At 40.2% G+C, this 72,089-nt stretch overlaps 1 protein-coding gene across 3 annotated transcripts; it reads right to left on the bottom strand.

The window, feature by feature from the left end:
• Window positions 1–18,864: 18,864 nt before the first annotated feature.
• Window positions 18,865–52,837, bottom strand: LOC121826214 (leukocyte-associated immunoglobulin-like receptor 1). 3 transcript variants are annotated; one of them, XM_076568970.1, is made up of 6 exons: window positions 52,718–52,837; window positions 50,065–50,198; window positions 37,689–37,758; window positions 36,910–36,945; window positions 32,915–33,244; window positions 20,730–26,575 (listed from the first exon to the last, which is right to left on the bottom strand). In XM_076568970.1, the coding sequence occupies exons 3-6, from the start codon at window positions 37,720–37,722 to the stop codon at window positions 26,334–26,336; spliced, it is 642 nt and encodes a 213-aa protein (XP_076425085.1). In that variant the 5' UTR covers window positions 37,723–37,758; window positions 50,065–50,198; window positions 52,718–52,837; the 3' UTR covers window positions 20,730–26,333. The 3 variants fall into 3 exon arrangements, with proteins under 3 accessions (XP_076425094.1, XP_076425085.1, XP_076425089.1); XM_076568979.1 differs by lacking the exons at window positions 20,730–26,575; window positions 50,065–50,198; window positions 52,718–52,837 and adding an exon at window positions 18,865–19,338 and having other exon boundaries at window positions 37,689–37,838; XM_076568974.1 differs by lacking the exons at window positions 36,910–36,945; window positions 50,065–50,198; window positions 52,718–52,837 and having other exon boundaries at window positions 37,689–37,832.
• Window positions 52,838–72,089: the final 19,252 nt, after the last annotated feature.

Here is a 72,089-nt window from a genome sequence, read left to right as displayed (position 1 = left end):
TGAGACTCTCTGTGAGGACCTAGGTCTGTTTGCTCTGAATTTTCTCTCTCTTTTCCTGTATTTGGCCTCATTTTCCTTGAGATCTCTCACCATCATCAGAGCCATCACCTCCTGGGCTTCCCCAGAAGAGTCTGGGAAATTTGGATCACTGACTAAATCTGCTTGGCTTCTCACCTATAATCAAGATGTTTAGGGCCTCAGTAGGCGCTGATATTCTAGTAAAGAGGTTGTATGTACAGAGCATCTATACCAGCTGTTTACATGGAAGCTGCTTACAGAGCCTAGGGGCAAGTTCGCATGGGTGAACCCTGCCTGAGTTCAATGGTTTGAATAAGGTCACTTCCCCATTTTTGAATATATCAAATCTGTCATGGTTGATGTCAGAGCAACACTGGAGAATCAGGCTGTCTCCAGGGACCAGGATCAAGCTTTACTGAGTCATCAGGTAGGGTTTTTTTGACTGTCCTGCAGGGAAGATGGGCTAGATGTTAAGGAGTGGGATCCTGTAGAAATATTACCCCTCCCAACTGTGACCTGTAGATGTCACTGTCCTCCACATTCAGGGACTCTGGATCAGGAGCTAGTAGGTATCCTATGCCACTGAGGGCCTGGGACTCCCCTGGGTTACATGACTGATGGCAAAAGGCTTAAGGTCTCAAATAATGGAGAGGAGTGTGTGCAGAGGAAGGAAGGAAGGTAGGAAGGAAGGAAGGAAGGAAGGAAGGAAGGAAGGAAGGAAGGAAGGAAGGAAGGAAGGAAGGAAGGAAGGAAGAAGGAAAAATGAGCCTTGAATTCTGTGACTCACACCATACTGTTCCCCATGCTCTGCGTTAATGTGCTCAGGAGCTATGGCTCATTACCGCCAGGATATTTCCTATGAAGTCTGAAAAACCATTCATTTGAGAGCTTTAGAATTCCTTACATGTGATCAGGGGATCCAGGGTGTCACTGTGTACTTACCACAGTTGATGGCTACTCAGAAAAGAGGCAAAACATCTGAGTGTCCACTTCTGGCTACAGGTGACAAGACCCACATGGAATAGGGTCTGGGACTGCCCCACAGATTTTATAAACTGTATTTATGAACCAGGAGAACATCTTATCTCTCTTAATCAGAGTGAACCTGTAATATCTCTTCTGTGGAGGGTCACCTTCCTCCCTGAATTCAACACAGCACTAGATATGGCTTTCAGGATGGACTTACTATAGATACCTATATTAGAACTCAGTGTTATGTGGGCTAATTGCACTCACCATTTTCCAGGGCTAGGCTGTAAAAATGAGTCCTCCTGAAAACATACCCTTTCCTGAGGACAGAGTTTTGAGATGGAATCCTTGTCTTACCTGTCATAACCACCTCTAAGGATCCACTGTGCAGTGGCTAGCCAGAAGGGGATTGATATTAATAGCAATATCTCCCTGTATGCTGCTTTTAAATGGATGGAATAAGGAACTCTGAATGAACTGTTCAAATGTCACTATAGTCAAGATTTAGTATGATCTGATGCCTCTCTGAGCCAGAACCTTCTAGGTGAGAGTGATTACCTCTTAAAACTCTCCCTAAATCCCACCCTTTTCAGAAGAGAAACAGAGGAGGAGAAGTAGATGTGGGGAAGAGGGGAAGTAGGGGAAAGGGACTGGTAGAAGAGGAGGGAGGGAAACTGCATTGGTGTTATAAAAACAAACAAACAACACATTAAGTAAAGAAGATAGTGGATAAGGAATGCCACTGTCATGAGGGCACTCTCCAAGTCTTCTCACACTGAGACATTCAGGTAGAATATTCTTTCCCTTAAAAGATGTCATATACAGATAGACTTTTAGATCTAGGTTTACCCTCCTGTTCAAATTAGGACCACATCTGTTTTACTTAAAAATGAGGGTCATTGTCTGAATTTCTATCTCATATATCATCTAAGATTTTCAGAAAGCTACCAGTTTGGTCCTAGAACATTTTCGAAACCCTGCAGTAAGAATCACGTTCAAACAAATACATATGGAACATTTTTTCACCATGTAGCTGTAGTGTTAGCAGCACGGTGAATATGGAAACAGGAGACTACCTCAACGTGGAACAAATATGTGACAGTATGACTTCATATAATCACTGTGAAGCGTAGTATTTCCACCTGCCTGTCTTTCTTGATGAATTTCTCTGGCAATACATTTCATTTGATAAGTATTGTATTGGGACTTTAGTTGGCAAGTAATTTCATTATACACTAACTCAGCAAATATTGTAATTGTTCCCATATTTTGTTTTTGAAGTTGAAGCAAGCTATTTCTTCATTTATTTAATGCCTTTTATTCCTCCCATAAGGTTTGTATAATTTTATTCAAATAAGTCTCATGTCCTCAATTAAATTTTTTAAAAGACTCCCTTTTGTGTCTCCTTTACCCCTTCTATCCAGACTATCCTTACAGTGCTGTGGGGTCCTTACAACGGCTGTCACTGACCAGCCCTAGAGATGCTTTGAGGATGTGGTATGGGGAGACATGAGCAAATGCCTGTACATCGTAAATGGAGCAGTGGTGACATAAACAAAGACAGAGTTAGAAATGAATTGGGCAGGTGTGATGGTTATAAAAATGCAGCTAAGTTGAGACAAGTAAGATTTTATGAATGGTCTTGCTTTATTCTTCTCATTCATTGAAGTGTATACTAACATTGTGTTAGTATAACATTTAAGGAAGTTCTTCACCTTTTTTTTCTTAAGATAGGGTTTCATTTCGTAGCATATGTCATACTCAAACTTATAATCCTCCTGACTCAGTCTTCCAAGTACTGGTATTTCTGAGCACCATGTTCCTGTTGGCTATTTATATAAAATCCTCATTATTACAAAATTTCTTTAGAAATTCCTCTGGTTACTCAATATAATGTTACTTTTGGTGCAGGATATTTAGCCCTTGTTCTGTAGCATCCTAAGCATGAATATACCACTGAGATGCATACTCAGCTTTGTGTCATAGGTTTCATTAAGCTGTGTTTTCAACTTTGAGACAATTTGGCTTTTCTTACATTGTCTTCATTGATGTAATGGTTGTTAAGATGTATGCCTTTTTTCTTTACCCTCATGGAAGGACTTACCCTTTTGGAGAAGGTTATGAGGGGTAGGATGGAGGGGGAATGCAGGAGGAGGAATGGAAGGGGGGATCTGTGGTTGGTATGTAAAATGAATCAAAAACATTTTTTTAAATAAAAAAAAGTGTGCGCCTTAATTCTCATATATTTGTGAGCTTTTCTGAATCCCATTTAGTAATAGTTTCTAATTTCATTTTGTTTTGGTCTGAAAAGATATGTGGTCTGATTTCCATCTTTCTAAACTTGTTCAGATTGGTTTTGTGATCTTTGATGGCATGTCTTTATTAAAGAGTGTTATGGCTGTTCTTGAAAAGATCCACATTCTTTACAACAATGAGAAAGTTCTCATTTGTCTGTTGGTCCATCTGATCTGCAGTGTTGCTCATGTCCACTGTTTCCTTACTGATGCTGTGTCTGGATGTACTGTCAAAGTTGACATGTAAGTCTATTATTATTGTGTTGCTGTCTGTAGTGTTTTGAATGACAATGGCATGCATAGGTAATGCTCTCTTTGCTTGATCTCACTCTCACTGGAAAGTCCATTTCTTTGCAGGCATTAGAGCCTACATCATTGGGATTCCGGCATATACTGAAGACCAGCTGGGGTATCCAGCTTAGAGGACTCAGCAACTACTGGATTATTGGAATTCCCATTAATAAACTATATTATGGGTATTAGAACAGCTACACTTTCAATTGTGAAGCCACTGTAATGGAGCTGTCATGAGATGTTTGCATCTTGTTGTAAGTAGAGCATCTGTAAAATGCATCTATCAGTTTTGTTCTTCTAGAGAATCCTGAATTACACAGCACAGAAATAGAAACATGGCTGTCTGAAGGAATGGATGGGTGAAAATAGCGGAAGGGGAATGAAAAAGGGAATGTAAATCTAGTCAAAATTCTTGATTCAGAATAGTATGTAAATGTTATGAAACCCATTACTATAAGCAGTGAATAACAACATTGAAAAGGAATAAATATTATGTCTTACTGAAGGTACTAGCAATTTTATCAGTCAATACAAATACATTGCTTTAGAAGGGACTCAGTCCTATATGTACTATGAAACAATTAATTTAAATAATCTATAAGCATTCTTATCTGCCCTTAATTATTAGAAGGTGTAAAGCAAACAGATTATTAAAGTAGCTTATGTAGTTCATATAGTTTCCTAAATTATGAACAATTAATATAAAAAGTTCAAGTATATTGAGTCTATTAGTGATTGTTGTTTTAAAAAACTTGCTGATAAAATTTTTAAGTCCTGTCTCTGAGGATAGGGGTCCCTCTGTTTTCTGTGAATAAGCACTTCCCAAAGTGATGCCATTTCAAACTCACTTCCCTTCTTGAAACTGCCAACCTTTTATCAGGGCCCCCACTTAATGGACTCTCTCAGAGTGGCTTATGCTTATTCCAGGCCCTTAACTTGGATTTTGAAGCTCCTAAATTCTGATCAGAATGGCAATAGAATGCCAAAGGATGAAAACTAAGAGGAGAGGATATGTGTACTTCCGCATCTGAAGAAGACCCCATAGAGGCTTCTCACAAGGCCTGGAGGGATGGCCTGAGAGCTCTCAACCTGGAACTTTTGGCCAGGGAGCTGATGGATTTTAGTTTCTCCATCCTTAAACAGAATGAATCATTCATATATGCTATAACAGGGACACTAGAGGGTCAATTTATCTCCTGGGGACAGTTTGGACTCTTCTGGGCCATTAGTGATGGCATCCTGGATAATACCAGAAGGATGATGAACCAGGAGCCTAGGGATCACTGTTGCCAAATCAGTGCTCTTTTTACGTCTCTCAATTAGGTCTCACTACCTCTCACTCTGGCTCAGGAGACCTCATCTCCATCCAGCCACCTTCCATCTGCAGCTTTCTTTGGAACAAAGAAACTCACATTCAGGGTTCAAAATAATTGAGAAAGTGTTGAGGCTTCCTCACCTGAAACCAGGAGATTCAGGGTCCAATGGATATTAACCATGCCTGTGGTTTGTTCTTAGTGTAAGTACAGCATCTGTCTGTTCATGGTCGCTTAGAATTGCTGGACCCAGATCGAACCTGACTTATGTATGGTGGAGTTGATGTGAGGAGTTGTATTATCCTTTGTTGGCCAGAATCAAGCTTTGGAATCTCTACTGTGACCCATACTGATGGACATGATCCCTACCATGGTCACCATAGGACAGGATGGAGCTGACAGGCTAGGGTTATGATAATTATCTAGAAGAAAGGAGGCAATATCACCCAGGACTAGGCTGTGATGAGGGCCCTTGGGAACAGAACCTATTCCTTCATGATGGTATGGATGGTAATAGAGCCACCGAGTGTCCTCTCAAATGTCACCATCCTGTCAATTGGGTTACCACACATGGACACAACAGCAGGGCTGTGACAGCAGCAATGGTATCATTCTGTATAGTGAACTGTCGTGAACGTTAATAGTGAATTGGCCTTGTTCCTGAGAGTGTGCTCAGCTGACCTTTCTAATGCAACTGACCTTCCTTCTTTGTACAGTAGGTACCTTTCAGTTGCCTGATTCCCCTAACATTGGATTGTCATTGAACTCTTCTTGGATATCATAGAGCCTGGCTCATCCCAATAATGCGTTTGGAGGATGTCTCTGTAAGGACGTCAGAGGGTAAGCCCCATGACACTCCTTGGCCCCTCTCCCAAGTATGTTTCCACTCCTCTTCCCAGAATCACACTCAACAAGTCTCTGTCCTCCAGTTTGAGACTCAGTGCCTGAGCCTAAACCATGATGCTGGAATTTAAGGAAGACTCATCTGCAGCTCCTTGCAGCCTCTGTCCCAGACTCAGACCTGTAATTGATTTCTCTGTGAGAGCTTCATATACATATGCTGCAGGCCAAATTTAACTGAGCTTCCTGAACCTGCATTCCACAGGGATCAGATAGGCATGAGACACTATCCACACAGCTTTGTGTTACCTTCATCCTTTTAATATTGACCAATTGAGGGCTCAGGCTGACCTGAAGAGAGAGAGAGACTCTTAAGCTCAGAGGTGAGTTTTCTCCTAATGTGAAAATCCTTCCTGCCAGGCTCTACTCCCAGCCCTCAGGCAGGACGTAAGATCCATTCTGAGTCAGCCTACAGCCCAACTCTCACCAGGCATCATGTTTTTAATTAATTCCAGTAATGGAATTTCAATGTCAGTATTTTTCATTTGAGACATGAATATGTACTGTGCAGTTGGAGGCACACAATAACAATGCACCGTGATCCAGAAAGCCCCATCCTTTTTACATCTCAGACCTAGACCAGCAGATGGATAGTGGGCACCTCATGGCCAATTTCTCAGGATATCCCATCATGACAGGAGCATGTTTTAGAGAACATAGCTCCCTCAAGAGGTAGTCCTCTTTCTAGTCTGTTCTCAGGTATTTTGTCATAGCTACACAATGCTGACTTACAAAATCCACAAAGTGAAGCTGCTCTTCCCTGTAGCCTCACAAACCTTTTCCTTGATAGTGAGTTTTTGTACTAGAACCATGAAAGTACACTCATAGTTACTGCTCCATCCTGCGTCTTTACAGCCTATTTCAGAAAACCGTGCATGTTGTCTCAGTGGTCAGGCTGTACCTCACCATACCACTGAGCTGTGGGTTATTGTAGAAAATGATGTTTTGCCCAAACAGGAGACTGACCCCAGCCTTTGATGCATATTGTGTTCTTTCTCTTTCTATTATGCCTTCAGTTTGCAGGTAGTTTTTGTTTGATAATTGTAAATTTGATGTTTTAATTTGATGTTTTCTGTACATTAGATGGGCAGAACATTCCCATGGCTCCCAGAGCTCCCGCTGTAGGCTTTAGAACATTTCTAGTCCACTGTTTCCTTGTCTATCCATGCGGCTGTGGTAGAACTGAGTAGAAGGGCATGGAAGACAACACATCCATAGGATGCAGAATGAATGGGGAGGAGTGCCATTTCTCACAGTCCTGCTTGAAGGAACATCATCTGAGCCCCCAGATTAGTCCTGAGGATGTATGGAGCAGAGGGTTCAGTCAGTGTCCATCCAGTCTGGACAAATATTCTGCTGGGCTTTGAGATTAACTTCTATTTCTTGTGATAAACCATGGAGCTGGCAGGGCCTGCACAGTGGATATAGGGTTGAAGTTACTGTTTCTCTGAAAAGTTTCCAAAATGAAGTGAATTTGAGGACAGAAGATTCATATAGGTTCATGGTTCAGGTGACTCCAAAAACATGGGTTGGAAATATTGCTCTTAGGTTGGGTAGACTAGTATGGTATGACTCCAAGTTGTGAGAGAGGATAGTACTCAAATTAAAGGTGAAGCAGAGAGAGATGCAGTAGTTGAAACAAATGTCTTTTTCAATGCATGCCTACAGTGACTTAACTTCCACTATATGCCACTTCACCAAGATTCAACTATAGAGCAAGTGTAAGAATAAAATGGTAAAAGAAGCCTGAATCTATACGCCAGTGGAGATGTTTATAATCACTCAATTTTGTTTGTGTTGATGACTACTGTGTAATACTTGTGTGTGTGTGTGTGTGTGTGTGTGTGTGTGTGTGTGTGTGTGTGTGTGTGTGTGTCCTTACAGCAGGAAGGGTTTTCTACTCTGGGGTGAATTTCCACACACCGCAGATTGGCACCACCAGACATCCCAACATCAGCAGAGGTATCCCTGGGTCATAGAGTAACTTGGCCCAGCCTATAGATGAGACAGTAGATACACTGAGGTTTGAGAGTCATCATTATCTATGCCTGTTATAGTCTGGCTCGGAAAAACCCTCTAAGCCCAAGTTTTTGAGGCTTGGTCTGCAGCATGTCTTAACTGGAAGTTGGTAAAACTCTTTATGGGCAGTCTAGATGAAGGTTTTAGGTCACAAAGGGGAGTTTTTCAGTCACAAAAGGGAAAGTGAACCAGAATGGATGAGCAAAAACAATTTCCATTTTAGACAATATTGAATGATAGCTTTCTTGGCTCTTGTAGTCCTTCATTTTAGGAAGTAAAGACATGACATATTTTATTACTGTAATATTAGATGATGCATCTCTTAACACATAAAAAATGCCACCATACTTAATATACAATTGAGTTTGCTGTGGAGAAGCCTGTGCATTCTTTAACCAAGTATTAATTAATTTACTGTCTTTTTTGAAAGAGATTCTATGTAGTCTAGGATGGACTTGAACTCACTATGCAGCTAAAGATCCTTTCCAGTATAGATAACAGACTTATGCCACTATACTTGGCTTGATGGAGTGTTGACGAATCATTCTAGGATGTTCCATATTCTAGGCAAGCATTTTGCCTACTAAGCTATATTTCTTAGGAGGTAAGTAAATGAGTATAGTCTTCCAGGTAGTATTTTCCGATTTTCAAAAGTCTATAAAAAGGACACCGTGTTATTTTAGGAGGGTCTTTTTAAGTTGTAAAAAGCAAAAGGGAATGCATGACTCAACTTACACTGTTTCCTGTTAGCATCAGTTGGTCTGTGAAGAACCCATGTTCACCTAGCTGTCCAGTGAGAAGTTATTCAGGCTTCACCTTTGCCTCTCTACCCTACATCATTATTTTTGTAGTTTCCTCATCACCTAGTGGTCCTGTTGAGTTGGGGATTGTCCTATATCCAGCCTAGTCTGACAGGATGGGATTGCCATGGCTGTCTGAAAAGAGCATGTATCTTCTGCAGTACATTTGTTAGAAGCTGGACAAAGTTGGCACATAAGGAGGATGTGGTCACCATGGCCCCAGTTCACACTCTGCAAAGATCATTGCAGGCTCACCACAAAGCTTCTGATCACCTTACTTGGTGGGTGTGGGAGTACATGGGAACTTTCAGAAGTGACTTTATGTTTACCATAGCACTGACCATAGCTCAAATGAAACCTATTACCCACCAATGTCTCTACAAAAATATCTATGAGCTACAGTCATGGTGATGTGCACAGATCTCTTAAACTCCATCTTCTAGCATATATGTATTGTGTCCCATGTGGCAAGCACCTTGACATTTTCAAATCATCCATGATGGATTATAGAACACATCACTATACCATACACTCTAAAATTTGCCAGGACAGTGTGTGTGTTCAATGTCCTTACTACAAGGAGGAATGTAAAAAGATGAATGACATTATTGATAATGAAGGTATTAGTTTAATAGATTTTGACACTTATTCCATAATGTAGATTCCCATGTCTTTTAGGATTTCCTAGAGAAACAGTCTGTGGTCCAGTAAGCCTAGCAATGACTGTTTAAAGATTGAAAGGCTAAGAATCCAATCGTTTTACAGTGCACAAGGCTATGTGTCTCAGCTGCTCTTCAGTTTATGCAGAAATCTCCAAGCAAGGACCTCCAATGGCAGAGGAGAAATGGAATTTCAAGGAAGAGAGAAGAAAAGCAGGTAAAGTATGGAGGCTTATGTCTGTATTAGGATGTATGTTCACCAGATGACACTAAAGTATCTTTCCCTACCAAAATCACTATATTGTACCAATTTTGTGAGAAGTGAAAGTAAGGTGGCCTAAGGAAAGACATTCAGTGCTGAGTAACCTAATAACTCTGTTCCAAGCAAAGACCAAAGGAGGGGTGTATTACCAGGTTCACAGTCACTGACGATTCAGAGAGGAGGGTGATGATGTTAGCCAAGCTGTATCTGTAGCTTATATAAGGTGCCTCCCGGATAGGTAAGAGACAGAGGGTAGCACAGGGAGGTTGCAGATGCCCCTTTGTTGTTTCATTCTTCAGGGCTCTGGTTCGCATCAGGAAGAACGGAGCTGGGCGGGGAAAGGTTCTCAGTAGGCAAGTTCCCTGTGAGTGATCACAGCTAATGGAGTAGAATATGCAGTGCCTTGAGGTAGGATGTGAGGAATATTGATAGTGGAGAGATGGCAGATTAGGAAATGAGTTGAACTGAACCCTTACAAGCCCTAGAGAGATGGCTCAGTGGTAACGAGTACCAGCTGCTCTTGCAGAGAACTCAAGTTCAGTTTCCAGCGACAACATAGTGACTGAGCTGTCTGCAACTCCAGACCCAAGGTCGTCGACTTCTGCTTCTGGCCTCCTTGGGCACTGTATTCATGTGGTGCATGGCTGCCTGCCAAACATCCACACACAACAACAACTACAACAAATGAAATTATTCAGAAATGAACTATTACAAAATGTGAAGTTTACGCACATTTCTTCATATACACAGCACTCCGAGTTTTCACTTTAGAGAAAGGAAAGAATACCGTCTCACTCAGACAAGTTAAAAGGAAATGGTGGTTTATTTCTACCACCAACATAAGGTGGAGACTTGCCTTTGAAAGCGAGTCACTGATAATAACTTTGAGAGCCCTGTCCCTGTTCCTATTCTGCTTCCTGATTGTGAATGCAGTGTGACCAGCAGTCTACACTCCGAGCCAGGATGCACTGTAGTATCCCACATTAGCTGTAATCCAAAATATTCTCCTCCTAATTTTGCCTCATGTTATTGTGTCACAGCAATGAGAAAAGAAACAACACAGCAATATCTTAATGTATATAAAAATAGAAACAATCACCAACACCTCCCAGGTTAGAAAGAAGGAAATATTATCCCCTCTCTACCCATTCTCATCATTGTATTTGAAACCCCAAACTTTTTCTCTAGAAATTTCAGATCTTACACTAATCTGTTGGATGGATTTGTGATTTATGTGAGAGGCAGGGATCTGTTTTCACTCTTTCTTTTCTTAAAATTTATCTATTTATTTTGTAAACAGTGTTGTGCTGGCATGTATGACTGCATGAAATAACACAGCACCAGATCTCATTATAGATGGTTGTGAGCCACCTTGTGGTTGCTGAGAATGGATCTCAGAACCTCTGGAAGAGTAGCCAGTGCTCTTAACCTCTGAGCCATCTCTCCAGCCCCCTGTTTCTATTCTTCAAAATTTGGAAGTCATTATCTCCAGCATCATCAATTAAATAGGTTAGTTTTTATTCTGTGAAGTATATTTGACATTTCAGTCAAAATTTAGGTGGGTTAAAAAATAAATGGATAATTTCCTGGCCATCAAATCTGTTTTTTGGTCTCCATGTTTGTACAGTGACTATGTGTATATATATATATATATATATATATATATATATATATATATATATATATATATAGTATAAAATCATATTGAGGCATATTGGTACGTACATGAGGAAAAATGTGATGGTTCTATTCATATACACAGTTTAGTGATCAATTCAAGGTAGTTAGCATGCCCATTATCTTGAACTTTCATCATTTATTTATCATCCACCAAAAATGGGAGGACAGGGTAACCAAATTTTATCAGAAATTTTCTGGCTACTGGTAACTTTTAGTGAATTCTGCACAAGTCAAACACATTAGTGATAAACTCAGAGTCACCAACATTCATCAGCGTTGCATTAAAGAAAGGAATCAATGACAGCATCATTTCAATTTTCAGATCAGAGCAACTTAGTTTACCTTCACAGAGCTTGACCGGCCCTGTCAACAATCTGTCACGGAAGGAGAAGGTCTCATTGGGTCTTAGCCCTTACTGCTGAGCACTTGGTTATTGATACACTGTGGTCAAGGAAGGATCATTGTCTTAAGTTGTGTAACTGCCGAGCTTGCCAAACTCCAACAGATAGCTCAAACTTCTAGTCACACAGATGGCCCTGGATAAACTCAGTGAATCACAACACAAAACAAATGGATATGAACATAAGAAAGAAAGAAAGAAAGAAAGAAAGAAAGAAAGAAAGGAAGGAAGGAAGGAAGGAAGGAAGGAAGGAAGGAAGGAAGGAAGGAAGGAAGGAAGGAAGAAAGAAAGAAAGAAAGAAAGAAAATTGTAGGGAAGAGTGGGTACCAGAGAAGTGTATGGGAGAAAGAAAAGTGAATGAAATTGTATGAAACATGTATGAAATTGTAAAAATACAAATTTAATTAGTAAGATAATAATTTTTAAAAATAAAGGAATACAAATCTTCTGTTTGGAGGAGTTTGAAAAATAGCAAGTTCAGATTTGGAATCTCCTTGTCTTTTCTCCCTTAACCCCATACCCCTACCACACCCCACCTGATCCTCATCTCCATGTTTCCCTCCTGTCACTCCACCCATAAAATCTATTTAATTTCAACATCCCAGGGAGAATCAGGTGTTTCCCCTAGTCACTTCCTCTATGCCTCACATCACTAAGACTATGGAATGTATCATGTTTATCATTTATTTAATGGCTAATATCCACATATACCCAAATAATTACAATATTTATGTTTCTCGGTCTGGGTTACCTCACTCAGCATGACTTTTTCTAGTTCCACCCATTTGCCTGCAAATTTTATGATGTCAGATATTTAACAGCTGAATTGTTCTCCATTGTGTAAATATACCATGCTTTCTTCATCCATTCTTTAGAGAGACACCTAGGTTGTTTCCAGTTTCTGGTTGTTATGTATAGAGCAGCAATAAACACGGTTGATCAAGTGCCTCTGTGGTAGGATAAAGGGCCCTTTGCATATATGCCTGTGATGTAGACTGATCTTGAAGTAGTTTGATTTTATCTTCCTGAGCAACTGCCGCACTGACTTCAACTGGCTGCACAAGTTTGCGGTCCCAACAGCATTGGATTGGTGTTCTCCTTAATCTCCATCCTTGCCAGCATGATCTTAGCCACTATAAGAGATGTATGATAAAAATCTCAAAGGAGTTTTAATTTGCATTTCCCTCATAATTAAGGGTATTTTATATTTATTTGTGTTTCTAAGCCACTTGTGTTTCCACTTTTAAGGATTCGTTATTTAAATTTGTATCAATTTTTTATTAGGTTGTTTTCTTCATATCTAGTTTTTTGAGTATTGTACACATTTTGGATATTAGCCAAGTATAACATTGTGGAGAGCAATCTACTGTCTAGGCAATGTCCTGGGTTGTTAAAGATTTCCATGGATCCTCTTTGGTCAACAACTCAAATGAATGTAACCCAGTTCCAGTACTGGAAGCTTCATTTGCTGATAAGAATATAGGGAAAGGCAGGTAAAAATCTTTTTCATTTTTGTAGGCTGCCCACTCTGTGTGAATGATAGTAGTTTTTGCCACACAGAAAGTTTTTAGTTTCTTGAGGTCCAGTTTATTAACTGCTAATCTTAGTGCCTGTGCTAACTATATTCTGCTCAGAAAAAAAAAATTGTACCAATGAGTTCAAGATGAATCCTCATTATTTCTCCTATCAAGTTAGGTGTATCTGGTTTTATGTGGATTTTTGTACAGGACAAATTTTGAGTCTTCTACACGCAGAGATCCAGTTTGTCTGCATTTATGTTTTCTTTATTCAAGTGTGAATTTCTGACTTCTTAATCAAAGATTAGGTGGCCATAGGTATGGAGATTTATGTCTGGGTCTTCAATTCAATAACACTGATGGACATGTCTGTTTTAGTCCCAATACCACACTATTTCATTACTAGATTTTTGTAATTCAATTTGATGTTGAAGATAATTATACTTCCAGCAGCTTTTTTATTATTCATAATTATATGAGCCTTCCTGCTTCTTTGTGTGTGTGTGTGTGTGTGTTTCCATATAAAGTGAAAATTAAGCTTTCATGATCTGTGAAGAATTTTGTTGGAGATTGCATAGAATCTATAGAATGCTTTTGGTATAATGTCTGCCTTTACTTTATTACCCCTACTGAAGCATAAGCACAGAGATATGTCTATCTTCCAACCTAATCTTTAATAAATTTATTTTTTAATAGGAGGGGGACATGGAGATGAGGATCAGGTGAGATGTGATAGGTGCATGGGGTAAAGGGAGAAATTAGGTTAAGGGAGATGTGGTAGGTGTATGGGGTTAATTGGGAAATAAAAATAAAAATTTTTATCATACATGACTTTCACTTCAATTATAAGAGTTACCCCCAAGATATTTTATATTATTTGGGGTTATTGTGAAAAGTGTTTCCTTGAATACTTTCTCAGTCTATTTATCATTTCCATATTGGAAGAGTACTAATTTTTTATGTGTTAATTTTGTATCTAGTTAGTTTGAGGAAAGGGTTTATCAGCTTACAGAATATTACAGTTTTTGGTGGAATTTTTAGTGTCGCATACATGTATTATTATGTCATTTGCAAATGAAGGCACTTTGACTTTCTTTTTCCAGTTTTTACCCGCTTGATCTTTTTTTTTTACATTTTTTTCTTTCTTCTTTTGAAATGTGTTTATTTATTTGTTTGTTATTTATTATGTATACTGTGTTCTGCCTGCACATACAGCTGCAGGCCAGCAGAGGGCACCAGATCTCATTACAGATGCTTGTGAGCCACCATGTGCTTGCTTGGAATTAAACTCAGGACCTCTGGAAGAGCAGCCAGTGCTCTTAACCTCTGAGACATCTCTCCAGATCCCCCTCTCCCCACCCCATCACCTTGGGCTTATTCAGTTGTCATTATTGCTTCAACTATGACTTCAAGTACTATATTGAATAGGTATGGAAAGAATTGACAACTTTGTCCTGTTCCTGATTATAGTGGAACTGCTTTGAGTTTCTTTCCATTAAGTTTATGTGGGCTATGGGCGACTCTAAACTGCTTCATATTTATATGAGGCTTTTTGCCCCTTGTACCACTAATCTTTCCAGGACTTTTATTGTGAAGGAGTCCTGGATTTTTCCAAAGGCCATTTTTCTGCATCTAATGAGATGACCATGTAGATTTTTTTTCATTCAGTCAATTTATATGATAGATTACATTTATCAATTTATGTGTGTTGAGCCATTCATCTCTGGGATGAAGCCTTCTTGTTCAGGGTGGATGGTCCTTTTTTTTATGTACATGTGGATTTAGTTCGTAAGCATTTTATGGAGAATATTTGCATCTATGTTATAAAGGAAATTGGTTTGTAGTTCTCTTCCTTTGTTGAATATTTATGTGGTTTAATATCAGGTTAACTTTGGCCTAGTAAAATGATTTTGGCAATGTTCCTTCTATTTCTGCTTTGTGGAATAATTTGAAAATTATTGGCATAAACTCTTCTTTGAAATTCTGGTAGAATTCTAGGCTAAGGTCATCTGGCCCTGGGCTTTTATTTTTTGAATTGTTTTCTTTTTTTCTTAATTGGGAGAATTTTAATAACTGCTTCTCTTTCATTAAGAATTAAAGGCGTGTTTAAATTGTTTATCTGATCTTGATTTACCTTTGGTAACTGGCATGTATTGAGGAAATTATTCATTTATTTTGGATTGTCCAAGTATAGATTTTTTTTTTTTGTTTTTTGAGGCAGGGTTTCTCTGTGAGGTATTGGCTGTCCTGGAACTTGCTCTGTAGACCAGGCTGGCCTTGAACTCACAGAGATCTGCTTGTCTCTGCCTCCTGAGTCTGGGATTGAAGATGTGAGCCACCACCAGCCTGGCCAAAGTAGCGGTTTTAACGAATATCCTTATGATTCTCTCTACTTCCTCTGTCTTTTTATGCCCCCCTTTGTTATTTCTGATTTTTTTTTTAATTTGGATATTCTCTTTTTGCCTCTTAGTAAATACAGATAAGTGTTTGTCAATCTTAGTGATGCCATCAAATACCCAACTCTTTGCTTCATTGGCTCTCTGTATATATACTTTCATTGATATATTATTGATTTCAGCCCTGGTTTTAATTATTTTTTGGCAATACACTCTTGATTGCAATTTCTTCCTTTTTTTCTAAAACTTTCAGGTATGCTGTAAGTCACTAGTATGAAATTACTCCATTATTTTTATGTAAGTACTTAGTATTGTGAACTTGTCTTTCAGAACCACCTTCATTATATCCCACAAGTTAGAGTAGACTGTGTATTCATTTTAAATCAAATCTAGAAAATATTTCTTTCTTAATTTCCATCATGACAGTTTTTAATTCAGAAGTTAGTTGCTCAGTTTCTCTGAGTTTGTGGGCATTCTGTTGTTTCTGTTGTTATTGTTGAAATCCAGTTTTAATCTGTGGTGGTCTAATTGGATGGAAAGGGGTATATCTATTTTCCTTTATTTGTTAAGAGTTGCTTTGTGTACAAGACTGCAGGCAGTTTTGGAGAAAGTTCTATGAGTATCTAAGAAGAAAGTTTAATTTTATTTGTTTCAGTAAAATGTTCTCTAATATCTGTAAGATCCATTTGTTTAATAACAGCAGTTATCTCCATCATTTCTCTGTTTAGTTTTTGTCTGCATGACTTGTCTATTGGCAAGAGTGGAGTATTGACGTCTCCCATTATCAGTGTGTGAGTCAATAAGAGATTTAAACTGTACTTGTGCTGCTTTTACAAACTTGGTTGTGGTTGATTTGGGTGTATAGATGCTAAGAATTGAAATGTCATCTTGGTGGATTTTTCCTTTAATGAATATGTAGTGGTCTTTTCTATAACTTCTGACTCGTTTTTGTTTGAAATCTATTTTTTTTTCAGATATCAAAATGGGTACACCAGCTTGTTTCTTAGAACATTATTAGAATATGCTTTTCATACTGAGGTAATTTCTATCTTAGACGTTAAGGTATGCTTCTTTGATGTAGCAGTGGGATGAATACTGTTTTCTCATCCACTCTGTATGTGTCTTTTTATTTGATAATTGAGATCACTGATGTTGAGAGATATAAATAAACGGTGTTTTATGATTCCTTTGTTTTGTTTTTGTTGTTGTAGTGGTGGTGTTGGTGGTGATGTTGTTGTTGTTGTTGGTGGTGGTGGTGGTGTGTGTGTGTGTGTGTGTGTGTGTGTCTGCGTGTGTGTCTGTGTCTGTGTGTATGTTGACCTCTTGATTTTCTAATCTGGGATTATTTATTACTTTTGTTTTCTTGGGTGTAGAAAGAGTTTTCTTTCTAGTACCTTCTGTAGAGCTGAATTTATAGATATATTGCTGCAATTTTATTTTACCATGGAATATCTTATTTTTATATCAATTATAAATGATAGTTTGTGGGTATAGTAGCTAGTCTAGCATCTGTGGTCACTTAGAGTCTGTCAAGTGAATTCTGAGTTTTTGAGTTTCCATTCAGACACCAAGTATAATTATGAAGGACTTCTATGTTACTTCGTCTTTTTCTCTTGCTGCTTTCAATATTCTCTCTTTTTGTGTTTTGTGTTTTAATTATTATATTCTGAGGACAATTCTTTTGGTCCAGTCTATTTGGGGCTTTACATGCTTCTTGCAACTTGATAAGCATCTCCCTCTTTAGGAAATTTTCTCCTATGATTTTGTTGAAAATGTTTTCTCTGTCTTTGATCTGGGATTCTCCTTTTTCTATAACTAATATTCTTAGATTTGGTGCTTTCATAGTGCCCCAGATTCCTGGATGTTTTGTGCTGGGCATTTTTTAGATTTAGAATTTCTTTACAGAGATATCTATGTCTTCTTTCATGCTTTCAGTGCCTGAGATTCTCTCTTCTATCCTTTGTAATCTGTTAAGAGGCTTGTCTCCTCAGTTTTCTGTTTCTTGTTCCTAAATAATTAATTTATAGATTTCTCTGAAACTCAGTGTGCTTTGTTGATGTTTTCACTTTTATGTCTTGAACTATTTTATTCATTTACTTCCCCTCTTTGTTTGTGTCTTCTCAGATTTTTCAATTACATTTATTCATTTCCTCTTTAAGTGTCATGATCATATTCCTAAAGCCCAGTTTAACATCTTTGCCTTATGCTTCAGATATGTTGTATATCTCAGGATCTACTGTGGTATTGCTAAACTCTAGTGCAGATATTGTCCTTGCTTTTATTGATTGTGCTTTATAGTCATGTCTAGCCATATGAATTTCTGGTGATTGTAATTCAAGCTGTTGATATATGGTCTTGTCTTTGTTGACTGGTTGCTTTGTTCCTTGGCTTCTGTTGCCCTGCCTACCTTTCACAGTGTACTGCCTGGTGGGGAATTCTCAAATCCTGCCAGGTATGGCCACTGGTGCTTGTTAGTAACATATGTTTCTATCTTTTGGGAGTAGAGACTTAAGAATGGAGATCGGCTACGAATACTGGGAGGTTCCATAGGAGGTATTCCAGAGAGGAGCACAGTAAGCCAGAGTATGCTTAGTTCACTGGGAATGGACTAAGTACAAAGCTATAACAATATAAAATTTCATAATATAATATCAGAACAGAAACCATAAACTCATCATGAATTTACAATTGGTGACAAGTACCAGTTTTACAGAATACTGTGACATGACAGGTAAATTCCTGTTTCCTATCAAGCAGAGGCAAAGGATTAGTGACAGGAGTTAGATTCCAATGCTGAGGTCCTTACTCAGTTATAAGACGTCAATGCCAAGTGCTGGGCACAAGTGGTTGACTGTCTAAACCTATCCAAATCAATAGGATGTTTTATTGTGTTGAGATCATTGGTTTTTCTCTTTCTTCTTCCTTCTTTCCTTCCTTCCTTCCTTTCTTTTTTCATCTGTATATATGTGTGTATGTCTGTCCCTTTCTCTGTCTCTATCTTTCTCTTTCTTTCTTTCTGTCTATATGTATGTATGTATGTATGTATGTCCCTTTCTCTGTCTCTGTCTTTCTCTTTCTTTCTTTTTTTTTGAAACAGGTCTCTCTGTGTAGCCTTGGCTGTTCTAGAATCACTATTTAAACAAGGATAGCCTTGAACTCACAGAGATATACCTGCTTATGCCTCAAAAGTGCTGATATCAAAGCTGTTAACCATTATGTTTGGAAGACGGGTTTTATTTTAAAAGTTGTTCTTTTCCTTAGAGAAGATTAGTTTTCCCACTCTCAGCCTTCCTTTGCTGCCTGTGGTTCCTTGCAAACATTTCTCTTTAATAAGGAAAATCTATTTATATACATCTCACAGGAAACTTTAATTATCTTTAAGGACCAACAGAGGCAAGATGTTAAGGGATGAAACAAGTACCAACCAGGAGGCAAGAAAGACTCAGAAAGGGGGTGTAGGAAGATTCAGGGCTATGAAATAACATATTGAATCAAGTTCTCTGGACAGAAAACTGATGCTGGAGAGAGAATGTGATGTTTTGTTTCCTCTCCCTGTTGTGAATTGGAGAATATTCTCTGGCAACAGAGTCTGTATCCATGTATCTCATGGGACAATATGAGTCCTTGGTCTTCTTAGCTGCCCAAATTAGCCTTTGTCATTGGTTGTCTCCTCATAGATTCATGGAACCTGAGCTATCTGTGGACTTTTCTTGGTTGTGCCAAGCTTCTCCAAGGATTGCCACCAAGACCAGAAAGACTACTCCAGCCATGGCCATGCGGACACCAATCCACACCTTGTAACTCTGTGAGGTAGAGACTGAAAGGGAAAAGAAAAGAGTGGGTGGTCAGTTCCTGCAGGGAAGAATCCCAGGTGAAGAGTTCTGAAACTAGAGCCATTTCTCTGCTTTGACATTAGAGGGCATCCTTACGGACGGCACTTACCTGTGGGGAAGCTCTTTCTTAAAAAGGGGCCAATTTCACAGTGTCTGCAAGGGCTCAGAAAAGAGGGCTGAAGGGACATGAAGCTTCTCCTTCTTTTGGGATGACTCAGACATCCCGAGTCCTTGGCCTGACTGTCCCATCATTCCCAGTGCCCCTGTACTCCATGCCTTCATTCTGATTTTCCTCATCCCAGCACCCTTAGATCACTGAGGGCACACCCTGGCTCTCACACAGTGTGCAAATGGGTCCCACAAAAGACTAGCTGGAAAATTCACACATAAAATGGATTAGACTCAGCTTCAAGTTGGAACACAAAATTAATTCCTTTGTGTGCCTCAAAAATCTGAAGAGCAAATTGAGGATAAACTAACTGCCATACATGGACCCAATGATGTGGCAGGGTCTGGTGAAAAATAGTCACTAAAAATAGAAACTGGCATGCAAGGTATGACCATTGCCATGCCTTCTATCCGGCAACCTGAACAGGCTTGGATATAGAGAAGATATTGGAAATGTCAGGGGTTCTGGTTTCTCTTCTCTGTCTATACAGCCCTCTGTCACTTGGTTCACTGTAGACGTTCCATCCCTGTTGTGGGATATTTATCATGCTCTGTGAAGATGTGTTTTTGTTTAACTTCACCTACATAAATCACTGTCTGATAGGTTTAATAGAGAGCTGAATGGCCAACAGCTAGGGAGGAGAGGATAGGTGGGTCTTCCAGGAAGAGATAGGATCCATGGGAAAAAACTGAGGCATGAGAAATTCACCAGTCTGACACAGATGAGTCAGACATAAGGAACTGAAAGACCAATTCTGTAATTACACAGTTATGAGACATCATGCCCACTGTGAGAATACCTGTACATATTAAGGCTGACAATTCTTTAGCATATGTCTCCAGTAAAATGAAACAGTTTTCTCCATATTAAAACATAAGGCACATTACAGGTCTATCACACCACACTAATGAATATAAAACAAGAGCTGCTAAGAGACATTGCTTTGTGGGGAAAAAAAAACTTCTGAAATACACTAACCTGCTAAGAATGTCAACTTCTGAATGGAATTCAGGAAATGTGTTATGTTGGGGGATAAGTTATGCCTTTGTTTCTATAGGAAACAAAAAGCTATAGATTCCTTTATGACCCGTCCAGCAGGCCAGGTTATTCGAGGGTCTCGAGGAGGGACCACCTGTGAATCAATGGGGGGCGAGAGGGAAAGGAGACCAAGCGCGTGAAGAAAGACAAAGCAGTCTGAGTTGCGTCAAGGCCTCGTTTATTGACTGGTGTTAGAGCTTATAAACAGGGCTTCAGGTAGGGAGGGGGAGCAGGAGTGAGGAGAGGACAAAGAAAATTCCTAAGGAGGGTCAGCAGGAGGTCGCTTTGGTCCCAGGCCCCTGCAGCTAGCTGATTTAAAGAGGTTTATTTAATCCTACATTCCTAGGTTAGACTAAAAGCCTCTTATTTACACGAGGCTTGATAAATCGTGGCAGGTAACACAAGGTTCAAGACACAGCTGTCCAGAGTCGGTCTCCAACATATCCTCCTCTTTTCTCAAAAATGGACCAAGTCCATGTGATGGGGGTTGTGGAGGTCCGAGAGAGCCTCTGTCTTAGGCTATACAGGGGGACTCCCACGCATGGCAGGTGCCATGTTGAGCCGGTCTCAACGACCTCTGTACACTGTTGTCTCCTGCGTGGGCCCTGTACTATTCCCGTCATTGAGTACTCTCTAGCAAGACCGTGGGGACGTTAGGGCTTTAGGACACTGAATCTGAGTCCTTGATGGGGCTCCTGGCCGGCCTCCTCGGAATCTACTCTGTGATAATGAATCGAGACGTGTCGTGGTAAGGCCGAATCAATCTGATTTTTGATAAACCGAGTCAACTGCTGAAAGGCCCAGGGACCAAAGGTAATGAGAAGGAGAAGGAAAATAATCAGGGGTCCAGGAGGGTGGGGATCAGGGTAGAAAGCTAAGGGGATTCTTTAAAGCTTTTGTATAGAAGAGCAAACCCTGCTCCTAAGAGCAAGAGCCGCATCTTACTGAAGCCCCATAAAGGCTAATAAAGGAAAAACCCACAAGATTACAATTCCCATACAATTTCGTTTCACAAGATCATGGTCTGGGTACAGAGTGATCACAGATGGGTAATTTGCATCAACAGGTACATTTTTCCTGAAACCTCAAGGGTGGGGGTATCAAGGTGGGAGTGGAGTTTACACAAAAGTCACAGTGGTCCTTCCTGGAACACTTGCAACTATCCCAGTCACAGTTGAGCACATCTCTTAGCAGAAATCTCTTTACATTGTTATATGGTTGCAGGGGAGATTGAACAATGGCTAAGTCAGGTTGCTCTTGGAACTAGATTTTTAGTTTCTCATTTCCTGGTGCTTGAAGTTTTCTCTTTTCCTGAGGCTTGGGGGTGTAAGCCTGAAGGGCTAGAGTCTTTCATTCCCCCATTTTCTTTTGGGCAAATTTTAATCTTAAAATTATGGCATTACATTTGGTACCTCATGGCCTATTTTAGTAACTCATGGCCTGTAATGGCCATGCATAGTTCATGTATAATTTAACCATCTGGTCTCTATGCCAGGGAGTTTTCTTTTGACCCAGCATTTCAGCCTTTTTTGAACAAGGAAAATGGGACGATGTATTCTCTTCTGGAACTGCTTCAAGCTGGCATTGGGGTGTCGTTATCAGGGCCCCTCCCCCAAAAGGCTGAAAAGCTGGTCAAAGACTGGGCAGGGGGCATTTGTCAGTAGCATGTAGCTGCCTGACACCATAGTGACAGAGAAGAATCATGTTAGCTGGGCTGGTCCACGTTAGCCTATAGCACGTCCGGAGTCCACAGTCGTCTGGAGTGGTGGAGTCAGCAACTGAAACTTGGAGGTGTCTGCCAGCCAAGTAGAAATCTGTTGAGACAGATTTAAACTAGGAACAGAGGTTAAAATTTATGAACTTATATGGAACCCTTAGGTTTATACCCTTAGTAATGGGAAAAACAGTGATCCCAAGACCAGGAGAGAGGAAAAATACCATCTTTAGGAATACTTATCTGGGGTCCTTTCGACCTCTGTGAAGTGGGTCTATGTTTTTATGACTCTTTTAATCCTTTGAAGCCTACTTACAAAATGACATAAAAGTTTTAGATACATTAGTATTACCAATCTGTACTGAAATCCATATTGTAGACAAAGCAGATAAAGGGTATCTGTAAAACAGCAGAAGTAGACTTATACCTTTGAGTCCCAACAAGAACTACAGATTTGGGCATTTTACTTCTGTCCAGAAAGCCAGGTGTAAGTTGGACAGAGATTTTAAGCCTGGTGAAAAGCACTTTTAGGCTTACATTAGACATATCTATATGACATCTAAAACAAATCCAAAATGTTGAACTTGTGACTGAACAGTAAGTGGTCATTGCTCTACCAGCTCATCAGGACTCCTAAATGTTAAGCTCTGAACCATAGAACAGGAGAGTAATCTGAAACATATCTTATTTTAGACTCATATCCGAACCTTTATGATTTATTTAAATTTTTACATCTTAGAACATTTTCTTAAAAGTGAGCTTACAAGCTAGCTATGGCCTTGCAGAAAGATCTGGTTGTCTGATGCTGCCATGCTGACAAAATTAGAGCTATCCTAGTCATCAGCACTGTCAGAGATCTGAGAAGGATAAACTATATCTGAGTGCAGACCAAGAAGCTTCCAATCCTATAAATTACAGTGATCAACCCCTTACCCAGGTTTCTATAGTGTTGGAGGTACCAGTCAGAACAACATCAATCTTTTACCACCATCAAGCCCATAAGGCAGAGTACCTTTTCTGTGGAATAGGGACACGGAAGACTGACAGTGTCCTACTACTTGTCCATAATCTGGGCTGGGTCCTGGAGGCAGGCGTTGCATTGGGACATCTTGCCCTGTGGTCAGTGTCGTTCACAATTCAGGTGGCATCTTCTTGTCATTCCATATCTTCTTTGGAGACCTTGGGAACCATTGCTAGGAGCTGGGGAGCTAGGAGTCTCTGTTTCTGATAGTAAGTTTTTAATCAAATAATTTAAATGTCATATTCATCAGATCATTGACAGGATTGAGGACCATTATCTATTAAATGTATCTGAGCCAAACAAATCTAGGCCTAATCTTGAAAATATCTCTAAGTTTGGTAATAATGACCAGGCTAATTTGTTTTCCTATAGATATATTAGTCAAATATACCTCTTAGTTTGTTTTATTTTAAATAGAACCGTTTATGTTTTAAACTAGTATCTGGATAGCCAGATGACTAGTATTAACTTGTATTCCTTGACACAGAGGACATGCATGCAAACTCAGACATTCAAAACCAAACACACATGTGGCCACATTTTCATTCATACCTGCAGAGTAGACAGACATTTTTAAAACTATGACCTTTTGGAGTCTCCATGAAACAGCAGAATAGCAAGAGAAAGAAATCTGAAACATGTTTACTTAAACTTTAAAGTTAGACCTTAAAGTTTCATTATATTTTTTAAACCCTCATGACATGCTTAAGCCTTTAAATTTTTATATCTTAAACTGCTTCCTCATATCAAAAATCATTTATCTAAACTTTTATTTAAACCAACAATAATTTGAAACCAATTTTCTTAAATGATGACAAGTATTTGTAACACATTGAACTCAAATGACCAAAACCCATGTAAATTTTTACTTTTCCTGTGGAAACAAAAGCATAATTTTCCTAGTATCTTGAACTGGTGATTTAACATTTCTTTATCAAGCAATATCAGTGTTATGCCCAGATCGCATCCCCAAAGAAGCCACTGGAGACCTCAGGTACAGAATGCAAAAGCAAGGTTTACACAAATGAAGTTTACAAGCCTCGGCAGGGGGGCTAGTTCCAAACTTCTCACACACAGCAGGGAGGTTGGAAGGAGCACATGTCTTTCTTTGTAAGGCTAGCACAGACCACATAATTCATCTCCCACCGCCCACATCCCTCTTTTATGTTCATATCAGTAGTTTTTTATGTTATCTTTATTTCTCATTAGTTTAGCAACCGTGTTTAGGAGTTTTATGAGCTGTCTCCCGGGTTTGGGGAGTTTGGGGAGTTTGGGATGTTTTATGACCACTTAGTCTCTGTCAGATGGTCATATATCCTAACTCTGTGTTTTCTTAAGTTTCTGTAGTTGATAAAGCCACCTGGAAAAAGGCGTCTAAGTTCTTATCTACATTTAAGAATCCTGGTTTTAGCTTCTCTTTGTCTGTAGGGGATGAAGTTGTGGGGGGGAGGTTACTGAGGTTTCACAATCAGGACAGAGAAGGGTTAACAAGAGAAATTCCTAGCTGGCAGAAGAGACTTTGAAGTTATCACAGTAAAGGAAGGGAGGGGGAGCAGTGGTCATAAAGTATGTCCTTGGCTGCCAGTGTTCCTGAAAAAAAAAGTTTTTGTTAACTCCTCTGACTATCTCTGTTCAGTTTTCACACAGTTTTGTCAGTTGCAGGTAGCCATTGTCCTGTCCAGAGCAGGACATGAGAATCTTAGCCCTCCTGTACCGAGAGCACGCACCCCCACCCTCGTGAGAGCAGCCAGCTGCCTGCAGTCCTGAAAGCAAGAGAGCTAGGGAAGGAGGGAGGTGGCCCTCGCTGTGCCTCTCTCTCCTTCTCCCCGGGAAAATAAGGGAGATGAGTAGCAGAAACAGATGACAATTACACAGGCAATCCAAGTACCAGCACATCAGCACTGAGATGATGATGGCCTCACTCACAGCAAGCAAGCCCCTCGATTGTGGCTCGCACATCCTTCTGGTGGGCTAGGCAAAGGTCTACTGGAGAAGAAGGGGACTGTCCCATAGCGTCCGTCACAGTCAAGTCAACAATGAGAACAGTTAACACACTACACACAAGACAAAGGGCACACGAAAAAAAAACTTTGCCCCAACGAGACAACCAACAAAGCTCCAAGAACAATGACAGCCTGATGTGCTCTGTGGAGAGTGACCCTCCAGGCTCAATCACACCAAAAACAATCCAGATCAAACAGACATCAGGGGGCTTTCACATCCCTGTCAGTCAGACATGTACCTTATTTCTTGGAAGAGAAACAGAGTGTAAAGTAACAATGACCACAATAAAACATACAAAAAACCCCACAAAATGTCTCTAACAATTTCCCGGGACAAAATACAAAGTGGCACTTCCTCCTACCATGGGGAAAGGTACCCAAAGATGCTCCTCTCCTAAGCACTCCCTGGAGGAGACTCCTAAAATCAAATGGTCACCTCTGAGGTGGCCCCAAATGGCTTGGGACTAGGGGGTCCCTTGCCCAAATCAGGGAATGAGACGTCTCTCTTTCCCTCCCAGGATCACTGTCCGGACACGTCTGTCCCAGTGAGAGTACAAATCAGTCGACCGGCACAAAACTTAACGAGACAAGACAGAGACAGAGACAAGACAGAGAGCGCTCTTACCGGTAGATGTCAATAAACCTCTGGACCCTTGAGGGTCCCGGTGGGTCTTTTGGTCTTTTGTTCAATGTGATTTGTGACAACCTCACTCTTACCGTCTTCTGGGATGGACACATCGTTTAATAGGTCCTCAGCAAGTGCCAGAAGATGTGACACCCTACTATCCTTTTCTGAATCCTTTAAAACATCTCTGATTACTCCATAGAAACTAAAGAATGCATCAGGACGTTCTCTCAGTCCTTAAGTAAGTTACTGATATCCTTTCCAACTTTATTCCACGTCAAAGGGTGGATGCCCGGGCCATTAATAACCAGCCAGGGACATTTTTCTTCCACAAAATAGAAAAACTTAATTAAATCTTTTTTTTCTTTCTTTTTGACTCTTATTCCCCTCTCCCTGAAATCTTCATTTCCTAAATGAAGAGAGCCTCTTTAGAGAGTGCTTTACCCATTGATTGATGAACGGCACTTACCTCAAGGCTGCCCGCGGCGCACGAGTGATGCTGTTGGGGCACCTCTACCCTAGTGAGTCTGGCCAGACCCCGTTTTCTCTTTGCCGTCCAGTAGTGAGCCACCGTGCATCGAGCCCCACGTTCGGGCGCCACTTGACCCGTCCAGCAGGCCAGGTTATTCGAGGGTCTCGAGGAGGGACCACCTGTGAATCAATGGGGGGCGAGAGGGAAAGGAGACCAAGCGCGTGAAGAAAGACAAAGCAGTCTGAGTTGCGTCAAGGCCTCACTTTATTGACTGGTGTTAGAGCTTATAAACAGGGCTTCAGGTAGGGAGGGGGAGCAGGAGTGAGGAGAGGACAAAGAAAATTCCTAAGGAGGGTCAGCAGGAGGTCGCTTTGGTCCCAGGCCCCTGCAGCTAGCTGATTTAAAGAGGTTTATTTAATCCTACATTCCTAGGTTAGACTAAAAGCCTCTTATTTACACGAGGCTTGATAAATCGTGGCAGGTAACACAAGGTTCAAGACACAGCTGTCCAGAGTCGGTCTCCAACACCTTTAAAATTAATAAACGTCATATTTGACCAGGGAAGACCTCCTAAAAATTCTGCCTGCAGACATGAACAAAGAGACCAAGAAAAACTACTAGACAGGTCACATATATGCTGATCCTTTCACACGGAAACAGCTTTGAGACTGGATGAGATGTGATAAATCTTGTTGGCTACAGAATCCCCATGATTTGTAATTATACACAATCTTTCATATGGCATGGATGAAGATTTATATTATATTTGATTATGCAGTCCAAACAGACATAAATAATTGACAGATATCTTTTACTTGCTCTAACATAAAACAGAAAATAATCTTTAGCTGATTTGTGAACACTGCACATTCCATACTTGTGTTAATGTAGATGTGTATGTTACCTTAAGATGTTTGTGTTTTCAGAAAAAAACATTCACATACCAATGAATACAAGTATCCCAGCGGTTCAGGCCCATCAGAATGCCTCAGGTGCAGTTTCATCAAAATATCTGCATCCTGCACAACTTCCAAGTCACTAGCTAAGATACTGGAAAACAAATGATACAGAAACCTCTTCCAGGACTTGATCATTATCCCACTTTTGGTCCTTGTATATTCACAGGCATTTCCTTCTTTAAGTTGGGGAAGTTTTCTTCTATGACCTTGTTGAATATATTTTCTGTGCCTTTGAGTTGGTATTCTTCTCCTTCCTCTATCCCTATTATTCTCATGTTCAGTCTTTTCATGGTGTCCCAGATTTCCTGGACATTTTGTTTTATGACTTTTTTGGCATTGGTATTTTCTTTGACTGACAAATCCATTTCCTTTATTGTATCCTCTACACCAGAGATTCTCTCTTCCATCTCTTGTATTCTGTTGATTATGCTTGCATCTGTGTTTCCTATTCATTTACTCAGATTTTCTATTTCCAGCATTCCCTCTGTTTGTGTCTTCATTGTTTTTATTTCCCTTTTCAGGTCTTGAACTGTTTCCCTCACTTGTTTCATTGCTTTTTCATGGTTTTCTTTAAGGGATTTATTGCTTTCTTCCACTTTTTTATTTGTCTTTTCCTCTACTTCTTTATAGATTTCTTCCCATTTTTTTGTTTGAGTTTTTCTCATTTTTTTTATTGATTTCCTCCATTTTTTTCATCTTTTGCTCAATTTCATTTTTCATTTTTTTCTTGAAAGGCCTCTAGCATCTTCATGATGCGATTCTTAAAGTTGCTATCTTCTGTTTCTTCCAGCTTATGATGTTCAGGTCTTGCTGTTGGAGGAGGGCTAGGTTCTGGTGATGCTGTTTTGCTCTTTATGTTATTGTATGTACTTCTGTCTTGACATCTGCCCATCTCCTCCTCTAATAGGTATAAGAGTTGCCTGTGTCTGAGCGAGTTGCTGTTGGTCCACTCTGTGCTTGTTGTGTCTGTGTTTCAGGGGACTTCTGGATCTACTCTTAGCTCTTGGTCTGATTGGATCAGGCAGCTTCTGTGTCTCAGTGAGCTGCTCTTGGTTCCCCCCAAGCTTTTTGATTCTGTGACTCACAGATTCATTCTTGGTCTTATCAGGGCTCTTCTTCCATGAGCCCAGTGGTTTTCTCTGTTGATCCTCCCCTACACACCTCCAGGGAACTTGAAAGTCACAGCAATAGAGATCCTAAGTAGGACAAGTTGGTACCAGGAATGTGTACCATGTTTTTCCTAATCTCAAAGATAGGATTAAAGGCATGTTTTCTTACCTCAAAGATCTGAATTAGATGTAGTCATGTTGTTAACCAAGAATAGCCATCACATGTCCATCCCTTGTTAACTTGGTACACAATCATATCTCCTTAGGGGGAAGGCCTGGCATTTTGCAAGTGGTGCCATCCCTGGGCTTATGGTCTTAGGCTTTATAAGAAAGCAGCTTGAGCATGTCATGAGGAGCAAGCCAGTAAGCACCATCCCTCCACGGCCTCTGCATGGGCTCCTGTTCAGGGTTCCTTCTAGGTTTGAGTTCCTGTCATGACTTGCTTTGATGATGAACAATATTGTGGAAGTGTAAGCTTATAAACCCTTTCCTATCAAAGTTCATTGGTTATGGTGTTTTGTTGCCGTAATATAAATCCTAACTAAGGCAAGTTGGTACTTTGAGTGGGAAGTTTCTTTCAAATTTAAAAGATGTGGATTAAAGTCATATTTTTTCCTAACTCAAAGATCTTCATTAGACTTAGTTAAGTTTAAATCAAGAAAAACCATCACAGTTGGGAATGAGGTTATAAGTAGAATGCATTTATTGAGCACCTACTGTAGAGCACACATGTGCTGGGTGGTGCTCATAAACATGTGACTTTGTAAAAATCTCACATGCACAGTAGCTTTGAAACATTTATTTTTTGTCCTTGTAGTACCAATCAGGAGTGCTGAACTTTTTTGTGCTCTGTGACACCCTATCCACTGGCACAGCCCTTTTAAGAACTCATCAGTCACATGTGGTTAATGAAACACTCTTGTTCCTACAGATAATAGCAATAACCTCATTATTTATATCATATAGGACAGCATTGTCCACCATGCTCTATGAAGCTTTGCAAAGACTGACAACTAACAAAAGAAGCAAGACTCCCTCTTTGGGATCCCACTGAATACAAGAATACCCATCTTTATATGTTGTCAGGAAAGACCTGGAAGGAAAGAACTCAATCCAATGTGGCCCTGCTGCCTGATGCCCTGCAGACAGCACCTAACTACTTCTTTTACATGCACCATCCTCCAATCATGCACTCATTGTGTCCCCTTGCAGTTGTTGACACAAGGTGGGTTCTACCTGTCCTCTCTCCCTGGGTGTTACCCACTCCCTGACCTTGTTACTGAGGCAGAATCTTCAATGCCCTTCAAAGAAAATCAGGCAGCATTTCTCTAGAAGCTCTTTCCTCAAAACTTTGCCTTTGTCCAAGACATGAGACCCTCACAGGTATTCTTACATTTCCATGTACCTTATTGCAACTTAAATTAAAAACGTCATAGGCATGCACACTATATATTATATATCACGCAAATAGAGTCACCTGTGCTGACTAATAATGTTATAATTAACCACAAACCTTTAGTCATATTATAACTGTGCTGAAAACTTTCTATGCCATAGTGGCATAGTACCTGCCTTAAGATTTGTTTCCCTGCATTGTTCAAGGTAACATTTCTGCAGGACTGCTGTCCAGAAGTTGTTTTTTCTATATGCCATATGGGCAGGTGTGCAGGAGACTGTGCCTTCTAAAGCTGGTGTAAATAACATCGTGTCCACAAACTGACACAATGGGCTACCAATGATGCATTTTCTCACAACACACATTTCACAACTACATGGGCTATAGATATATGTCCTAGAACAATGCCCCATTTTCAAGTGACACATGGCTGTATGGTCACATGTAATATAAGTAAGCACAGCTAAGGTGCTGTGGATATTGATCAATGAGTTGCACTTCATGTGCAATATTTCACTTAGTGTCCTAGAATGAGGACCAGAATTAGATGCCTGGAACTCACAGGACAAAGATAAGTAGACAAGACTACCAGCATCTAATCCTAGTGCACATAAGACAGAGACAGAGAATTCCCTGAGTAATTTGGCTAGTCAGACTAGTCAAAACTGGAAACTGCAGGGTCAGACACATTAATCTTCACAAAGTGTAAGGTGGAGAACCCTCCAAAAAGACACTCAGTATCACTTTTGGATCTACAAACACATACATCCTTGCATGTGCAAAAGTACCTTCACAATACGCAGACACACATATGCACAGTAGACATGTACCCAGGCAGAAAAGTAAACAAGCAAATATTGAATAAAAGTATATGTTAACTTATTTCACATAATATATAATATTAATACATTTATATATAAATAACTTACTTATGTAATTTTATACTCCATGTCATCTTTCAAGCATCATTTGTAAATAGCCATCTTATAATAAATGATATATGTCTGTATGTAGGGTATAGTAATAAATAATATCTGTTAAGTTATATATTGTAAATATTAAGTAGCATGTGATTTTTTTTAAAATGGAATAACATGCATTCTATCCATGTGTAAAGATACCTTATATTGTTACATCAGTAATATTACTTATAGGTTTAATTATAAGATAAATATATAATGCAGTATAATTTAAGTTTCACATCTGAAATTTTAATGTATTCTGTCAATCACCATAATTATCTTGCCATTAATGCTCACAGGACTGTGTCATTTCTCTTCCCTCACTGTGAGGGCCCAGTTTGACTCATCTTTGGACTAATGCATTTAAAGTGAAAAGACATTTGTTAAAATCAACAACAGGGTGGTGACCCAGTATATTTAGCTTGGAAACACAGCATGACAGGTCCCTACATGATGGTATATTAAAGGACTCTGCATAAAATAGCATCCTGCTCCCCTCTATCTTGACATAGCCTTTGTCCCTGTCTACTGTCCCACCTGCCTGAACACAAAGTTAGCCTCACAGTGACACAGCTGAGATCAGAGAGTCCATGCATGATGCAGAACCACATCTCCCTAGAGTGTTGTGGCTACAGTGTACAGGGAACGATGTAGCCATATAGACCGAGACAGAAAGAGTGGGAGAAGCTCATTCAATATCACACAGCATCCCAGCCTGGCTACCTTTCACAGGTCACATCCTGCTCATGTCACTTTCCCCTCAGAGATCCTTCCACCCTAGTCAGGCACAGACAATGAGAAAGTCCCCTCAGCTGTCATAGAACCTGTGCTTGAAAGGAAGGTCCTAATCAGCTCCATCCCAAAGAAAGCAATGTGTGTAGTGAGGCACAGACAGAAGGGGGAAGCATAGAGCTTGCAAACAGAGATTTGGGGTGTCAATGCTGGGATTGCTTCTGCCCCGGAGTCTTCAGAACTTGGTATTTGACCAAGAGTGTCAATTTTCTCATATTAAAAGTAGAAGAGTCAGTGGGAATCCTGGCACATGCCTTTAATTTCAGAACTCAAAAGATAGAGGCAAGAGGGTCTCGCTGATTTTATACCAGCCTGGTCTATGTAGGAAATTCAAAGATCAGCCAGGATCACATAGAGAGGGCCTTTGTTGTTGTTTTCAAAACAAAACAACAGCAACAAAAACAAAATCGTATAAATGGTATCCTGATGCTGGCTCCAAAGCTAAACAGAAGGCTGGCTGGGACATTAACGCAACATATAAGACCTAATAAACTACTGCACCAGCAAAGAGGCAGGGGGAAGGATTCAGACCCTATGATAAGAGCTGTGTAGACTTCTTCTCCATCCTCAGTATTTATTCAAAAAGGATGATTTTTCCAACATTCAATCCCAGACCATGAGAGAGACCTGAATTGACAGGACAGAGAAAAGAGGAAACATGACAGATTCACTTTTAAATGCCTGCTCTTGTGGTTTGGTCTGGCCTCATATTTCTCACTCTTTCACTCTGTTTGTCATCACAGAATCAGCACTGACCATCTCTATGAAAGACCTGGGAGAACATGGAAATGGACTGGAAATTCTTCCTGGACTTTGACTCCAGGAAATTCTGGAGCCTGACCAAACAGAGACCATTCCATATGACAGCACACCTAAAATAATAGTCCAGGGCTGCCCACTAGGCTTGCCTGGACCATATGACCTGCCTAGTGACATGGGACCATGCCAGACGAGATATATTCCTGCAGTCACCACAGGTTGAACTCAGTGGAAGAAAAGGATAACTCACCATGACCAGTGAAAAGACCACCTTGAAATGAGTCTGTCTTCACCATTGCTGGGTATCAGTCTCTACTTCATAATCAGAGACAGATTTGGACCCAACTCTCTAGTCTGGAGTTGTATCCAGATAATTCTTGGTGTCTGCTAAGACTACATTTCTGGGAATCTGGGGTGTATGGGCAAAGGAGACCTGTGCTGAAGGAGCTAAGAGAAAAGAGTCTTAGGTTTAAGAAAAAGCAGGGAAAGTTGAGGCAGGGGAGAGCAGCTATGGTTAGAGTCCAGGCACCTGAGAACAAACCTGAGGTCACTGTTGAGCCTGGGTCAGGAGCCTGGGTGACATCTTCTCTGGTTACCTTCAGCTCCAGAGTCTCACTGCGTGGGGACCAGGTGGACTTTTTATAATAGATGCACCGATAGTCTCCAGCAGTGCTTTCATTCACTGGGCCAAGGAGGAATCTAGCCTCTGTCATTGGAGGCTGTGTGTTCTTCTTCTCCATGACACGTTGGCTTCCCTTCTCCAGGAAGAATATATCATACCCACCAGGGTTTGAGCACACAAAGGTTACACAACCCCCTTGGGAGATCTCAAGGCCTGGTTCAGCTGAGATGGAAGGCTTTGACAGAGATCCTAGGAGAGAGCAGAGCAGGAATCACAGAACATTGCCACAACACAAAACCAATTTAGGTGCAACATTCTATATTCTTACCAAATTTGGAGTTCTCCAGACATGATGAAATTGCAGCTCTATAACATCCTCACTTTCTGTGTGCATTTGAATTCCCATCCCATGACAATAAGGAAGCTAAGCCTTATCACATTTGTTGGGTTTAGCAAAGATCTATCCAAGGTAATCTCAGAACATCCCAGGCTGCATATGTCTACTCTAGAGCCCACTACCTCCTGGTTCATTCCTGGGACCTATGCCTTTTCTAATTCATCTTTCTTTCCAGGCCCTGTTATTGAGGCATTAAAAGCCTACCTGCTTCAAACTATCTGGATGCAAGAACAATACCATTAAATCAAAGATTATACACACATATATACGTATACACACACACACACACACACACACACACACACACACATATAGATAGAAATAGAGAGAGAGAGAGAGAGAACCTTAAATGATCACATTTTCTGTGTTCAAAGTGATGTTTTGCTGTAAACTGTGGAACAAATGGATCATGCTCATAAACTTGGATCACCTTATTAACTTGTTTTTTTGTTGTGAGGATAACTGATATTTTCAGTTTCCAACCTTATAAATGCATGATTGCTAGCCATAATCCATAATTAACTTCTGGCCCTTATTCATGTGTAAGTGAGTTTTTGTTCCCTTAAACCAACATTTCCTCATACTTTCTTCTTCCTTAATTCATTCTTTCAACTGTTTTAAATATCTTATTCATCCTTTAGGGATGCCTTCTATGTTTTCATCGTTTCACTTATGTAAGAAACATAATGTCTTCCATTTGAAGCTAAAGAATGGGAGGGAAGACTGATGTAGAAATAATAATTGTCCGATGCTGTGGCAAAAAGACTGCGATGAATATGAGCAGTGAGCATAGAAATCTCAAGGGACAGGTGAGATCAGAGCTGTACTCCCTGAGATGACAGGGAAGAGCTACTTGCACTGAGACCTGAGAGACAGAAGTTAATTCCCTGCCCCTAGAAAGCAGGGGCTTGGAGAATCAAACATTGATAAAATACTGTTTAAAATTCCACTCAGAGGACACAAACTCTTAGCTAGATAAGAAGAAGCAGTTAAAGAAATCACCTGTGGGGTATTCTGTAGATAATTAATGCAAAGTCTATTGTTCTTCAGAGTCACTGAGAGCTGAGTTTAAGTGCTGTCTGAAAGGGAGAATATGGGATAAATTATATGCTAATTGGCTTGATACAGTCAGTCTGGAACACGAGGTCCATTTTAAAAATTAAATTAAAAGTCATCCTGTGAGAGAGCCCAGGGTTGAGAGGGAACCTGGAGTTTTTGAGGAAAAGAAGAAAATTGAAGAACTTAGAGATAAGCCAGCCTGATAGGACAAGGTGGCCAGGATGTATCTAGGGTAAGCCCTAGTCACCAGGCCTGAGAAAAACATGGGTCTGAATCTGTCTCAATATCAATATCATCTGTGGAGCTCAAGCCACATCCCACCTCCAGGCACAACCTGACCTGCTCATCCAGTGTCCAAACCAGACTAGTAATTATGACTCTGAGCCCTCATCAAAGAAGCTCCTTTTGCAACACACAGAGACCGTTACAGCAAGCCTCAACTGGTGCATAAACCAACTGATCCTGATTTGGGGATATCTCCAATGGCTACATCTACAACATATTCCCATCCCTAGGGCTTGTGGAACATGACAGAAGAGGGAACAGAAAGACTCTAAAAGCCAGAGGATCAGGAAGTTGGCTGTGAATTTATTTTCCAGATATGACAGGAAGGCTATCCCCATGATACCTCAACAATATGGCTACCTAAGCAAGCCCTGAACAAAGACACCGCCCATTGACATCCCAGCTTGAGTGAGGGAAAGCCCACAGGGCTCCTAGATGAGGAGCTATAAGAATTTAATGGCTGCTGAGAGGTGGAGAATAAGTATTCCCCAGGATTAGCCCCTCATATGGTTATCCAGTACCAAGTGGTGAGCTCTAAAAGCACATACATATAAGCAACACTAAGCACCACACAGCAAGGTGTATTTATTTATTTGAATATAAACATGTGACACTAATAAGTAGGCAATGAATTTCAGAGGGATCATGAAAAGCAGGGACTTACAATGTACTGGAGGAAGCATATAGAAGGGAGAAATGATGTAATTATATTTTCATTAAAATTGTTTTTAAAAATTAGGGAGAAGAGAGTTGGTGACTCCCAGTTTAGGGGTCCAGAAAAGACTCTATTCTTGGAGTTAGCAGAATTTGAAAAAAAATGCAAAGCTTCTGATGTAAGACATGAAAGAAGCTTCTGGATAAAATTTTCAAATTGTGGAAAATAACAGGAAGATATTTGTGCTTCTGCATGACAAGGAGCAATCTCCATAGTGCCAGGGAGGGTGAGAGCCTTAGGAGGTACAGACAAGCAGAGCAGACATGAGGGAAACAGTAACAAGTGGGGAACAGAAGAGTTTAAAAAGAAGTTCACAGAAATTTATGCGGAGAGGGAGAAAGATTTGAGTTTGTATGTGGTGGTATGTGCATTTAATTCCAACATTCAGGAGGCAGAAGCAGGCAAATCTCTGTGAATTCTGTACCGGCCTGGCCTATGTAGCAAGTTCCAGGCCAGTCAGGGATACATAGTGAGAATCAGAATCAGAACAAACAAAAGAATTAAATAACTAACAGGCTTAAGAATTTAGTGGGGGAAATAAACAGCACCTAGTGGCATACAGTTCATGAGGAGATGGAGAAATGGATAAAGTGCAAATTCTCATGAACTGCCTTTGAGGACTGTCAAGGCCTTGCTAGGGGACACTGAGAGAGGTCTGGGAAATGGAGAAATCTCTCACATGTAGGCTTGGTCATCCTGAAAACAACTGTCTCTTTAGACAGCTTGTCATGGAGATATCTCAGTGCCATATTCTTCACTGCATGAGGCCCAGTAGAGAAGAGGCAGAAACAATGCAAGTATCAGTTAATAGAAAAACTATAAAGAAAGTGTGGTGCACAAACACATTAGAATACTGGTCATCCTCCAGAAAGTAAATGCTGCTGCTGTTGGTGGCAACCAGAATGTATCCAGAGGAAGTTATGTGAAGCAAGCCAGTCACAGAATGACAAAAACACAGGATCTCACTTACGTATAGAATGCAAAGACATTCATCTCAGAGATGAAAAACATTGAGAGTAGAATGGTTATCAGAGGCTAAGGGAAGGGTAAATGGAGACAGAGAAGATGCTGGACAAAGATATGAAATTCCATTTTGATGGGAAAAATACATTTATTGAGTTCTACTGTGCATGAGAGTAACAGATTGCCTATTTAAATTTTCCAAAAATGGTAGACAGATAACATTGTCACACCTAAAACATAATGAATGTCAGAGGTGATGGACATGGAACTCGGCCTAATTTAATCATACTATGGTGTAAATGCACGACAAAGCATGGTGTTTTAAATAAGAAATCAAAGAAAACAGGCAGAAAAGGAAGAGGGATGAAGGTTGCTTATCTGAGGATGTTTATGATTATAGGAAATGCTCATAGTTCTTCCTCCAGGCCTCCTGGGTACACGTGATCCTCTTCAAACCTGGCCATTGGTTCAGTAACAACCAAAGACATGACTCACCTTCTTGAGTCATAACTGTCCATCCCAGGCACAGCACTGAAATAGAAAGCTCAATGAGAAAGACACTCACCACATGGGTTGCTTAGAGATGGGAATATAGGAAGGACTAGATATAGGTGGGAACATTCAGCCTACCATGGTTACCCAGCCTTTCTTTCTCCATATCAATGCCAAAGTATAACTCTCCTTTTCACTCTGAAACAAGCCTAAGTAATACCTCAGGCAAGAGGTGGAGACATAGACTCAAAATCCCAGCTAGCCAGCTGGTCCACACATTTAAGTATTACTTGAGCTATAAAGTTCAAAGTTAGCCCAAGCATCTTTCTGAGACCATGTCTCAAATCCAAAAGTAAAATGATGCCCAGGATGTATTTTGAAAAGAAAAGAATTTCTCAACAAGGGTACTCATTAATGCATAACACCTGTTAACTTGAAAAATAAAAAGGACTGAGATGAAGATACAATTCTGTGGTAGCATGCTTACCTAGGATGCATTAGACCCTGAGTTCAACTTCCAAAACCCAGAAAAACAACTGGCTCCCAGTCATCTTCTCTCCTAAACAGGCTCTTCTTAATTCCTTTCAAAGCTGAAGATACACACAAGCCCCATTTCTATTCCTATCAATAAGTCCACAGAAGTATCTTACAAATAGGGGATGGGGTGAAAAAACTCTTCCCAGGGGGATTCAGAATCTGCTGGCTGTTTTCAGGCCTGAGTAGGGAATAAACTCCCTTCTTCAAATCACCTTCCTCATCCCTCCATTTCTCCCAGGACTCACCGAGGGCCAACAGCTTCACAGGATTAACTGGCATGATTCAGGCTCTGGTAGTCTGACCAGGTCTGAAGCCCTGCAGTGGAGACAAGAGGCTGCATGTCAGAGGACTGGCGCTCATCACAAGATTTCTTAATCAGTTTCCTCACACGAAGAGGAAGAGGTTTCTCCTCCGCACTTTCCACTCTTTTCCCTGGTGACTCTGTGAGAAGGCATCAGATCCTTAAAAAAAATATACCAGTCCCTGAGCTAAGGTGTAACTGAGCTCATTCTTCAACATGTTTGTCTCTCTGTAATGGGAGACAGAGAATAAGATTGTACCTTTCAGTCCCAACTATAAAAATAATGAGCATCTATCTTCAGGCAAGACATTTCAACATCCAAAGCTCACATCTCCATGCTTATAATTAGAGTCATAAGGTCTCCCCCAAGTGTTTAATGTTATGGTCTCTGTAAGATATTTGCATTTTAAATGTGTCCTGTTATAAATGATGAATTTTACCTTTAATCAATATTGAGTTGTGTGTGTGTGTGTGTGTGTGTGTGTGTGTGTGTGTGCGTGTGTGACACAGTGTGTTTATGTGGAGAGGGTTAGAGGACAACTTGCAGGAGTCATCTATCTCCTTCTATTATGGAGGTCCCAGGGACTGAACTCAGGTCATCAGCAAAAGAAACAAGCATCTTTACCCATTTGACCATCTCATTGACCTAGATATTTAAAAAAAAAAAAAAAAAAAAAAAAAAAAAAAAAAAACAAAGGTTGTCAGGAGTGGAGAGATTAGGTCCTATCCATTCTGTTAACATGGATGTTGGGCCTCAACTGTTCTGAGGAAAGCTGTCTCTGAGCAAATAGGTCAGGATCATTTTAGGGGAGCTGAGGCCCTCCCTCCCTGCCACTAGCGGAACAAGAAGTGGAAAGTAGAGAGAAGAAAGTTCTTCCTCTTTGGAAATAGCATGAAGATTTTATGCAAAAAAATTAAAAATAGAATCCAAGTAAGGGGGTGAAATAAGGAAGTGAGCAGTCAGCACTCATGTAATCATTGCAACACTGTTCACAAGAGCTATGATGGAGAAATAATTCCAAAGATTGGGTGAAAATGCAGTGCATATACACAGTGGAATGAAGAAAATAATGATGATACCATGTGTCTTAGTTAGGGTTTCTATTGCTATGGAAAACACCATAACCAAAAAGTAACTTGGGGAGGAAAGGGTTCATTTGGCTAACACTTTCACATTGCTGTTCACCACTAAAAGAAGTCTGGACAGGAACTCAAAACAGGGCAGGATCATGAAGACTGCAGCTGATCCAGAGGCCACAGAAGGGATCTGCTTACAGGCTTACTTCGCCTGGCTTGCTCATCCTGCTTTCTTATGGAACCCAGGATCACCAGCCCAGGGATGGCCACATCCACAATAGGCTGGGCCCTCCCCCATTGATCACTAATTTGAGAAAATGCCTTACAGCTGGATCTTATGGAGGCATTTCCTCAGCCAAGTCTCCTTCCTCTCTGCTGACACTTCCTTTTATCCAGGTGACAAAGAAAATCAACCAGTACAACTGATCCCTTGTCAATTTGATACACATACAAATCATTATTAATTATTAATCCACAACCCTTTCTTTTCTATTTATCTCCAGGATCTCACATTAAAATGATAATTAATTTTAAAAGTCCCACTGTCTTTACAAATTCAAACATTAAAATTTCAGTCTCTTTAAAATATCCTGTCTCTTTCAAAAGTTCAGGTCTTTCATCTGTGGGTGCCTTTAAAATGCAAAATTAAATTAAACACATTCTCCAAAAGGAGAGAGCCAGAACACTATCACAAAGTGTCCAACCAAATTAACCTTCAACAGTATATATAATTCAATGGCCAATTGTCTGGGATTCACTCAGGATCTTCTGGACTCCTCCAAGGAGCTTGAGTCACTGTTCCAACTCTACCCTGTGTGGCACACACTGCCTGGCTTCTAGGGTCCAGCTGGCTCCCCTCAACTGCTTCTGCTATTCTTGGTGGTCTTCCCACGGTGCTGGCATCTCCAAAACACTGGGGTCTTCTGCAGCAACTGGGCTGCATTTTCACCAAATGCCTCTCACAGGCTCTCTTCATGGTGCAAAGCCCCAATTTCTTTGCATGGCCCCTTCTGTCCTGGGCCTTCAATTTCCACTGAGGGTGTATCTTCACCAATGGCCTCCTCTGGGCTCTCACAGTGCCAAGCCTCAGCTGTTCGCCATGAACCCTTCATGTCTTCAAAGCCAGTACCACCTGGGTGACTCCTCCACATTAGAAAGTCTGGCTGCCAGCACGAGGTACAATCTTGGCCACCTCTGGAACAGAGCTTCTCTGTGTTCTCAGGAAACACTTACTAGAAGATTTAGTTTCAGTGATGCTGTTATGTTCTTAATAACTGCTCATTGCTTTGCTCCAGCTGAGCAGGATTAAGTATCCCAGCAAAAGGAAGTATCATTTTAGTAGTTCTGGTATCTAGTTAATCACTGGTGATTTTTAAACCCCAGCTAACCAGAGCCACAGAGTCTTAATTCAAAATAACAGATGACCCTGATAGTCTTTAAACTTCCCTCTGAAATGTCACAAGCCATCTTTTGCACTGATCTTAACTTTATCTTCTAAGCTTCCAAAGGACATCCCACTGAGCTCTGAATACTCAATGGCTCTTCTAGCCCAAAGTTCCAAAGTCCTTTCACAAACCTCTCCCAAACCTGGTAAGATCTGTCACAGCAATACCCTACTATGCTGGTACCAATTTCTCTTCATTAGGGTTTCTATTGCTGCAACAAAACACCATGCCTGAAAAGTAAGTTGGGAAAGAAAGGGTTTATTTGGCTTTATACTTCCACATTGCTCTTCACCACTGAAGGAGGTCAGAACAGAAAATCAAACAGAGCAGGACACAGGAGGCAGGAGCTGATGCAGAGGCCATGCAGGGGATCTGCTTACTGACTTACTCCCCCCTGGCTTGCTCATTCTGTGTTCTTATGGAACCCAGGACCAACAGCCCAGGCATGACACCACCCAAAATGGGAAGGGAATTACTCCATCGATTGCTAATTGTGAAATTGCCTTACAGCTAGATCTCATGGAGGCATTTCCTCAACTGAGGCTCCTTCCTCTTTGCTGACTCTAGCTTGTGTCAAGTTGACACACAAAACCAGCCAGGACACCATTATGAAAAACCATATGGCTGGAACTTAAAAAATGGCGTGGCGCAGTGAAACAAACAATTCCAGAAGGACAGAGGCCAAATTATTCCCCTCAGATGAGGTATGTTAAATAGTCATATTCAAACTGGAAATGCTGACCCATGTCTGCAATCCATGCATGCACTTGGGTGGATGAGGTAGAAAAATTACCACAAGAGTAAGGCCATCATGAGTTCTGAGCTAGCCTGAGCAAATAACAAGATTCTGTCCAAAAACTATGAAATAAAGAATTTACATTGATGGATGCAAATCTAGGAATGCTGGCAACCAGAAGAAAAAGTGTGTAAGTTATTTATCATTAAACAAAAATTTTTGGTTGACTAATATGAATAACTCTAAGACAACATAGCACCTACAGTCAATGATACTGAACTGCATTGTTAGTATGTTAAGAAAACTGATTTCACGGTTTACTTCATCTTATCTAGGGTTTAAATTGCTGTGATAAAACACCAGGAGCAAAATTAACTTGGGGAGGAAAAGGTTTGTTCCATCTGAGTCTTCATCTGAGGTAACACTATCATTGGAAGTCAGGGCAGGATCTCAAGGTCATAGCCAGTATGTGGGAACTGAACTAGAGTCCATGGAGGAATGCTTTTTACTGGATGTTACTCATGCTTGCTCAGTCTTTTTTTTTAATATAACCCAGGTCCACCATACCAGGGGAGACATCACCCACCATGAGATAGGCCCACCCATATCCATCATTAATCAAGAAAATGCCCCCCAAGTCTTTGCCAAAGCCCACAGGCTAATTTGTTAGGGGTATTTTCTTAATTGGTTTCCCTCTTCCCAAATAACTGGGGCTTGCATCAAGTTGAAAAAAACGTAATCATCTCAATTGCTCTCCCACTGTTCTCTCTGCTCTCCTCTTTGTCTCCCCCTTTCACTCCTTCCATCTCTGTATTCTTGAAGGGCCATTGAATCAAGTGTGGAGCAGAGTGACATAAGCAACATCCTAAAGGGACTGGATAGACAAGAGACAGATCTAGGTGTGCATGTGTGTTATATGTAATGTAGGTTCCATATATGACAGAAAACATAGGATAACTGTCTTTCTGGGTCTGTTTTTTTTTTTTAACTTACTGTAATAAACTCCAGACCCATCTATTTCCCTGAGAATAATTTTCCTGTGCCAGATTTGGTGAACTAGACACAGGCTTGAAGAGAAATATGGTGCAGTTCTCCCTGATCTCTGCCACAATCTGCTCTTGGTTAAACCTCCCAGCCTTCTAGCCTGTGGCAGCTAAGCCTGGTGATGTGAAGGCACTCGCCTGAGATTTGTCATCCCTCTTCTCCCTCAATTCTTCCCAAGTGGAGAAGCAGGTGGTCTACATGTCCAGGGCTGGTTCCCATCATAAGAAGACTCCAACTAGCACTGCCTTTACTATGATTGGCTCTGATACTGTGTTTCTGAGGCCTGATGTAATTTCATTTATTTTCATAGCTGAAAACAATTCCATTGTGTAAATACCACAATTTTTTAAACATCTGTTCTTTGATGAATAATGAGTGTCCAGCTTCACCTGGCCAATAGGAGTCCCTTCTTGGAGATAAAGAAATAGCAGTGATGGGATCAGGGTGTCATGCATATTTCATCCCTATATCACAACACTGTAGTCAAATATAAGACTCCAGCTCTTAAGAAGTTCTTGGATATATCATCTGACATTTTTACATTGTTATAAATTGAACAGTTGGGTTCCTTCCCCTGTCAAAACTTACATGTTAGAACCTAATGCCATGGGAGCTGGAAAGATGTTCAATAGTTAGGCATGATTGTTGTTCTTACAAGGAACCCATGTTGAGCAGCCCACAACAGTCTGTACCCCTAGCTCTCTAGGATTCAACATCATCCTCTGTTGACTTCCACCAGCATTTACACACATATGGTGCGTGCGCGCGTGCACACACACACACACACACACACACACACACACACACACACACACAAATAAATTCTTTAAAATAAATAGCTTAAAAATTCTTTTGAAAATTGGAGCACAAATATTAAAGGAAAGAGACTATATTGTATTTCCCTAAAAGTAGCATCGATTGGGACTTCTGACCTCCCAAACTGTAATTCAGTAAACTTGCCTTATCCTAAACCATTGTGTTTATGATAATTTACTCAATATTCAGTGGGGAGTAAGCCACCAGCAGAAGAGTGACATGCATGACTCCATTTACATTTTACTAACAGGAACCAGACACAAGGGGGAAGTTGTGAGCACTTTGACTTGCTCTTCTCTTGTTGTAATAACATACCTCAGCAAAAGGAATCTAATATAGAGTTTATTTCAGCTCAAAGTTCAAGGTACAATCCATTATGATAATGAAGTCACAGTGGCAAGGGCTTCAAGCACCGGGTAACATTGCACACACAATCAGAAAGCAGATGTATGCTTGCTGCTACTCATCTTGCTCTTTCTTTGTTTAATCCAGAATCCCATCCAGGAAATGGAGATACTCATAGTAGGTGGGTCTTCCTACCTCAATGAACAAACTTAGGGTAATTCCTCACAGACTCCCCCAAAGGCCCCTCTCCTAGGTGATTTTAGATTCTGTCCAGTAGATAACACTAACATCACAGCCTTGATGTGGTCACTCAATACCTAGGAATGGGTTACATATATGTCTTTATTATGCAGGCATTTATACTGCATGATGCATTTACACTCACACGAATAAATAGTCCTGTGCTCTGTCTTTTCACCACTGTAGCTTGAATTGTGGCTTAGAGGGTGACTGTCTTCTCTATCTTGTCAGGTTGAACTTGTAAGAGCATTGGGGGTTCACCTGCAGCCAGCCTGCATTTGGCTGCTCTGAGACTACTCAAACATGGTTCAGATTAAGGGGGACAGCTAGAAACACATAATTTCCTTTCCGGACTGCTCCTGATGTTTGGATTCTGGAGGCATGGGCATAATGATGAACTATTGTTCCCTTCTCCTTTCACAGATGAAGAACTTGAGCCTGGGAATCTATTGGGGGTACACCTACATTCCAGCACTGCCAGCCTCAATAAGGCACATTCTACACATGGTCATAAGTGTCTTTGCATTGTATGTGACTGAGGTTTCAGAAGTGTTACTAATGGGAGACCATTCTTTTCCTGATCTAGAGAGCTCATAGAACTATGAGCTTCCTGCATCAAATGGACATATGCCCTCTTTAGTTGAGCACACTCAGCTCAAACCATAGATTTAGGGGAAATGATCAGCCTGTTTTCTAGGATTTTAGTTTTGGTGCCAGTTTCAGGGAAACCACAATAAGTCTAGTTCTTAATTTTAAACATCCACAGTGAGAACCCACCTTAAGACAGGAGAACAGATTTTGAGTGTTAGGGGAAGGATTTTCCTATGCCAGTTGTGCTGAACCAGACACAGGCTAAAGAGCACTCCGGGTTAGTGCTCCCCCTCTTCATCCAGTGTCCAGTTACATCTCCCATGTGTGGATCCAGCCTTCTGGCCCGTAGCACCTAAGCCTGGTGAGGTGAGGGTACTCACCTGACGTTTGTCACACCTCCTCCCACACACGCACAGGAACTGGTTGCCACCACACAAAGGCTCCAACTGGTACTAACTTCACTAGGATGGCTCTCGAAGCTGTTTTGTTTTTTTTTTTAAACTCTTGAGACCCAACATAACAGGCGGGCATATAAGAAATGGTGCTCTGAACAGCCATAGGTAAGGAAGTATGCTGTGCTTTCCTCTGCTGATTTTGAACAGGAACAGAAGCATCCACTTCCCTTTTATGTGACTCTTATCACCTCTGACCACACCACATTGAGAAGTGTTTCATAAAATGCCTGCAGTTTTACAGGTCCCACCCATCTGACTAATATCTACCACCAGACACCAAACTCAGATGGCTCATATGACTCAGTTCTTAAAAAAGAATATATATTTGAATAGAAACTTGAGACTCACAGCAAAACTAACCAGACGTTAATGAGAGTCTCGAGTGTACTCCTTGAGCTTCTCTGTGCCATCAGAGTAGTATAATTGCTCCAACTGATAAACCTGCAAGGACACATTGCTGCCATCCAGGGTCTTTACTTTACACTGAATTGTGTGCTCTGTGAGTGGGAAAATGTCTAGTGACATGTGCTGGCCATTATAGAACCATACAGATGATTAGCTTTGCTGTCCCTTAAAGCATCTATGATGTGTTGTTTGTTTGTTTGTTACTCTTTTTGCACTTTCACTCTTTGTTCTTTTGGGTGGCCTGCCACTCAGCCCAAACAAATACACGTGGAGACGTTATTTCTTATTAAGCCCTTCCTTAGCTTGGCTTGTGTCTAGCCAGCTTTTTTTTTTGTTAACTTAAATTATCCCATCTATCTTTTGCCTCTGCCCTTTTAATTTTCTCTTTTTCTGTATAACTTTTACTTCTTTCTTTCTCCATTGCTGGTTCTGTAGCTTGGTGGCTGACCCCTTCTTTTCTTGATCCTTGGTTCTCTCTCCTTCCATTTATTCTCTCTGGCTGCAATCCGTGCCTATCCAATTTCCTGACTTCCTATCGGCTGTTCAGCTCTTTATTAGACCGAACATTGTTTTAGACAGGGAAGGTAACACAGATTCACAGAGTAAAACAAATTCAACACAAGGGAATGCAACACATCTTTGCATCATTAAAACAAATGTGCCACAGCATAAACAAATGTAACACATCCTAAAATAATATTCCAGAACAATGACCCTTTTATTTCTCTGTGTGTATGTTGTCTCCCAGTCTCTCTGTATCTCTTTCTGTCTCTCTGTATCTTTTTCTCACCTCCTCCAGTGTGTATGTGGGGGGAATGCCATTTTGTATGCTGTGAATGTGTGTTGTTCTGATTGGTTGATAAATAAAATGCTGATTGGCCAGTAGCCAGGCAAAGAAGTATAGGCAGAATAAGCAGACAAGGAGAATTCTGGGAAGAGGAAGGCTGAGTCAGGAGTTGCCAGCCAGACACAGAGGAAGCAAGATGACAAGGTAAAACTGAGAAAAGGTACCAAGCCACATGGTTAAACATAAATAAGATTTATGGGTTAATTTAAGTGTAAGAGCTAGTCAGTAATAAGCCTGAGCTAATGACCATACAGTTCATAATTAATATAAGCTTCTGTGTGTTTATTTGGATCTGAGCAGCTGTGTACCAGGTGAGACACAGGAAAACTTCCAACAGTGTGTGTGTGTGTGTGTGTGTGTGCATGTGCGTGTACACGTGTGTGTGTGTGTGTGTGTGTGTGTGTGTGTGTGTGTGTGTGTGTGCTTCTGAAGAGGGCATTTGTCTTCTTTACTTTTCTCTTTGTTGTGAGAAATTACCTGACAAGAGCAACTTAAGAAAGATTTGGTTTTGACTTACAGCTACAGGGTACAGTCTATCATGGCAGAAATGCTATATCATTAAAAAGTGAGGCAGCTGGTCATATATCTCCAGTCAAGATGCTGAGAGAAGTAAATAATGGTGATCAGCTTGCTTTCCCCTTTTAATTTAGTGAGGGGACCTCATCCATAGGATGGAGGCACCAACATTCACATGGGTCTTTCCTATTCTGCTAAACCTTTCTGAAAACATTTTTTTTAGACAAACTATAGGTATGTTTCCATGGTGTTCCTAAATTCCATCAAATGGACAATGAAAATGAACTATCACAGAATCCAGTGTTTCACATATACCAGGTAAGTGCTCCTCTTCCATGCTACAGCCCCAGGTACTTTCTGCTTCCGTGAGTTTTGCCTTCCTCAGAACATATTGCAGTTTTAATGAGACTATATGTGGTCTTTTGGTACTGGTTACTTTCACTCAGTGATGTAAATTTTTCTTCATGTCCTTGAGCAGATATTTTTATATAGGCATAGCTTTTCAATATCTTTGACCCTACAGCTTGGTTCAAGATTGCTGGGTCTTATAAAAATATGCTTGGTTTTGTCAGAACTAGTCTGGCTGCATCTGTGGCTACTGTACCACATTGACTGCTCACAACCAACAACCACCACCTCGCATCCTTCCCAGTATGGACAGTAGTCACTGCTGTCAATTCCACCATTCCAACAGATGTTCAGTGAAAATGTGCTTACTGAGATGTTAGAAGGTCTATAGAACACTGGCTGTAAGGTCAGGCTTTATGGTAAGTTCCTCCTCTCTTTGAGTCTCCCACAGCCTCTGTGACCTGGGCAAGTCACTTCCCCCTGTAGAGTGACTTAGATATGAGAATCTCATTTCTTAGAAATCAACCAGCCAAGATTCATCAGTTGCCCATCACAAGCTCAGTGCCTGAAGTTGAGGACTCATTTGAAGGTCTGTGTAGCTGGAACTTTCAGTGTATCTTGTTCACATCTTGGTGGATCAGGAATGGGATCCTGGCTGGAAATGAGACCAGGCTATAACCTTCAATGGTCCACCTCTAGTGGCCTCTACCACCAAATGGGCATGAAATCATGGGAGTCCACAGCAGCAACCTAATCTTAACTTTGACCCTTTACAAACTTTGCTGACTGTGGAAACTTAGCACACTGTGTGTCTAGGTATCACCAAAGGAAGACATTCCCCAAATCCCAAGAGCCAGCACAAACCTCTGCAAAGCTAATGGTATCTGCCACACACTTCCACAATTAGAGGGAAGTAGGGAAGGATGTTGCCTCTCTCAATACCCTTGATCTGGATTTTGATGCAGGGATTTTTCTACATAGGATGATTTATTTTTTCTCTATTCTAGTTTCATTTCTCTTGCTATGATAAGATACTGACAATAAAAAACAACTTAGGGAATGGGAGGTGTGCTGGGGGGAAGGGGAGGGGGCAGGAAGGGAGAGAACAAGGGAATCTGTGGCTATTATGTAGAACTGAATAGTATTATAAAATAAATAATAATAATCATCATAATAATAATAATAAAAGGAAAAAACTTAGGGTAGAGAGTGGATTCAAGGGCAAATTTTTACACTGTCTTTCGACACTGGTTGATTTCTTTTTTGTTTTTTCTTTGTTTTCAGGCATAGTCTCATATTCACAGGATAGGCTAGGATGCCAATGTACTTGTGATTCTTCACTCAAAGTCTTAAGTGCTGGAACTACAGATGTGCACCTCCATGTACATGGCCCATCCAAAGAATGTGTATGCTAAGCAATCAGTCATGCATCTGAGCTATGTCTCCATCTTTGTGTTTATACTTTTTGGTTTTTTTTTTTTAGAATGTAGTGCTTTCATCTGTATCCCAAGACTTCTAAAATATATAAAACTACTAAGTTGTAAAATTCACTCAAAATGACTTAAGTGGCATGGTAAAATGGACCAGAATGGAACAGCGAAAACATGTGAAGAAAGTACTCATAACAAGTAATTTTGAAAGGTACAATGTTTGGCTGTAGTAGTCTTTGATTTTAGAAAGTGAAGAGATGAAATATTTTATTACTGTACTACAGATGACACATTATTTAACATATGAATAATGTCACCATGTTTAATATACCATTGATCAAGCTACAGGGCATAGAGTGAATTCCCTAATCAGGTGTCAATTAATATATTTGGGAGATTCTCAGGTGTCCCAGGGTTGCCTTGTACTCACTATATAGCTGAAAGTCATCTTTAATCTCCATCCTTTTGCGTCTACCTTATTAGTTAACAATTACAGGCATACATCACCAAACTTGGCTCTATGGAGTGTTGAGTATACAATCCAGGGTACTGTGCTTGCTAGGCAAGGATTCTACCTACAAAGCCATATCATTTTCCCACTGGTAATAATTTCTTAATAAAAAAATCTATAAAGGCAACACAGTGTTGTTTTGAGAGGGATTTTAAGTTGTGGAGCAACTTAAGGAATTGCATGTCTTGACTCACACAGTTTCCTGTTACCATCAGTTGGTCTGTGGAAGACTCACCTTCTCATGCTACCATGAGAAAGAATTCAGGTTTTCAGGTTATTCTCTATCTACCCCCATAATATTCTTTCTGTAGTCTCCAAGTTATCCAGTGGTTCTGATGTGTATGGGTAGTTGTCCTACATCTAGAAAGGCCTGACATATAAATTTTGCCATAGCCATTTAGAAGGACACATTTCCTCTTTAGCACATCAGATAGAACTGACCAAAATTGACACATGAGTAGGATGTGGTCACTAGGGCCCCAGTTATATCTCCACTGAGATCACTGCTTACTCACCATGGCTTGTTTGTGAAAGTGAGTCACAGAAAATGAATTTTGCAGACCAGCCAAATTTTGTGTTCTCTCTCACCTTCCAGACTGTGGATACAACATGACCAGAACTTTGTATTCCTAGCCATGAACTGTAGTTCCTTAATTTGTTTCACATTATTTTGTAACAACAATGAAAAAAGTAACAATACCGCACCATCATAGCTGCTAGAAAAAAATACAAATTGCCATCCCAAACTCCCAGGTTTGAAAGAGTAAATATGTGCCTTCTTTACCTCTTCTCATCACTGTATTTGAAACCCTAAATATTTTATCAAGCAGTTTCAGATCTTACATTAAGGTAAGGTATTGGATGCATTTTGAATTTATTCATGTGCAAGGTGAGAGGCATGGATCTGGTTTTACTTTTCAACATGTGGAAATCTGTTTCCACAGCATCATTAGTTAAATAGTTTGTTTTGTCCTCCAAAGTACATTTGATATGTTAATCAAAATTTAGGTGGCTATATGTGAATCAGCTTATTTCCTGTCCACCTATTCAATTCTTTGGTCACTGAGTCTGTATAATTTTGACTATAGGTTTGTTTTATATATAGTCTTCATCATGTTGAGGTATGTTGGTATATATATATGAGGAAGACTGTGAAGTTTTGAGTATGTACACATTGATTGTGACCAATTCAGAGAAGTTAGCATGTGCCTGACCTTGAACTTTTATCATTTTTTATTATGTGCCTAGAATGGGAGTAGAATCTAACAGTATTTTACCAGACATGTTCTGACTACTGGTAATTTCTCATGAAGTCTACCCCAGTTAAACACATTAGTAATAAACTCAGAGTCATCAATATTCTGACCTGTCACATTAAATACAGGGATAACTGAGCAACCATTACAATTATAAACTTGTAGTTACTGAAGTGAACCACACTGTGCCTGCACAAGGTTGACTCTGTCAAAAATCATGCATGGAAAGAGAGGAGCTCACTGTCCCTTACTACTTACTGCTGAACAATTGGTTGTTGACTCACTGCGGAAGAGGTAGGGTCATTTTCTTCAGTTGTGTAAACACTGCTGAGTTTGCTGGATTCCAGTGGGTAGTTTGATACAAAACTCACACAGATGGTCCTGGTTAAACTCTGGGAGTTGAACACAAAACGAATGGACATGAACGTAAGAATGAAATTTGCAGGGGAGAGAGGGAAATGGGGAGCGGTGGCAGGGATTGGGAGAGGATGGGGTGAAAGTGGTTACTGTGCTTATGGACAAGTTCAGGTAATAAAAGATAGGTAATTTTTAAAGGGGAAGGAATCAAAGGCTTCTTCTAGAGGAAATTGTCCAAAAGTTAACTCAGATTTGAGTAACTACACTTCTCTTCCTGGGTCATCAGTCTCTATGTGGCTTACTGTTTCTGGTTTTTCTGTAACCTGTGTGGGGTGAGTCTGTTTCCCTGTGTTGGCCTAAAGTCTGCCAATCTGACTGACACAAAGTACATTTGCTTTTCATTTTATTAATAAAGAAATATTTAATAGAGTTTTATAGGGGATTATATTGTTAACTCCAGCTGTGATATACTGACTCCATCTGAGCACCAACTGACCCAGATTAAAAAAAAAATCAAAAACATAATGGATTAGACATTATTGATATAATTATTGCCTGTATATATTGTATGTAGTTATTGCAATTATTACATATAGTTTTTCTTATATTAGTTATTACCTTTTTTTAAATTTTAGATTTTTTTTATCTAAAATTTGGTGAAATTTGGTGATATTTTATTTGTGATCTAACAAGTAAAACTTGTCTGAAGATCAGAGAGGGGGATCTATGCCACTAGTTAGCCATAGAGGCCAGGGATTGGTAGCATACAGATTTAATCCTAACACTCAGGAGATTGAGGCAGATGGATATCTGTGAGTTCAAAGGCAGCCTGGGCTACCTGAGATTAATTCAGTCTAAAAGAGAAACAGAGTCAGGCCGTGATGGCTTACATCTTCAATCCCAGTTGTTGGGAGTCACATGCCTTTAATCCCAGCACTAGGGAGGTTGAGGCGGGAAGTGAAATGACTGGGCAGAGAAAGGAATATAAGGTGGGAGGAGACCGTGGCCATGGTGATGTCCAAGCCTGGGCTGCAGTGCAGGGTCATGTGTGGGACTGTGTTCTCACTGCATCTAGAGTCTTGGTTAATATCTGTGGATCCTGATACCACTAAAAGCCATGTAAATGCCCTGGTTCTGAGCCTTCCCTTGAGACCAGGTGATGATTGGAGGGTTATGCTGCAAATGGGACCATAGAGATCTGGGTGCCATGAGATGTCTGAACCCAGGCTACAGCTAAGGGCCATGTCTAGGCCCATGTGCCTAGTGCAGCTAGAGTCTGTGATGATATCTATGGCTCGTGTTGCCACAGAAGGTGATAGGAAACATAGGTGTCAAAATCAAGAACTGTGGTGAGCCAGGCCTGTCCCTCACTGGCTCTAGGATAGCTTTCTCTACCCCTTACTGGATACTGCAGCAGGAGAGCTGATCCTACCCCACATGGGAGATCTGGGTCCTCACACTTGGGAAAGATGACCCCACCCCTCATCATGGCTGCATGAGAGAGCTGACCCTGATGACTTGGGCTTAGGAAAGCTGATTCTGCCCCTCACCTGAAGGGGTTAGTCCTAGTGTCCCAGACAAAGCAGGTCAGTTACCGTTCAGATCCATATCCTCGGTCTTGAGTTGGCCCACCCTACCATCTACCCTATCTATGCCCTACTGGAGTGTGTGAAGGGACTGATCCTATGGATTGATATGTTCAGGATCTCCTTGACTCAGGGCAACAGCAGAATATCCAAGAGGGTCCAGTGAGGGTCCAGTGATGATAGTGTGCCAGAGACCTTGAACTAGACCAATAACCAATAGCAATAAGCATATTGTGGATGGGGTGATTGGACGAAAGGGTATAATATTTCACACCCCACAGCACCGAATGCAACTAGGATGGATGAAGAAGTCTTGGAAAATGGAAGAGTGTTTTTTTTTTTTTCATTTTGTTTTAAATTGATTTGTTTTTTTTTTCCTTGTGGGGAGTTCTACAGGGTTGACAAAAGATATGAAGGGCCTGCAAGGTGCCCAGGGTTGGGTTTTGTGATGTGAAAATTCCTGGAGAATCAACAAACAATTAAGTTATAAAAAATATTCCCCAAAATTTAAAAAAAGGAATACATCCAAGTCTCTTATGTAAGGGTCAAATTGCCCTAATATCCAAATAAAAGAAAATTACATTACAAAGTGGTATTAAGCATAAATTTAATTAAAAATGTTGAGTGAAACTTAAAAAAAAGAATTGGATGACCTGACATGTAAGTCACCAAGAGATTGTGCCATGTTTCTGAGAAGACAGGCTGTGGACAGAAACATGGGAAATGAAACTCCTTTGAGATTCCATTTCAGTCCAGTCAGAATCTATACCATATGTCACTTTAACAAGAAATGCAACCTTCCATTAAACATTGCTATCTATAGAGATTAGCTTCTGTGCACCAGTTCCTCTGCAAAAGCCCGGGAAGTATCACAATGGTTAGAGGGGAATGAATTTAAGAGCTGGAAGACAGTCAAGATGTGATAACACTTATGTAACCATGAACATGCAGAAACTGTGGATACCCACCCTCCTATGTTCCAGCATAGATACTGGAGGTGTCCACAAGCCTGAATCTCTCACTGAATAACTAGTGGACTGTTAATGGTTGATAGAGAGGAAGGCAGTCATTTTCTCAACAGGTAGATCTTCTGCAGGAATAGGTAGAAAGAAGAATGGATTAAAGCAATGGGGGATATAATTGAGTAGGGGAAGTTGAATCTAAAAACATTCTGAAACTGTCAAAATGTAACGACAAAAAGAGAACCACTATCATGGAAAACATGACATCAAATGCCAGTAAGGAAGTAGGAAAAGTAGAACTCTTATGTGCTTTTGGTGGTAATATAAACACATGCAGCTACTATATATGGACATTTCTCAAACAACTGAAAGCAGAAAAAAACATTTGACCTAGAAATAGCACTTCTGGTACACACTGGAAGGACTCTAATTCACCATACCAGAAAGCTACCTACACATCCATTTTCATTGCTGCAGTATTCACAAAAGATGGGAAATAAAAGAAGTATAAATGCCCTCCAATTAATCATAAAGAAAATTCAGTGCATGTACACAATGGAATTTTATGCAGTCAAAAAAATAAAATATCATTATATACCCAAGAGTGGATTCCATGATAGATCTATTTTTAGTTTATTTATTCATTGCCTCTCTTAATAATAATACCCAGGAAATGAAAACAGTTTAGATATCAGGCTAATGAAAATGCAATATATATACACACACAGAATATTATCCAGCTATTAGGAAAGTTGAATTTGCTGGTGAATGGATAAACCTGGAAAAATAACCCAAACACACAAACACAAGAATAAAGATCAGATATTCTCTTTCATTTGTGAATGCTAGCTTTGAATCTTCAGATATATCTCTTTCATTTTCAATATACTTAGAGGTCAGGAAATTTGTAAGGTGCCATGGAGGAGGGGCTTTGAGATAGAAGTTATAAAATAGTGGTATAAAAGTTTAAAGGGGATTAATGAAAAAGGAAGGTTTAAATTGGGTAGAGGGTGGGAAGGCAGAGTAGAGGAGAGAATATAGTGAATGATTAATAACTCTAAAGGCATTGGACAAATGCACATGGTGCCTTAGTTAAGTTTTTATTGCTGTAAGGAGACACCATGACCATAGCAACTCTTATTAAGAAGACATTTAATTGAGGATGCTCACAGTCCAGAGGCTTAGTCCATTATTCCAGGCTGCAAGGCAGCATGCAGGCAGGCATAGTGTTGGAGCCAAGAGTCCTTACACCTTAAAGGACTCAGAGGCAACAGAAAGTCAACAGACAGTCACACTAAGTGAAGCTTGAGAAAAAGACCCCAAAGCCCATCTCCACAGTGACACACTTCCCAGAAGGTGTGGTCCAGATTAGAGGTATGCTTCTAGCCTCAATGTCTGGATAAAGGCATATATCATCCAGCCTCCTCCAAGAACATATATCCTCCAAAATGGCCACGCGTTCTAATAGTGCCACTCCCCATTAACTTATGGGGTCCAAGTCCATTCAAACTACCGTACATGGCATACCACAAGGACACTTGCTCAACCATGTTCAATGCTGCTTTATTCATAATAGCCAGAGACTTAGAAATACCTAGAAGTCCCTCAACTGAAGAATGGAAAAAGAAAACATATGTTTACACAATGAAGTATTACTCAGTTGTCAAAAAGAAATGAAACTTACAGGCAAATGGATGGAACTAGACAACAAATCATCCCAAATGAGGCATCCCAGATCCAGAAAGATAAACATGTTATGATTCACTTATATGTAGATATTAGCCATTAAGTTAATGATAACCAATATCAAATCTGTAGGCCTAGAAAGGTAAAGTATGGAGAAAGGTAGACACAGGATCTCCCTGGGTAGGAAAAATAGAACAATCTTTATGGGTAGAATAGGGGCAAGTAAGGATAGGAATTAGGGGATCAGGTTGGGTGGAGAAGAGGAGATAAGGTAGACACAATGCAGCAAGAAACAACTGTAATCCAGGGGCATTTGAGGGATGATACGGAACACTACTGGAGTAGAAATTCCTAAAATATATGAAGGTCATCCTAATGAGGTCTCCCAATAATGGAGGACATGAAGTCTCAACTGGCCATCTCATGTTACCAAACAAGGCTTCTAATAGTGGGACTGGGTTTCATTCAATTGAATTGTTGGCCAAGGAGGTTACATGAAAATCCTCAAACAACCTAGGCTGTTACTAAGACAACAGTTTGCTCTCTGCAAACACACAGCGCAGACTCACTGATGAACACAAACCCCACACAACTCCTTGCAAATGGAGAAGTCCATCCGGTGCCTACATAGAGCCTTCACTCCTACATTCCAGTGCCTTTGATGTGGGAGGGTATTCTGCTGCCTACTTATAGAGAAAAGTAATCACCAACCCAGCCACAGAGCCTTTGTCCTACAATTTGCCTTTGTTCTAAGATATGCCAGGAAAGTGGTGGTACAGAACTTGTTGAAGTAGCCAACCAATGTCTGATTTGACTTAAGGTCCACTCCATAAGATAGAACCCATACCAAACACTTCTTTGGTGACCAAGTACCAGAGACTAGATAGCCTAGAGAATTAAAGTAAAATCAAACATTTCTTGTCTAAAAGAAAAAAGTATAAGTTAATCCTAATGATTGTCTTTTACATTCATAAACCAGTGCCTTATTCAGTCATCGTCAGAGAAGTTTTCTCCTGCAGCAGATGGAAACAGATGTAGAGACCCACAGCAAGACAGCACATGGGGAAAGAGTCTAAATAGAGAGTTCGTCAAATCTCTCCCCTCAGAACTAAATTAAACCTGCAAAAGAGGAGATGAAAGGAGCGTAAGAACTAGAGATGGAGAAAAAAAAAAAAAGCCGGGCAGTGGTGGCGCACGCCTTTAATCCCAGCACTCGGGAGGCAGAGCCAGGTGGATCTCTGAGAGTTCGAGGCCAGCCTGGACTACCAAGTGAGTCCCAGGAAAGGCGCAAAGCTACACAGAGAAACCCTGTCTCAAAAAAAAAAAAAAAAAAAAAAAGAACTAGAGATGGAGGAGTGGAGGAGGACACCAGGAGAACACGGCCATCTGAATCAACTAGGCAAGGCAGATGAACTCACAGAGACTAAAGAAGCAGGCACAGGGCCTACATGGTTCTGCACCAGGTCCTATGCCTATACATTATAACATTTAGCTTATTGTTTTTATAGTGCTTTTGAGTATAAAAATCAGTGGGTTTCTGATTCACATGCCAGCCCCTTGGACTCTTTTCCTTCTGTTGGGTTTCCTGTCTCACTTTGATATGATGTTTTTTTCCTTATCTTACTAAATTTTATTTTGTCATGTTTGGTTGTTATCTCTTAGAAGCCTGTTTTTTTTCTAATGAGAGACAGAAAGGGAATGGATACAGAGGGCAGGGGAGGTGGTATGGAACTGGGAGGAGTACAGGGAGGGAAAATTATTATAATATGTTGTATAAAAAAAGAATCTGTTTTCAATAAAAGAAAAAAATAAAAATTAAAAGGATATCATAGCATTTGAATTGGAAGTTCCTTAGCAATGGAAAATAATGTCATTAAAATTCAAATAATTAATGCTTTATAAAATTGTTTTCTTAACATTAATTACTATTACAAATAAAAATACAGAATAAAATTTATTTTAGAAGCCAAAACCCCACATGGAAACCTTTGTGCTCCCATAGATGTTTTCTCAAATATACACATGTATCACAATAATTAAAATGTACATAAAAATAATTAAACTCCTTAAAGGAACAGTGACACCACTAAACACCAAAGGCTAACAAATAAAAAGACCAATCCTTGAAAATAATTTCCTTTTTCAGAGTTGTTGGCCAGTATGTCCCAATAACCCCCAAATATTACAGACCATAGCAATGCTATGGATTACCTCCAGAACATGACAGTAAGACCTTATTGCTAAGGAGTATATACTTGATTTCACAGAACATGGAATTATTAAACTGGTACTGACCTAGAAGCTTCATAGATGCTGAGAGCTCTAGAAGGCATTTTGCATTCTGCCAAAGAGGAACGGGATAATCAATTCTACAGAGTTGTGAGCACTGAAATACAATCATGACCCTCTTGACAGTGCATGCTGTCTGGTACAATAATGGCAGAGTCGCCACCTACTCTATGATTGGATTGAAGACCCACTCCACAAGGTGAAGCCCATATTGGCACCATGGTTGAGCTAAGAATTGGTAGCTAGATAGGTCACAGACCCTAGGGGAGAACCCATAATTATTATTAGGCTAAATGGACATGATATTAAACTGAATACTAATGGCTTATCCTTATGCCCATCAATCTTTAAGTCCTCATCAGAACTACTTCTATTTGCAGTAGAAAATGATTAACATAGAGATCCACAACTGGCCATTTTCCAGAAAATAAGGGACTCTGGAATGCTCGTCTCTAAATGAAATATGTAAGAGCACCCACCTCCTAAGGCTCGAGGATCATTGCAGAAGAGGGGGTTGGGAATAGCGAAAGAGCCTGAGGTGGTGGATGACTAAAGCAAACAGTATCCTTAAGGCACAACAGGGAAGCTACACATATGAACACAATGTGTTTGTGACAGCATGCACAACCCCCATGTAACCTCAGTCCAGACCATATCATAGCATGGAGATGGAAGATGGAAATAACCCCATACCCCTAGCATAGCAGCTATTGAAAACTGGTATTTTGGGGGAACAATAGCTTTTTTTTAAGAGTGTAGGTTTACCACACACATGTATAACACTAAGTGCACACCAATGAAAGGATAAACAATGCAAATTGGATCTAAGAGGTAGAGATGGGGGAGAGGCTATGGAGTTGGGTAGAAAGAAAAAGGGGTGGATCTGGGAGGATTTGGGGGAGTCAAAACTCACTGTAGGAAATTCTCTAAGAACTAATAAAAATAATTATAAGAACAAGGACATGCATTGATAACTTAGGGAAATGGGTGTAACTGAAAAATCATTATGTAAAGGGAAATAAACCAGATTTAGAATTCCAATGCCACATGTATCCAGAGTCTAAATATAAAACTATGTATATGTGTATACATTTCTGTATTTATGTATTTATAGAGAATGTAACTAGAAAGAGAGGCAGGAAATAGAGAAGGTAACAGAATACACTTAATGGGATAATATAGAAGTGAATCAAAGGGTGAAGAAAGGGAGCAATCTTATGTGAACTGTGAAGTGAGATGAAAACCAAGTGTAATGACATATATGTCTAATGATGCCACAATAAACCCATTACTGTGTATGATAACTTACAAAAATCAAAAGACTCAGTAACAGCGCAAATGAGCTAAGTCTTTGGGTTGAAGCCATGAAGCAAAAGGAGGGTGTTGAAGCCTGTGCACAGGGCAGGACAGATGTGGGGGAAGTTACTCAGCAGTTCTGAGAAGTGAAACTCAATTGGGATCCTGGGGCCCCATTTCTCAGGGTCTTTGGCACATGAATATATTCTGGAACCTCATCTTGATGTGGATGAGAAATGTTTAAGAAAACTCAGATGTCAGCTGGCTGCTGTTGTGAAAAGACTTGTACTAGGTAGGGAACAGACAGTAAAGTATCATAGTCATAGATACATCTTGTCCCAGTCACAATGGTTTGCTGTTGAAAAAAGAAACAGTAGACAATACTGGTCAGGATTTGAGGAAATGAAACATGTGCCCTGTAACTGTGATGTGAACTGCTGCAACCACAATGAAATGCCTATGAAGGTTCCTCAGAAGATTAAAAATAGCGTGACCTATTGAACTAGCTACACCACTCAAAGCCGGCCTATTGTAGAGATAGTTGCACATCCATGTTTACTGTGGTGCTAGTCACAATAATGAATATATGGTATCAGCCTAGATATTTATCAATGGATAAACAAAGAAAATTTGTCAGAAGGAGTTTTACCCAGCTATACAGAATGAAATTATACAATTGAACCAAAATGGATGAAACTGTAGATCATTATTTTTTTGTGTGTCATCTCCTAACTCCACATGTGATGCTCTATTGGAACTGGAAGGTTGACCAAGAAGAAATTGAATTCAGTAATCAGCAAATGCCACATCTCAGGAGTTTAAGAAATTGTCTTCTTTAAAAATTTATTGAATTTATTCATGCAATATGTTTTGATCATATTCTTTTCCCTTCTGCAACTCTTTCCAGATCCTCCTCACCTCCCTACCCCCCTCAACTGCATGTCCATTCTCTCTTTCAAAAAAACATGAAAAACAATAAAAAACAACCCAGAATCAAAACAAAGTAAATAAAGAAGAAAAAAATAAAAATAGAAGAAATAAAGAAAGGCAAAAATACCTAAATAAAACTTTAAAAACCACACATGCACATGCGCGCGCGCGCGCACACACACACACACACACACACACACACACACACACACACTACAAAACAAAAGTTATGGAGATTCTATTTTGGGTTGGTTAACTAATCTCTGTCATGGGAGCCTGACCTGGAATGTGGTGGGTATACCTGATACTTCTAACATGGCAAAGAACCTGAGACTAGATATGACAAAAATTTTTTTTGTGGCAATATTACTATGATTATTCTACTAAAGGAACTTAGCCATAAAATGACTCCTAATTATCTATTGAAATATCCACAGATTACTGCATCACTCAAATCTCATAACAGGGGCTTCTTCTTGCAATGGGTAGGAATTATCAAAGTGATCCACAATTAGACAAGGTATGGAGAGTGATAGACTTTCAAGTACTCAGCCCTAAATGTCTGTTTGTTTGTTTTAAGTAAATGAGGGCACAAAGTTTGGTGGGCCTGGGATGGGATTTGGACATAGGGGGAAATTGGAGAGTAGGATTAACATGATTAAAATACATTATACAAAGTTCTGAAAAATCTGGCAGAAATGAGAAAATAAATCAATATACAATATAGAAATATATTGAAACATTACACACCATACCACTAACATGTATACATTTATATGTTTTGTTTAACAGGAAAAACAATATAATGTAAAACAAAACAGTGGAAATAATATCTTTAAATTTAAATTTTAATTTTTTCAAGAATTTAATGAATTAATAACTTATTTATTGACTTTCTACCCTCCCTCTCTCCAACTCCCCCTGTGTTCCTCCTATTCTCTTTCAAATTCATAACATCTATAATTATTATTGTCCCATATAGACAATCTACTTTCATGAAAATGTCATAATGAGATCCATTATTTTATAATTCACATGAATGTTCACTTCTGAGCTGATCTTTGGGAACAAAGACTGTGAGGACCAGGCACAATAATGTTCACAGAAATGGGCAGTGGACAATGATTTTGTGTAGCAGTGCTGACCTGTGGCTTGAATTGTGGAAGCCAAAGCATCTGTGGGTGTTGGGGCACTTGTAATCATGTCTTTAAATAGATTTGTTAGTGGATCCACCTTCTCTACATAGGCAAATAAATTTTCCTATTTCACCAAGTCCCAGGTACTGCTGAAATCCATATGATTATTCTAGACATACAGAGCTTTGAGGACATAAATCCATGCATGAAATATTTTTCCTAGAAGGGGAAGGTAAAAATTCCAGCTTCCATAATAGTGTCAATGGAAGTTGACATTGACTACAAGTCAAACTAAAACCCTGACTTCAGAGTTTTTAAGTCACATCATGTGTTCTTTCTAAATTTATGTTAATTCCAGGTCAGTGGATTAGCAGTGTCTAGAGATAATTTTTCTTCTCTATATCCATCCAGCCTAGCCTCTCTTATTTAGTTTGCTTCAGTGGTATCACTAAAGTCCCATTGTGATTAACTGCAATGCTTCTGTTTCTGATCCTATTTTTTTCATACACCCTGAATCTACTTCTTACTTTGAGATTTGTAATTTTCAGTGAGAATGAGAGCAGCTACTGAAGCAAATATCATAAGCAAGCTTTTACCTAGAACAAATGAACCTACTCACCTCAATATCATGATGCCCTGTGTAAAATTGCACCCCAAAACTCTTGAAAATTGGGTCTGACAACCACTAATCTTACATTTGCTTTTTTTCTCTTTAGTGGAGGGATGATAGGGATAAATGTAGAGTGCCTGGAAACCCAGCATAGTTGACATCCGACAGTTCCTTTCTAAGAGTCCTTGAGAAGTTCAGAAGTGACTAAGTGGAAATGCAGAATTATGTCTTTCACAGGTGGGAGAACAGAATCACATGGTTTTTTACAGTTTATCAAAATCTGCATCTTAGCAATTGGTGAATCAACTCACCTTTGAACAATCACTCTTCAGTTAATTCCCAAGCACACATACAAGGCAGGCATGACTCTCCAAGACTGTAACTGCCACCTGGTATGTGTGTTGGGAGTGTTGAATTTGAATGCCTCCCACAGGGTTATATATTTGAATATTTGATTTCTAGTCAGTAGAACTGTTTGGAAAGGGATAGGGAGGTGTGGTCTTGGTGGAGGTGTGGCACTGTAGGAGGGCTTTGAGGTTTTTGAGCCCATACAAAGCCCAGTGAGATGTTTCCCTCTCTTTCTGTGCCTAGAGATCAGCATATAAAGTTCTCAGCTACTTCTCCATGCATGCCTACTCCCATTCTTCCTGTCATGATGATCATGGACTAACCTTTGAAACTGCGACAGGAATTAAGATGAGTTTTCATGCCTTTCCTGGATAACCACTTGAACGTTTCCATAACTTACCACCTTACAGGTGACCTTGTGGAGACCGGCCAGGAAGCAAGATAAAAGTCATTTCCTAGCTAGTGTGTCCCCTGGGGTATTGTAATCTCATTCAGGGTCGTGGTCATAGATTGCCCTAGCTCCAACTAGGTGGATGTTCTCAGTTTGGGAGATTTCATCTGCATGGGCCCTGGTCTGTTCCCAGACTTTTCTGTGCTCCTCTGGGAGAAGATTCTTGGTGAGACTCATGTAAACATCATGGAAAGTGAGGTTGTAAGATTGGGTAATATATTGGATACTCGATTGGTTAACATAGAACAAGGCCTTATACATGATAGTTGAGTACTCTGCATTAATATCATGTACGAAGCCCTGACTGGGTATGCAGACTATTACTGAGAAGGGAAAAAGGAAAACCAGAGAGGCTAGAGAGGAAGAAAAGGGATTGTGGGCTGAGTACAATAAGGGGGATGCTTGTTAGTGTGATTGAAAAGATTGGAGGAATCATCTGGTTTGGGCTTCATAGCTAGGAGTTGTTTCCTCCCCAGTTGGTTTATCTTTAGCATCACACCACATGGTTCCATTAAGATTACCTATATATAGATTTTTAACTATCAACCCCGATGTTATAGTTTTTGAGATTTGTAACCTTACCTAATAAGCTTGTAGATCTTTAGGTAATATTTATACCTTAGCAAAAGTTTTAAAGAGTTATAACAAAGCCAAAAGTGTATGAGATGAATAGCAATATTACCTGTTGGAAATACCCTTTATTTTGTTTCACTCTCCTTTCTCTGTCAAACAGCAGCTGGCTAGGCTGATATATGACAGAGATCTTCAAGGAAATCTTTTAAACAAACATACTTGAGTATAGAGGGTAGGAGACATACCCCGACTCCAGAATCAGCTTTCAACTGAAGTGAGATAGCATAAAACAACAGTCTCATGTCACTCATACATACAAGACACCTACGTCCCTGTAAAACTGAATCCAGTAAGCTGAGAAAAATAAAGGGTTAGAAGGAAATATGTAAGTCCTAGTCATAGACAGAGGACACTGCAGGAAGGAGCTGAGAGATGCACCAGCGAGGGAGGAGTATGTGCCGGGTATGAGCATACTGCAGCCGGCCTACTCCTTTGCTTTCTCCCCTCCTACTACATCCAGCTTCCAGCTCCCACTTTACAATAAACTTACTGATACAGCAATAGTAACTTTGGACATTTACACAGTGCATATGTTCAGAAGGCTAGAAACAAAACAAATTTGGAAAGAAGTGGAAAAAGATATAGCTTGAATGTACAGAATAGGGAAACATTCAATTTTTCTGATTGCTCACAGTAGCTGTAAAGATTCTAAATAGTGTTAGGGCCTAGGGTACCATTAGCTAGGCATTTGGATTGATTGTAAGGAATATTGATGCCAAATTTGATTGCAGAAACAAATAAATTTAGGTTCCTCAAGATCAGGTGCCAGGTGTACAGGCTGGACATTTTCTAAGAAGCATCCCGAGGGGACTGATATAGTATTGAAGACACCATGAAAGAGGGGAAATGTCAATTGCAGCCTGTAGTCACAGGCATTCCCAGGATTCAGAGAGGACCAAACAAGGACCAAGCCACTAAGTGCATCATCACCATATGTGAAACCACACTCAATGGGGCCCAGGGACTTAGTCTGCCTAAACCAGAGGACTGGCTCAGTACCTGGTACAAGGGCTTTGTAAAGGCCAGAAGACAAAGAAAAAACTGAGCTCTATAGGATGGTCTCATCCACAGGAAAGGATCAGGAATTGGGTTGCAAATGTCACAAGGGCCTAGAGGAGCTGTGGGATGATGATCAACTCCAGAGCAAAGATGGGAGAAGAGAGGAGGAAGGGGGAACCAAATGTGAGCTTTGCAGCTCAGATGGAAAGGTATCCCGCAGTCAGGAGCCAAGGAGTACCACAAAGTCACTATAAGTGTAGCAGCTTACAGCTCTGCTCAGGTGATATGCAAGTGTAACAACTCTCATAAATCAGTGGTTGGTTTCCCCATTTAAGTTGTTACAGCTCTGCTCTGTTCCTCTCCTGAGAAATCTTACAGCTCTGCTCCACTAGAGCAAAGTTTACCTAGGAAAAGTGTTACAGTTCTACCTGGCTCTGGCTCCCTTGAAAGCTGTTACAGCTAGGCTCTGCTCCTGTGGAAGTGTCACACTGCACAACAAACCTCACTCAGGAGATTTGTTTATGGGGAAGAAAAAATCCAGGAGGATAATGGCCTCTAGGGCGAGAAATAGAAGCAAACTGAACAGGGTACAGAGCTTATATAGGGTTTCTTGGACTTGGTGGGCGGCAGATTTCCAAGGTAGCTTGGTAGGTTTTGTAGCCTGATTTTGGGGCAAGCTCAAGGATTGGTGAGATTCTATACTAAGGAATCTCAGGGATTGGTGGGATTCTGTGCTCAAGGATTGGTGGGATTCCATACTAAGGAATCTCAGGAATTGGTGGGATTCTGTGCTCAAGGATTGGTGGGATTCTGCAACCTGACTCTGGGGCAATCTCAGGGATTGGTGGGATTTCAAGCCTTGGTCCTGTGGTTAAGTCATGTCAGGGTGTTTTTCCTTGACCCAGGTCTTGATTCTAGTCAGTGACACAGTGTTTTTCCTTGGCTCTTTTCACCCTACAGAGAGACCTTGTCTCACTGAATTAGGTGAAGACTAACAAAAAAGAGTTACAAAATGTCCTTCTCTGGCTTCCCATGTGTATGCAGTCCAATCTGGCTTTGAGCTCATAGACATCTGCCTATTTCTGCCTTCCAGGTGCTAGAATTAAAATCTAAGAGATCATGACCCAGGATTCTGTCATGTCTATGGTCTCCAGACTCTTGTTGGTATGTTAGTAATCCACAAGAACAATTATGTCCTAGGATTCTGTTACCTTGACAACCTGCAGACTCTTTATAGGAATGATGAGGACTGTGATTGTCTCAATGTAAGGTCAGATACTCACATTCCAGGACCTTCTCCCGTTTTCTACCTTTGAACTCTCTACCTTTGTCAGCCCTGTGGGAGCTCTGACTGACCACAAGTGAGAATGAAAGTCCATGACACTATGTCTTAATCTATCACCAGCTTTATCTATTATTTTTGAACTTCAAAAAATGTGATATTAAATTTGGCATTAAGTGTAGCATGAATCTTAGATAGTCTTATTAATAAAATCAAACCTGTAGCCAGGTATTGGGCTGAAGCTGGAAGATCAGAGAAGCAGACAAGCCACAGCTACCTCACCTCACCAGAACCTCAGCTGATCCTGTTTCCTCAGACTGGATGCCTCTGAGTCCTCATCCAGAATGAATCTCAGCTGAACTGGTGCTCGAAAGCCTGAAGTCTTAACCAGCCAAATGCTTCTAGTTTCTGGTCCTCATGCCTTATATACTTTTCTGCTTTCTACCATCACTCCCTGGGATTACAGGCTCGCTTTCTGGGATTAAAGGAGTGAGTCACCATGCTTGGCTGTATCCTTGAACACATGGATTTCTGCCTCTGGAATTCTAGGATTAAAGGCGTGTGCTACCACTGCCTAACCTTTATGTTTAATATTGTGGCTGTTCTGTCTCTGACCCCAGATAAGTTTATTAGGGTGCACAATATTTTGGGGAATACAATACCACCACAATTAAGACAGTTTAGCCACAAAGAGTAAAAAGCTGTGAATAGCTCATTCTGGGCTGGGGGGAAGGGGAGGGGGGCAGGAAGGGGGAGAACAAGGGAATCTGTGGCTGTTATGTAGAACTGAACAGTATTGTAAAATAAAATAAAATTTAAAAAAGCTGTGAATAAAAGTGTTTACTGCCAAGCCTAATGACATGGGACTGGTTCCAAGGAATTCATATAAGAGAAGAGAGAATTGAAACCTCTGATTTCTACAGGTGTAGCTGGAGAGTTTCTGGTCCTGCCTGGCCCACAGACAGGACAAATCTCTCTCACCTGCCAGTCCTGCAGCTGCTCAGACCCAACCAAGTAAACACACAGAGACTTATATTACTTATAAACTGTATGGCCGAGGCAGGCTTCTTGTTAACTTGTTCTTATATCTTAAATTAACCCATTTCTATTAGTCTGTAAGTTGCCATGTGGCTTGTGGCTTACCGGTACCTTACATCTCTCTTGTCATGGCAGCAGCTGGCAGTGTCTCTCTGCCTCAGCCTTCCACTTCCCAGAATTCTCTTCTCTGCTTGACCCGCCTATACTTCCTGCCTGGCTACTGGCCAATCAGCATTTTGTTTATACAAAGCAATACCCACAGCATACAGATATACCATAGGATATGCCCACTCATACACATACTCTCTACTCTCCAAACTACTCATAATAAGCCAATGCTTTCCAAAGAGTGATAAAGGGAATGTAGAAAGTAATTAGGAATCATGTCATAAGGATTTTGTTTTTTAAAAGATGATTTCAAAGCTGTGAAAACAGTGTCCCACCAGTGAGTTCTTTCTAACACTGGTGTGCTGATGACAATCCTTTCCATTTTAAGAGAAATCACAAAATGAATGTATGTTAAAATGAAAGATTTGAGGCTTCCAGGAAGAGCTTTATGGGATAATTCAAATCAGGTTACTTATTTTTCATTCTAGATTTTTTTCTTAAAATTTTAAACAATGTAATTTTTGATAGTATTTATGGTGGATTTATTAATAAAGGCAAACCAGAAAAATAAATCACAGAAAAGACAAATGTAAGCAGAAAACACTATGGATGGAGCCCAGAGGTTAAGATGTGCAAAGTAACTGCTCACAGTGAAATTTTGTGCTTTGCAAATAATTTCACACATGGAGGCAAATGCACCCAAAACTAGGTCTGTAGCAGAAAAGACCCATCTGTGTTACTTCCTTTTTTATAAACTAATATTTTTATTGACTCTTAGCAGTTTTGCCTTTTACACTCTGATCACACTCACCTCTCTGTCTTTCCAAGTCTGTCCCCCTGCTCTTGTGGCTTCCCCCCACCCAAATAATGATAATAAAAAAACAAGTCCAATTTGTGTTGTTGCTACACTCTTTGGAGCATGGTCAAACTCACAATTGCCTGTCCCCTAAAGAAAATTGAGTACTTCTCAATCTGCACCTCCACCAGAAGCCATCAATTGTGGAGAGCTAGACCTCAACATTCCTGTCATAATTTTAAGATTTTTCATTAATGACTTCCTTTTTAGGCTACTAATTGGGGGGGAGATGTTGGGGATATAGGGGTTATCATAGAAGCCTTCCATATTCCTCCTTCTCAATTATACATATGAAATCATTGATATCACTCTCAAAGTAGCTTCCTTGCACTTTTCATTCATCTTTAGCTCTGATAATGGGCTTCCTCATGGTTTCTAGTGACAGCACATACCACAAACATGGCACTCAGCTGCAGTAGGACCATGGACCCAGACAAGGCCATCAAAGGCAGCCCAGACCACAGACATCAACATGACCTCTGGTGACATCATAAGCAACTCATATCAATATGGCCTTCAGTGGTAATACTGCCCACAGACATCAGCGTGGCTTCAGGGTGCAGATTAGAGCATGGGCATCTGCATGGTGCTCAGAAATTGACATTGGCTATGGAGGTCAACACAGACCCTGGCCTCTTTAGGACCATGGATCCAGACATGGCTCTCAGTGACAGGACTAGTCCAGATATCACCATGGCCTCAGGTTTCACTGCAGGCCACCTAGATTGGTATGGCCCCTGACAGCATCTTGGCCCACAAATATCAACATGGCTTCAGGTTGTAGCAGACTATGGCCATCTATATGGCCTCTGGTGGCAACATGGGCCACACAGACATCAACACAGACCCTGGTGCAGTAGGACTCTGGACCAAACTATGGCCCTTAGTGGCAGCAGAAATCTAGATAGCATCATGGTCTCAGGTTGCAGCACCATCCATGTGACCCTGGAGGCAACATAGACCATAGACATCAATATAGCCTTAGTCAAGGCACAGATTGCAGATGTCCACATGGTGTTATGTGGTGATACAGGCCACAGATATCTAGAAAGTCCCTGGATGGATCAGGACCACTGACCCATACCTGACCCTCAGTGGCATCATAGACCATGATGGTCTTTCAAGGAGGTCCAAACCAGAAAGTAAGCCTTTCCCCATCTTGGACCCCTCATTGCTCAAAGAAGCTAATCCTGAGGCTGGGCAGTATGTTCAGGGACTGATTCTGTGTGTGTGTAAGCTCAAGGCAGAGTCCCCTTCACTGACCACACTGGGCAATTTCCTGTTCCACTATCAACTTCATCCATCTTTCACACCTTTTACCACCATCATATTTCCAGTTCCACCTCTCTCCACTGTATAAGCACTGCTACACTCTTCCATCTTTCTCACCTCCCCATTGTTCATTTGTTCATTGTTGTGCTGCCCACTGGCCCCATGCACCCTTTGAGAAGTGGGAGTCAGAAGGCAGGGGTGGGCTTCTGCTGCTCTGCCTTCTGCCAAAGCCAGCCCTGTGCAACACCACTGGAGGGGGAAGGTGGGAGACTCATTCTGGATTTTTGTTTATGATTACAATTATTGTTATTGAGTTAATAATGTTCTCAGCAGGAAAAAAGTGGAAGATCATAATTCAGATGGGAATGTGGTAATTTAAAATACTGGAAAAGTTTAGATGAAAGTGGGAGAAAGCAGCAGAGGACAAACAGAGATAAGGACAAAACCATTCTTGATGGTGAAGGATGTTCCCCCATCTCATGAAGTGAGAAGAAATGAGGCATTGGTAAGCAAAAGTCCACAAGTAGATGTAAACATATAACTTTCAGTAGGGGAAAACTCTTCATCTTCACACAAAGACCTTTTCCTTGCACTCAAATCATGTTGTCAATGGAATGGTCTTTGAGAGCAGATCTCCAACATATGCACTCTATGTTCTTACCATATCACCCTGAATCCTCATATTTTTCCAAGTCCCTGGAACTACAAAAGTTGCATTTCTGTCTGTCTAGTTCACCTTCCAGTTGCATGTTGGAGCTATCACTGGCTGTGACAAGTCTCAAATAGCAGAGTCCCATGTAACACAATGACCTTGCCATTCATCCTCTTCCTGATAAGGTTCTCCACTGTGTTATCCTGGCTCTCTGAGGCTGTGGTTGTGGTCAAAATAAGGTAGGGAAGAACAAATTCACCTGAGGATGATTAGATGTCAACCATTTGGGTCCATCCCATAACTAAGATTTTTCCTTATTCACCTGTCTTCTGTTTGGACATGCTCTATGATGCATTCATATTCTCAGATGATCCTAAGAACAGAAGAGAAGGAGAACAATAAATGAAGTTCTTAAGAGTGCTGAGTGTCTTCTCTGAGTTCAATTATCGTGTTTCCTGTGTTTCTCATCTCCTATAAGTGCACATTAATCTAATCACATAAATTCACAAGGATCCAGGAGAAGCTATTTCATCACTATGCCATAATTTCTTAGTCTTAGATTCTTCAGACACACCAAGCTGTTTAATTCCCTACTTGAGTATGAGACACTTAAGCATAAAGTTTTTCTCATCACTAAGAGCTAATGATTGATGAAGAAAATTACCTTCTATTTATAGTCGGAATTAATGAAGACACCTTATGCTTTCTGCTCCATCTGTAGCACAGGAGCATGGACACTAATTCCGTTGGAAACTGGTTTTCATGGAAGCATTAACTGAGGACCCAATATCAAGGAGTGAAGGCTGATCCTCATTGGCAGTCTGGGGCTATCTCTTCTGTACCATAGCTAGTTCTCATGGTCCTTCATTCATTCATCATCTCATTAACTATCACATAGTTAGACAAACGTACAATGAAACCCAAGTAAATATGGATACACAAACATGTGCATGTTTTTTAACATGTGATAATGTACTCTAACAGACCAGGTGAAAAGAAATCTCAAAAAATAGTAACCGGACAATTTTAGTAGGGATGAAATTTTGTAAATATAAAAATATTTAAATGTATTTGTATAATTACATTTATGTATTATAGATGTATATGTATCTACTCATGTAAAATATATGTAATTATTGACATACATGTTTGAAGCAAGGAATAATGGCATGTAAAAGAATTATTTTCATGAAAATAGAAGCCATTGAGGCAAATACATTAGATGCAAGACACTTGAAATGGTTCTCTAATTCTTCATGCCTAAATTTTATTTGTATTAATAAAGTAACACACATTTACATATATATATATGTGTATAGTATGTGTATGTAATATACAATATATGTTAAATATATACTATATATATTATATGTAATTTATACTGAAGTATATAGTATATGCAATTTATACTAAAGTAGAAATTAAACTGTCTGGGGGAAAGAAGGAGAACAGTGAGAATGGTCAGAGTAAATGTTCCACTTGTATGAGAACATCCTTATGAAACCAATCAATATTTACAGTGGATATGTCAATGCAAGTTTGCTTTTAAAAACTATGTTGCCATATTTTGTGATTGATACACTTTTTAACATTCAAGAAGAAACTCTGACTGAAAAGACACTGGAAACAAGAGACCTCTAAATGAATACAAGATATGTCCAAACAATGAACTATCTTCTGTATACTAACTTTTAAAATGTCAAAGGCTCAAAGATGATCCTTACAAATTATTTTGAAATCTTTAAAAAAATCATAAATGTTTCCATTATGGAGACATGGTTAAGTAGTTAAGAACACTAGTTGCTTTTCCAGAGGACCTGGGTTCAATTTCCCGTATTCACAAAGCAATTCACAACTGTCTCTAACTCCAGTTCCAGGATATCTGAGCTTACACCTGGCCTCTGTTAAAACTGCATGTATCCATCACACAGACACACATGCAGTCAAAACACCCATATACTTACATTTCTTAAATTTTAAATTTAAGCCCCTACTTCAAAACAGAATTGCCACCTATAACTTATTTGTAAAAATGATCCAGTGTTTTCAAGGCAGCAGTAGACTTACAGGGTCTTAGAGTAAATATCTATGTATCCTTATAGTAATTTCTCAAGAATGTATTTTTTGAAAACTTTTAGAAAAGTAACAATATACAATATTAAACAGAAAATTCAGAGTGTAAGCAAGGTGACTTTCACAAAAAGACAGACTAGACAGATCCTGGAGTATTGAAATCAGCAGCTGCGCAGCTCCTCCCTGTTCCCAGGTATGCATTGAGTATGGAGTCCAGGTGAACTCAGGATGAACCATGTATATTGGTATCCACAGTGCTGGACTCTTCTCCATAAAGGAATGTGATTTTTTGGGCAACAGCATCCCCCCAAAAGAGATCCTCATCATGACCTGAACACTCCCTGACATTTTCTGAGAGAACTCAGTGAGCACCTAGGTTTGGATGACAGACTACTTCTCAGTCTCATGAAAATGAGAAATAACTGTAGCTCAGCAAGAGCATCTCTTTCTTATTCCCAAATTCTCCCTGGTGTTCCCTCTACAATCAAACTCCTTGTCCATGTTATTGCAGGAACCACATCTGTATGAGAGGCAAGTTCTGCATCTTCCAAAAAACAATTTGGAAAAAATGGATGAAGATGTAATGGTGTGGATAGCTCTCATGGGAAGTGTTGAACAAATCACTCATAACTCATGTCAGAGCAATATTGGTAGGTCAAGTTCTCTCCAGGGGCCATGGCCAGGCCTTTCTGAGTCAGCACAGAGGGCTTCCTGTACAGACCTGAAAAGGGTAAAGAGGAAGTTCCACTGCTTCCTCTTTTATGATTTATGTTTTCTTTTCAACCAATGACATCTATAAATGGAAAACTAAAAACCCACTATTATCTGAAAAAAGTAGAAAAATTGCCTCTAGGCTGTGCAGGAGGGGGGAATTGCTGTCAGACTATGCAGGCCGGATATAATGGATTATCCCTTCCATCTAACACTGACCAAGGAGAACTTTAAACATTTTTTTCTGGGTCTCTTTTAGAAGGATTAAAGTTAGCTGCTAAAAAAAGATTTCCATTGTCACCCAGTAAGCCCCAGATATTAGAAAAAAATAAGTTATAAGAGTTACACATGTTTAAAGGGATAAATAGGTCACACTTACTGGAGATAGCTTCAAAGATGTTTAACAACTAAAACCCAAGATATTGATAGAGAAGAGCTTTTGCATAAACTGAAATCCACTGTCACCTTCTCAGATGATGAGATTCATTTAGACTTACAGATACCCAGAAAAACATTGGCGTCTTGCTCTCTGTCAGAAGATTATCTTCTATCTGAAAGTCCTGCCCCCAATTATAAGATAGAGTTAGACTATCTCTTACTGACAACCAAGATTCTCAGGAGTGTGAACATAAAATGACACCCCCCCAGGACTGGCCAAACACCATGATCAACACTATAATTGTTCAAACAACCAGTTCATTTGCCTCCATCTAGATTAAACAACAGCTAACAATGCTGAAAATTAAAGGGAAAATTGAAGTCCATATTATAAGTATTGGAGAAACAGGCATCCCGGTGCCCTGCCTTTCACAAGGGACCACACGTGTCCTCCTTGGACCTCTAATTGTCATGAGTCTTATTCTTCCAGAGAAGTACACAAACACTTTCTTGGACTAGAAAGATGCATTGTTCAGCCTCCTATTTGCAGGGATGGTTCAACACATCTTTGCTTTTAAATGGACAGACCAAGAGGGACATTACAGTGCACAACTTACTAAACCAGGCTAC

This window comes from Peromyscus maniculatus, chromosome 1, assembly GCF_049852395.1.
Source record: "Peromyscus maniculatus bairdii isolate BWxNUB_F1_BW_parent chromosome 1, HU_Pman_BW_mat_3.1, whole genome shotgun sequence".
Lineage (NCBI taxonomy): Eukaryota > Metazoa > Chordata > Mammalia > Rodentia > Cricetidae > Peromyscus > Peromyscus maniculatus.
The sequence above is the reverse complement of the archived record's forward strand: the minus strand, read 5'-3'. Positions and strand labels throughout refer to the sequence as shown.

Excerpts from the sequence above, each read along its gene's own strand:
- LOC121826214 (XM_076568970.1), bottom strand. The coding sequence starts at position 37,722 with ATGCCAGTTAATCCTGTGAAGCTGTTGGCCCTCG. Across the intron at positions 36,946-37,688 it reads TGTGAAGCTGTTGGCCCTCG|TGCTGTGCCTGGGATGGACA; the intron begins GTGAGTCCTGGG and ends TTTCTATTTCAG. Across the intron at positions 33,245-36,909 it reads GACAGTTATGACTCAAGAAG|GATCTCTGTCAAAGCCTTCC; the intron begins GTGAGTCATGTC and ends GCTCTCTCCTAG.